Raw genomic sequence first — 72,089 nt, forward strand, 5'->3', positions numbered from 1 at the left:
GAAAGGTGGCTATATTTATAATTACACAGGGATGACAGGTGTAAAGTAGACTGTCCTATGAGAACCAGAATGTATGGTGATTCTAGCTGGATTATGGGCAGGATAGCTTTCCCATATGCCCAGTGGTTATCAGCCTGCACTAGAATAAACACACTTAATTTGAAACTAGCTGCTAACATTTTGCAGCGGGGTGAATAAATGTATAATACCCTTAATCATAAGTTTTCTCATTTGAACAAAGGGGTTACTATTACCTTCCATAGAACTGTTGTGAGTCTGATGTGAAATTATGCATTAAATAATGTTTCTGTCTCTTAATTAGCACTTAAAATAAGTTAACAGCTGTATTACCACTAGTATGTTAAGGTTAAACAGTTTGTTTTCTAATGATAAACAACATGCATTAGCATATATAGTTTGTTAATAAATATGGTGAATTAAAAATAATAATTGTATTTTAGAAGGTACTTTGAAATGAGATGACTTAGACCATTTATATTTATGTCCCCTTTTCTTTTGTTCTTCCCTGTATTCATCCCTGTATATACTTTCTTCATAGTTTGTAATTTTCCTGAAGATAGGGCCAATGTCCCTATATTTCACATTGACCACTGTATTTTAAGCACAGATAGCATTCATGATATGATACAATATGAAAAAAAAAAAACTTTTGAAAAATAAGGTACAAGATCCTGGGCTACATTTTCATACCCTAGTTGGCCAGAGTGAATCATGGTTTGTGAACCTATGATGAACACAACACTTTTTTTTTTTTTAGGATTGCTCAGACAGAAATGCTTGCCTGCAGTCATGTCCTCTTCCTCCCTCCTTTTCTCCCTCTCTCTTTTCCTTCCTTCCCCTCTTCTTTCCCTTATTCTCTCCACCCACTTTCTCTTATTCCCCATCGCAGAACCCCTCTCTCTCTCTGTTTTTTGCCTCAAGGTCCTGTTCCACCCCTTGTTATTATATTAGTACCCTTAGTCTGTAGTCTCCAATTATGTCCTGCTGCCCTACTCTGTCCCTTGAAGTGACAATATAAGGTTGACTTACATTTTTATAATGCTCCCACCTGACACCTATTTTCTCTGTAATCATTAATGTTTCTAAGCATCTTGACTAGGTTTAGCACTTTAGAAAATACACATACTTCCAAATCTTAGGGGATTCTTTGGATATTTATCATATTTTGGAGCAAAACCAGTTTTAACCACTGAAGAGCTCTTCTACTGTAATAAATTAGGTCACTCTTGAAGCTACTCTAAAACTTTGATTAATGTAGTCTTATCATGTGTGTTCTAATTTAACAGAATAGTTTTCATACACATAAAGAAAATCTTGGGCTTTTCTGGGAGATTCCATATAACGTTGGGTTTGTTCTGGATCTCTTACTCATTACTGAAAATGTATAAAGCTTGTTTCAAAATATGTGCAAATATTTTATGGAGAATGGAGAAATACTATTTATAACTTGATCAATATAATTATGAGATGAGATTTCTTCATTAAAGCTACATTAGTTTTACATCTTATCCTCAGTTTTTTACTATGAACAACTAAGTGCTATTAAATTGCCAGTAGAAATCTGTCCTGATGCAGTACACAGGGAAAGCATCAGGTCCCTTGTCTATAATTTTTTTAATAGTCTGGAGAAATAAAAAGTGATTTAAATTTTAAGAAGATCTAAATAATTCTGAATCTACAAATATTTTTACATACATACAAAAATTAATGGTAAATCTCATGATAGCATTTTTGGTAGCTATGCTTTTAGACTTAATTTCTACGTTGCTGTGATACAAATATTAGTAGTATGTTATTAACTCCATTAAAATTATCTCTTTAAAATGAAATAACAGCTAATTTCTACTCTGATTAGTTCACAAAATTTGTAAAAATATAGGTCATTCTTATTAAACATGATATTCAGAAACTTCAACATGGCTGAAGAAACAAATCATTTAGTTTATTAACGAAATGCAAAGGAACCTAAGAGTAAATTTAAATACAGTCATCTGTATATATAAAAATTGTAATAGTAGTGACTCATACAATTGCTTACCACAAAATCCTTGAGTTATAAAGGATCTCCCCACAAATAATCCTCTTCCCATCACACCTCCTTTTAATGAGAACATTTCCAGCTAAAAGTTAACCCCCCCATACATTTTGAGCCACAAAGAGCTGATTTCCTCCCAAGAAATCTCTATTGTTAAACAACAATATCCAAGAAAATTCAATGTTGTATTGACTATAACTGGTAACTTCTACCCACTAGTTTTGTTTCTAGATTTTGTACTGTAAGAAGTAAGTCTTCTCTCTTCTTTATTTGTTGGTTCTTCAAATATTTGAAAGAGCTACTAAATCTTCCAATAAGATTTTTTTTTTTTTAAGAAGGAAGGAAATGATCCCAGTTCTTCTAATTATTCTGGTAATCTTTCCAAAATTTTACTCACTGAAGCAATCACAGTAGATATGGTCTACTGTGCGCAAATTACAGTGAGTTTGTTGTACCATTTTCTTCTGCCGATTATATTTCAGTTAATATACCTTAAAGCTAATGTTATTTCCTATATATTTAGCTTTAGACTGTGAATGCATTTATTTTTACGTGTGTATGTGTATTTGATATGTGTGTATATATGAGGTATGCATTCCAAAGACTCAAAGCCTAAATAGTTACCAAAATTACACTGTTTATTTTTGGAAAGTAAATGGTTTACTCATTACTCTATCAGTCTGCACTATCCCCAGACATTCTACCACTTGTGCTCATGTTCCATTACAGTTAAATTATCAAGCAAACTTCTCAAAAAGTCCTTTAAAAGATGCAGCTCAGAGACAAAAGCTGACACGGTAATCAGCACATATATAATACAGCATGAGAGGCTCCTTTGCATTAGCAGCATGAAGGCTCTGTGAATAACAAAACACGAAACTCTCAAGCTGAAAATGTTAAAACTGATAAGGGGGGATCAGTTATTCACTGAACAGAATTATAAAATAATGAGAAAGAAATTTAGAAATACATATTGAAGGAAAGGGGTTGATATAAAAGAAGTATCCTCAGTGCAGAAGTCATGCTTGGTACTTTACTGTAATCTTTGTGTTTTAATTAAGCACCTGATATACAACATTGATTCACAGAATGATTTATATGTTATACTTTGACAGCTATACAATAAAAATTTGATAAAATCACATTTCATAGCAAAGATCTGACTCACCCACTAAAGGGACACATGTTTTGAAAGAACATGAAGAGCTAATTAGCTTTTAGAATCTTGGAGTCATGTTCTCAATTAAATAGATTTATGAATTTGGGTATGTCATTTAACTTCTTTTGGCTCTGTTTGCTCACTTTAAATTGAAGGATTTGGACTAAATAACCTTCAACTTTCCTTCAAACTTAAATAATCTGTGACTGATTAAAAGGGATGGTAAAAGAAATTAAATATTCGATCAAACTGCAGAATGTATGAAATCCTGAGATCACTGCCATTCCACCACCTTCCGTGAGTTTGCAGCCTCTTGAGATCAGAAAACCTTTGTATGGGATTATCTATTCAAGTGGAACCCCTTGGGCTACAATTCTGTGATTCATAATTCATGTCTCCATCCCTAAATCTCCCTCAGTAACCCATGTAGACCCCTGACACCCCAACTTAAATAATCAGTACCCACATCTGACTCTATCTCCACATCCCATGCGAAGTGAGAAGCAGACACTACAAAGGCCTGATGACTACCTTTGTTGCTAGATTCCTGTGACGAGTTCTAAATTGTCTGTGCTGCTCGTGCAAGAGGTGGCAGAAGTCTTCCAACCAAATTTCCAGTGTAACCTAGGGTAATGGCCTCTGGACATGAAACAGATGTCTATTATTGAAAACCTAAAAGCTAAGGCCAAAATGCAAGGTTCTGGTTACTGCTCCCATTCATTTATTTTTCTACAGTTCTTCCTCCTGTCCTTTTTGGTCACATAGTCAACAATCCTCCATCATTTCAAGTTGTTGGTTCCAAAATGTCCCATTATTTACATATACAAGTTTTCCTCGTCTTGAGAAATGTTTTTATCTCTTAATGTTATCTGAAATCTGACAATTTCCCAAGATAAGTTTCCTCCCTCTATTTTTGTGGCCTGATCACTCATTGCTTTTTAGTGCTGAATAATATTCCATTATATGAATGTATGACAATTTGTTTATCCACTTACCTATTGAAGGGCATCTTGGTTGCTTCCAGGTTGTGGCAATTATGAATAAAGTTGCTATAAACATCCATGTGTAGGTTTTTGTATGGACATGAGTTTTGACTAATTTGGATAAATAACAAGGAGTATGATTACTGAATCATATGATAAATGTAGGTTTAGTTTTATAAGAAACTGCCAAAGTAAGGTCAAAAAATGGCTGTTCCATTTGCATTACCAGTAGCAATGAATGAGAGTTCCTGTTGTTCCACAGCATTGCCAGTATTTTGTGTTGTCAGTATGCTAGATTTTGGCCATTGTAATAGGTATAGTACTATCACGTTGTTGTTTTAATTTGCATTTCCTTGATAATATATGAGGTGAAGCATCTTTTCATATGCTTATTGGCCATCTTGTATCTTCTTTGGTGAGATATCTCTTAAGGTTTTTAGTCCACTTTAATTTTTTTTACTGCAAATTTGTTTCTAATTTTTTTCTTTTCCATTATAATTTATTACAAGATACTGAATATAGTTCCCTGTGCTGTACAGTAGGACCTTATAGTTTACCTGTTTTATATATAGTAGTTTGTATATGCTAATCTCAAATTCCTAATTTATCCTTCCCTTTCCCCTTTGGTAACCATCAGTTTCTTTTCTGTGTCTGTGAGTCTATTTGTTTTGTCGATAAGTTCATTTGTATCTTTTTTTTAGATTCCACATGTAAGTGGTAAGTCTTTGAATTACTTCACTTAGTATGATAATCACTAGGTCCATCCATGTGGCTGCAAATAGCATTATTTCATTCTTTTATATGGCTGAGTAATATTCCATTATAATATATGCACACACATATAATACACACACACCACATGTTCTTTATCCATTCATCTGTCCATGGACATTTAGGTTGCTTCCATGTCTTGTAAATAGTTCTGCTGTGAACGTTGGGGGTGCATGCATTTTTTCAAATTAATTTCAGTCTTTTCTAGATAGATGCCCAGGAGTGGGATTGGTGGATCATATGTAACTCTATTTTTAGTCTTTTAAGGAACCTCCATACTGTTCTCCAATTTACATTCCCACCAATACGGTAGGAGGATTCCCTTTTATCCAGACCCTCTCCAGCATTTATTATTTGCACTTTTTGATGATGGCCATTCTGACTCATGTAAGGTGATATCTCATTGTAGTTTTGATTTGCGTTTCTGTAAACATTAGCATCTGTATGCCATTTTTGGAGAAATATCTGTGTAGATCTTCTGCCCGTTTTTGATTGTGTTGTTTGGTTTTTTGATATAGAGCTGGATGAGTATTTGTCTATTTTGGAAATTAATCCCTTGTGGTTCGCATTGTTTGCAAGTATTTTCTCCCATTCTGTAGACTGTCCTTTCTTTTTGTTTATGGTTTCCTTTGCTATGCAAAATCTTTTATGTTTAATTAGGTCCCATTTGTATATTTTTGCTTTTATTTGTATTACTCTAGGAGACAGGAGATATTTCTGACATTTATGTCAAAGAATATTCTGCCTATGTTTTCCTTTAGGAGTTTTTAAGTTTTTACAGTCTTACATTTAAGTCTTTAATCCATATTGAGTTTATTTTTGTATATGGTATTAAAGACTGTTCTAATTTCATTTTTCCCATGTAGCTGTCCAGTTTTGCCAGCACCACTAATTGAGGAGACTGTCTTTACTCCATTGAATATTCTTGCCTCCTTTGTCATAGGTTAATTGACCTTACGTGTGTGGGTTTATTTCTGGGCTCTCTGTCCTGTTCCATTGATCTGTGTGTCTGTTTTTGTGCCAGTACCATACTGTTTTGATTACTGTAGCTTTGTAGTATAGTCTGAAGTCAGGGAGCATTATTCCTATAGCTCCATTCCTCTTTCTCAAGACTGAGAAAACAATTGGCTTTTGTATGTTAATTTTGTATCCTACAGCCTTGCTATAATTGCTTATTAGTTCCAGGAGTTTTGTGGTCAATTCTTCCAGTTTTCCACATAAACAATCATGCCATTTGCCTTTTCCTCAAATGTTAATTGGGCTCTTTTTTCCCTGTTGTTAAGTTTTGAAAGTTCTTTGTGTATTTTGGATATCAATCCTTTATCAGTTATTTATCTTATAAAGATTTTCTTCCAATTTGTGGCTTATCATTCTTTTAATCCCAGTCCATTTTAAAACCTGCTCTGTGGGTCTTGTTCTTCTCTGGTTCCGAGGTTAAAAGCTCAGCAAGGCCCTATGACTTCCAGAAACAATTTTCTCCTTGGCCACTTCAAGTCACAAAACCACCTTGATGTCATTAGTACGTTGCTCAGATCCATGTAATAATCAACTTTGATTCTTTCTCTAGGGTTGTAGTTTTCCTTCCTTACTGTCCCCTTTATTTTCTGCTGCAGGCTTTTGGGAGAATGGGGAAGACTACTTTTGGCAAAGGTAGGCTAGGCTAGCCACTTCTTTCTTTTCTCACTTAGTATTTCTGATTCATCTCACCAAGCATATATTCTGATCCTTTTAGGAGCTGGAGCATCAAAAGGTCACAATGATTTAGTGTTGGCTTTCTTTAGACTAGATGCTCAAAGTAGGCTTTTCCTTTCCTGACTGTTTTGTCACCCTCTTTCCCTTCCCCTCCTGTTGTGAGCTGAATTGTATCTCCCCACAAAAAATGCTTAGGTTCAGGCCCTAACAGCCAGTAGCTCAAAATGTGACTGTATTTGGAGATAAAGCCTTTAAAGATGTAAGTTAAAATCAGGCCGTTAGGGTGGGATCTAATCCAATCTGACTAATGTCCCTAAAAGAAGAGAAAATCTGGGCACACAAAGACACAGGGATGTTTGCTTACAGAGAAAAGACCATGTTAGGAATAAGAAGCTGGCCATTCACAAGCCAAGGAGAGAGGCCTTACAAGAAACTAACTTGCTGATGTATTGATCTTGGACATGCAGCCTCCAGAAATGTGCAATAATAGTTTATGTTGTTTAAGCCACTCAGTTAGGGTTATTTTGCTGTGGCAGCCCTAGTGAATAACATCCTAGTGACTTACGGTCTCTCATCTTCAGTTGCCTTGATGAATGGATACATCTCTTTCCAGGCATTGGCTGGGTCTTTTTCATTTCCTAGATAACGGGGAATACTCCTTCTGTGTTCTAGGTCAAATTTAATGTGATACCATGGTGGTTTCTCACATGTGGCCTGTACCAATGTGTAGAAAATAGTTATGCTTCTTCTTTTTTTAAATATAAATTCTTAATTTTAGAATAGCTTAGATTTATAGAATTATTGCCAAGATAGTACAGAGTGTTCCTGTATACTCCACACCCAGTTTCCTTTATAATTAACATTTTATAATATTATGACACATTTATCACAATGAACTAATACTGGTATGTTCTTATCAGGGACCAATTCTGCCACTTTTTCTTGTCAATTATTAAAGAAGCTTTTCTACTTTTTTCAAGCTATAGTCACACACTGATTTACTGTGTCTTTCAAAATACAAGAGGTCCATTAAAAACTCTATGACTGGTCCTATTGGAGCATTTTGTTGAGGTGTCAAATGAGGGTTGATAATCTCTTCAAGACAGTGTATCAAGAGTTCTCCCAAAATCCTCTCCTCTAATCCTCCACTCTCTACCTGCTTATATCCTAATGTTGTTGTTGAGGATTTTAAAAACTTTCAAATAATTAGTTCTTTTCTTCTTCTGAAAGTTCCCCAAGATATCTTCCCATCCCACTCTGGAATGTAGTATCTATTGTTCGTGCTGAGATTTTCTGCTTTCTTATTTATTGTATCAGGACAAACAAATCAAAACACAAAATTATATATTCACAATGGCTAAAATAGAAAAGGTAGAAAATATCAAGAGTGGACAAGATGTAGAGACTGTCTTGCACTGCTGGTGGGAATATATATTAGTACAACTATTTTGGAAACTGACAATACCTACAAAATTTAAATGTATCTTACTATATGATCCAGCAATTACATATCCAACAAAGAATATGTATATATATTTACCAAAAGACATGCACTAGAATAATTGTAGCAGCATTATTTGAAATTGAATTAAACTGGAAACTACCCAAAGGCCAATCAACAGTAGAATGGATAAATTCACACAATGGAATGATACAGAAATGGTAATAAATTTTCTTCAAAATATACATGAATAAATGATTTTCAAAACATACACAGCATTGAATAGGAAAAACATTGCCACAAAAGAATACATATTACACAATTCCATTTACATAAAATAGGGGGGAAAGATGAATCAAATCTTAGAAATTAGGCTAGTGGTTCCCTTTAGGGGAGATGATGACTAGAAGTGAATGTCAGAGGGGGTGTATGTAGCTTTCCTAATTTTCTGTTTCTTAATCTGGTGCTGGTTCCACAGACAGGTTCAGTTTGTGGAAATACACCCAGATGTTTATTTATGTGCATTTTTCTGCATGTCCATTATGATCACCCCCAAAGTTTACAAATAACTGAAAAATACCACCCTATTACATCATAGGATGTCACAGTCACTGATCCTCCAGGTTGCTTCTAGGTCATCCTTTTTTCATGCATATGGCCATAGCTCTCTTGTTATTTCATTTTTATTGACTGTAGCAATTTTTACTCTTTATCATTACCTTTTATTTGCTCCTTGTTATATCCTTCCTTGAGCAAAAATTTTGAACTTTTATTCTCTGGTTCCTATTATACCCAACTCCTATCATTATACAGAAACAGATTTTTAAAACTCGACTGCTAATGCATCTAATTATTTAGACCCTTCATTGTCTCAAAATCTCAACAAGTAACAACTCCATCATTCTCGTGGCTACACTTTTGAACTTACTCAGAATCATTTCACATCAGAATTTTTACTTTCTAATATTCCATTCTCTCAACTCAATATCCTCTCCTCATTTTACAAATTATATGTATGTTTTATGTGTGTGTGTGTGTATATATATATATATAAAACTCTCTACACTTGGTTATTACATCAAGAATTCTGGCCCCTTAAGCAGTTTAGGTTTTTCATCCAAACTACCAGGATTCTCCTGGGTTTACTGGGAATCTTAAATATTTTTAAAGAGAAATATTTATGGAATTTTGTTGATGTGGCAGTCACTTTCATTACTAATTTACTACATTAACACAAATGAGTCAAACTTGAAAATGGTTGTGTGACATACTGTTTTCCTAGGAAGGTTTTTTTTCTTGACCTAACCAGCCAAAAATTCCTGTAAAAAAAATAAATGGAGAAAATTTATCAATCTAACAGAAGAAAAAAATTTTTTAAAAAGCAAAGAAAAAGATTGATAAAAATAAAACACAAAATAAGGTAGATAAATTTAACCAGAAGTTTAGTACTACAATATTAATATCATAAAAATAGAACTCAAGCAGAAAGCTGTAATAGGACTAAAGGAATCTTATGAATGGATAAAAAGGATCAGTTTTGCTAGGGCTGAGAATAGGATGAGGCAAGTGAGGTTAATGAGGTTAGTCCTGTACGTGCACATTGGATTTTTAAATTTAAAACTGTAGTATTTTATTCATCATAGATTTCTGTATTAATTTTTATTTTGAAATGTTGCGTTAAAATGTAATTTATCTTGATTACTAAGTTTTTTGGCTCGTCTTTAAATTCTGCACCTGAGAGCAGTGCCTCACTCCAATCCTGGATGTGGACCAGGAGGGTACTTGTATGCGTCTGAAAATATAACCTCATGGGATATATTGTAAAAGTGGACAGACTTTAAAGAAAAGAATCTGACATAATCCCACCAACAGGGTGACATTTTTAACCTACCCGCATCAAAAACTGATTGATAAGGTGGGAAAGCTATGAACTACACAACTGATTGTTTTCAGCAGCTCTATGAAGGGCAGCTGCAGTAAAGACTTGGTCCTCGGCACCCCTGGCCGGCTGCCCGCGCTCGGGACGCGCATCCCCAGGAAGCGGGGAGCAGAGGCTAGATTGATCAGTCTGGGGAGGTCAAACCACGCAGGGCAGGTGTCTGTACTCCCCCCGGGAAGCAGCCAGAGGTGCTAGCCCCCGCTGGCGCCTGTGTAGTCCCGCTGCTAGGCGAGTGATGATTCTGAGAATCCACCCTACTCTGCGCGTTGTCCTTATTATACTTAAACGCCGCTTCTTCCCGTCTGTGCTCTCCCAGAGCAGCCGGAGAATCACCGGCTAAAATAAAAAGCTTCCGCATCTCGCCATTAGTACCACGCCAATTGCTAATATACAGAGGCCAGGCGAGCTGTGAACTGTGGTCCTGGTATGGATCAGACTAGAGCCACTGGCTTCTGGTTGCTGCCCCTGGGCACTCCTACCCATCCTGTCTCCTTCTCCCCGTTTCTTCCCTTCTTCCTCCACCCTCCTTCCTCCTGGGTTCGGGTTTAGGTTCTGGCTCTGCACCAAGTCTCCCGCTCCCAGCCTCCCCTGTGCCATGGCTGGCTGCCATGACTGTAGCAGCGCCTCTCAATTTTTGACATACCCTTTCAAACAGTTTCCAGCATGACCTTTAATCGCTGAATCTTTTTTCACTGCACATCTTTGGTCAATTCAATAATGCCATTTTTCTCTGTATACCTTGGCGCTCTCAAACACCACTGGAGAAAATCGTGTTAACTATACAGGTTGTGACTACCACAACTGTGTGTTCTTTAAATGCGACTGGGTCCCCGACACATGCAGCTGGTCAGACTGCTCCAAATATGCTGTGTAACAAACCACCCCAAAGATTTGTGACTTAAAACACCAATTTACTTTTTATCACACATCTGTGTGTCAGATGGGGTGATTCTATCTACTGTATATCTGTGAGTCCAGGTTGGCCTGACAGGTCTCTCACCCTCCTTGGGCGTGAGGGCTGGGTGGAGCACTTTCCTCACAGCTGAAGGAGGCAAACAAGGCAAGTAGTCTAATAATGCAAATGATTTCCAAGTCACTGCTTACATCACATCTGATATCCTTGGGCCAAAGCCAGTCAGATTGCTGAGCTCAAAGCAAGAGTGGAAGAGGATCTTCAAGTTTAAATGGCAAAAGAGGGTGTGAAAAGGTGGGACTTATAATGCAATCTATTAGAATACAGGTTAACAAACCAATACTACTCCATGTCTCTGTTGGGATTAATTTATAATTCCCCCCAATAAATCAGTCTAAACTTGTATTTCATCCCTTAAATCCAACATCTACCACGTATTTTGTTGAAAGATCATTTATGTTCTTATTTGACAGGAAAAAAGGAAAGTCTGTTCGGCATGAATTCCCTTTTCTGTCTTCCTACATTTAGATTTTCTTGTATTTCTTTGTATGCTTTTCTATATCCTTACAATCTCTAAAGGGAAAGCAAGAAAGGATTTTGAAAATATAGTTTAAGGCTACTTTTAAAAAAATCTAGATCCTGGTCTCTCAGTTTAGCATGTTCTCTTTCTTTGTGTCTGTCTGTCTCTCTGTCTCTGCCCGCTCTCCCTCTCTCCCTCCTCTCTCTCTCTCCCTCCCTCCCTCCCTCTCTCTCTCTCTCTCTCTCTCTCTCTCTCTCTCTCTCTCTCTCTCTCTCTCTCTCTCTTTAGAGTGTGTGCATGCTCATATGCTTACTTAGAAACATTTCCTTGCCCTGCCTTGTTTACACATGGTGCAGTAAGAGTCTGAGGCCTGGCATTTTTAAAGCAAAATGTGCTAAATCAATTAGCTGGGAAAGGAACACTCAGATATTTGATCCTGAAAGCCAATAGCTTCAAGATACTTCAAGGGGATATGGGAAAGAAGAAAGTTTTCCTTAGTATCTCAGAACCCCTTATCAAATTGCCAAGGTCAGTGGACACTTTTCAGGTTTTATCTTCCTTAACCTCTCTGCAAATGTTTCCTTTCTGAAACCTTGTATGAGTCTTAAATTCCCTATCTTGTATTCTCTGTCACCACCTGGGAAAATATTCTTCAATATCATTTTTCTCTGCTTGCTCCATGACTGTCTTTTTTTTAAGTAATATTGAAAATCTGTGATGTAATACATTATAACAAGGTTTGTAATATAATTACCCAGGGGGAAAATTTGTTTTTCTTAATTTGATTTCCTTGAGGACCCCCCCATAGTCAACCTCAGGCATCCAATTTTTCTCTTTTACACGTTTCTTAGTTCCCATATTGCCCTCTTATGAATTATGAATGTCCTTGGTATTTATCCTTATTTCACCTGGATAGAAATGTTTCCATGGTGAGGTGAGAAATGCTACAAAATGTGATTTATTTGGCTCCATGTTCTCCAGGGGATTGTTCTACTACTGTGCTTTGGATTATTTTGGATTCCACTGTGAGTTATAATAACAATTTATCTGTGAAATAAGCCATCTTACACCACAGAAGATTGACACAGTTGAGAAATGACTGCCTTCAAAAGAATAAAAAACATACAGGAGCATTGCAAAATCCACGAGGAATTCCTGCTAACTTAGTTAGAAATTCCAGTTACCCTGGGGACAGAAAACTCAAATTTTAGTTGTTTTTCTGGTTGTTGTTGTTCATTTTTTAAAGTAAATCTTTCCCCAGGTGAATACATTTGTATCATTATTTCAGAGGTTTTATAAACTCATAAATATGTTCCTGGGAAGCCCTTGATCCTTAAAACAGTTTTAAGCATTTCTATACATTGTTAATGCTTAGATCTTTGTAGTTTTAATAATTAATTTTGGGCCAAAAAATCCAGGAGGAGGAGAGAAAAATAATTGAGATCATCCAATAGCTAGCTGAAAGGGCAGAGCTGTCTATAATTTAGAGCTGATGGAATCTCTCAGTGAGGAAAGGTGTTGGAAGCATTCAGAGCTACAAGAAATGGTACAAATCAGAGGGTCTAGCCTCAGAATATAGGTGGTCCTGGTTTGACTAGCTCTCTTTCCCCATGCTCTCCTTGTAAATAATGGTCATCTTTATGAAAGACCACTGAAGAGAAAACCAATTTAATAAAAACTAAAATAACAAAAATAACCAAGATTGAAAAGAAAGAGCTTGAGGTCATTGTCAGAGAAAGAAGGACTGGTTCCATGTGTCTGCTCTTGTTCTCTGGCCTGACCTAAACTTACTCACGAGCCCCATGGAGTCTTCAGATGTTTTTCTGCCCCATGTGGAAGTATCGTCTATGTCCTCTGACTACGGGCAGAGGTTAAAACACTACATATCTGAGAGACTGGGGTAAACCATGGCTGGTCATAGGCGTCACTGAGCTCTCTGTCTATTAAGTCCTGAATCGAGTCCTGACTCTTAACAGGGATCAGCTTCCTTCTATATCTGTCTTAATCGTTCCTAGGAGAGAAGTGGGCAGTGGTGAGGATAGAAGAAGAGAACTAAGATAGGGCAGTGAGTCCTCTTCCTGTTCTTTCTCAACTAGACCTGATACCAGGAACACTGGATTTGATTATAGTTCTCTTCCATCCTCACAGGAACTCTGCTCCTGGCACCATCTCCACCACCATTCCTCCCTCCCTCCAAACAGGCTGTTCTCTTGATCACAGGATTCCTGGCATAGGTTGGCCACACCTTTTTTGGAAATGTTATCTCCTTTTCCAGTAGCAGGGAGAGGCATACAGAGAGAGTTTTTCTAGCATCATCCATTTCTGCTTTTACCCTGAAATCTTAGGCTTGATTTCTCCCTTTCGCCACCAATATACTCAACAAGTGGACTTTTAACCTCCGCCTTTTTCTTGCCCTCTGCTTTAAAACATGTTCCAGACAAAAAGAGGACAGGAATGTATGGACCTGATTTGAGTAAAGAAGACTCACCCGTGAATTTGAGAGAGCATCAGATAACATGAAAACAATGTAGAGTCCAAATGAGCTTTGAATGCAGCTGTGAGCTCTCATATTTCCTGTAATTTGTCCAATTAGTATTAACCAATTTTAAAATTATCTTTTTATCTGGATTTTACTCAACTCTTTTATCTTTCTCTTCTCAAGAGGTAGCTTTCATTTATTCACAGAGAATTCATAAAACTGAAGACAATTTCCTATGCTTGTAATTTCTTGGGCGCTTCCTGAGTCATGGATTTTTCTCATGATACCAGCAGTCTCTGGGGAACTGGTATCGTCATCCACCAAAAGCTGCCTGCTCCTTTATCCAGCTTCTCTTCAAATGCCTGAAGGGAAAACTGAGCAGAACATACCCTCCCTCCTGTCACCCTCCTGTCCTCCAACCTCTACCACATCAATAGACTCTGTTTACCTAGATAATCCTAAAGGTTGGATACTTCCAGAAAGACATTAGAGGATATAAAGAAAAAAGGTTGACATTTTGGCTAATTTATGTATATCTTTTATTGCATTGCTTTATTCATTGGAGACAAGAAATGGAAAAAGTGCTGATAGGAGAACTCTAACAGATTGGGTGTTTCTCTTAAGAATTTCCAGCATGCTATTACCAGAGAAGTGAGAATAGAGGCTGGAAAAACATACGAATAAAAAGGAAAGTGCTTCTAGATTTAGCCCTAACAAAAAAGATCCTCTGTGGAATATTTTTGCTCCTAATCTGATCTTTCCCCTCAGGTGCCCTTCACCTTTTCTACTGTAACTCCTCTTTCAGGTGGCAACCCAGTTCCCCTTCTCGGGAAAAACCATCCTTTCCTTCAGGAAGAAAGTTGTTTCTTGGGTTTTTACCTGGATGAGCATTGACATTCCCTTTTTTTCTAACTCATGGGTTCCTGAGAAAGGCAGGCCCTAATCCATATGGGCCCTAGAGGGATCCACAGACCTACCATTTAGGTGAACCAAGCCTGCCTGTAATTCTATGTAATAAGCATATCATATAAAACTAGTGCTGTTTATCACTGGAGACAATACAGTCTGATTCTGCATATGGATATTTCTTTTATTGGTCCCTACTCCCCACCTCTGAATTATTGTGCTTAGTACCATATGGATGTTTCTAATCCCACTTGAGACCTCAGGGCATCACCAAAAATTGTCAAAAGGTTGCTCCTCAACTTAGATTAATTTATTTTCATCTGGTCATACTGTTACATATGATTAGCCTAATCCACCTACAGAATTAACTGTCTCTCTTCCCTGCTTGTCTGTGACCTGAATGAAATCAGGGATTATGCCCGTTTTCTTTATATTTGTAACACTGAGTACAGACAATGCCTAGCAAAATAGATACCCAGTAAGTAATTCGTGGAATTAATAAACACAGGTCTCAGGTCTGAGAGACAAAAGCTATCCTGTAGCTCAGGTTGTCCAACCCAGTTCACCAGGGCTCAGGAGTCTACATGAGGAATGGCGACTAATACCTGCAGTAATAAACTGCATAGATTTGAGGGTAGCAGACCCTTGGCTTAATTATGAGTCCTGTGGTCGTAATAAGAAGCTAATAAGGATTAAAACTCCGGCCAACTCTCAATTTTTGTTTATAACAGAAAGGATACTAACATAATTAAAAGCCTGACACATATGAGCCATTTTCAAGGGTTTTTAAATGTAAAAGAAAGTCAGGAATTAAGTTGGAAGGAATTAATCACTTTCAAATAGATCAATCAGTCTCTTCCTACAAGCATGAAGTTATAGGTCCCCTGAAAAATCACCTGTACTTATCATCCAGCACCAGAAGAAATCTCACCAGGCCTCTTCTGTTACCTTAATTTCAATACTTTTTAACATTGGCTTCATGTATGTGGTTTCCTCCCTATTTCTTCATTTCTTGTTTCTGCCTCACTGCCCAGAACTTTCAGATTCTTTAGTAGCAATTTATTTTCTTTAATCCTGGTTTTTCCACTAGATGATAGTGGCTCTAGGCTTTATTGCCCATGGACCAATCTCATTCCTCTCTCTCATATCAGGCCCCTATTTGCCCTGGGGGGTTTTCAGAATTCATTACCGTTGTTCAGAATCCATTACTAGATTCATGTTTTAGGGATGCTCACTTGTCCCTGCTTTGGGGCCACGCGTTGAAATGCAATTTAAATGTCAGTGGATGAAAAAAAAAAAACAAAACCAAACCCCAAAATAATTTGAGCCAGTTTGACTCATGTGCCACTTGTGCTATTAAGAGTCACTGCTTCCATCAAGCAGTTCCTGGAGAAAACTGGAGACGTGACACACATTTTTGCGAGACACTAAGATCTCTGTTCCTGGAGGGAGTTGTAGGTAGGGAAAGGATAGTAGGATTCTTGACACTATGGGGTTTTTTGTTATTGTTTGTTTCTTTCGTTTGGTTTTGTGGTGTGGGCAGAATGGTAGATCATTTCTTATCTCTTAAAGGGCTGCGTTCTGTATGAGGACACCCCCAAGCTCCCTAGCAGTAAGTACTTTGGATGTTCAAGCCCAGGAAGGGATGCCACCAAGGGAGGCCTTGACAGAAGTGATGAAAGTAGGGGAAGTATGTGAAGGGATGACTATGCAAATAGGTTTGTTGGCAAGAGAATAGGACATTTTACTGGATGCACTCAAATGCTAGTTAAATTAGATTGCAGGGCACCCTGAACATGTAAGGAACTGGAGAAATAGTTTGAAGAAAGCACTGGAAGTCTGAAGATACCATGAGGGGAAAATGGCAATTGGAAATTACTAGACAGTCAACCAAAAATAGAATTTTCAAGAATTATCATGGGATTTAACTAAAGTTTAATGCCATGAATTTAAACATATGCATATTGAAACGATTATGTGAATGTCTACAGCAGTGATGAGAACTGTAAAATAATGTAGAACAGTGGCTGGAGTGTTCGGTGGTTCTCGACAGGGTTGAGGGTACTGGCAGGATCACAGTTGAGTGCTATGCCGTGGGATGTGGGAAGAATGGACAGGAGAGGAAAACAAGTAGGCTATGATCATTTCTATGCCTGGCCCTTAACTTTTATTTCCAACCTTAATGTTTATTCTTCTGGTTCTGTTTTCTAATCATTCCCTGAAATTTGCTGTTAACCACAGTCTTCATGTATGTCCCATAATATAAATGTAGGGCACTAAAACAATTTGCCCGAAGTCTACCACTTTCTTTACTTTTACTAGTGTTACAAATACATTGTAAAATATATGGTACATCTACAGTCCTTACACACAGTAAGTAAAGTATGAAAATATAGTAGCATTATTATGACTTTTAAAAAAAAAAGGTTATTGAGAACAGAAAAATTCACTTAAAAAATTTCTAACTTCTGCTGTGGCAGAGAAACAGCTGATAATTCTTTCTGTATGATTTATTCAAATGAAATGTGTTCATCAGTCTGTGTGGCAAGAAAAATATATCCCCACAGCCTATCTTCTGTAGCATAATATCAATAGATAAGAGTTGGTTGTGTTTCCCCCTCCATCCCCACATACATATAATCTTCATAGTCTCAGGATTATCTATATGTTTTGTTTTGTTTTGTGTGTCTTGTTTTGTTTTCAAACCTTAAACATTTTTTGCTGTGAGAGGTACTGAATTTGTATCTTTAAAAGGGTAAGCTATGTTGGGGAAGCAACATTTTTATGTTCAGTAATAGAAAAAGGCCTATGTTGATTCTAAAAAGCAAGTCAAAATTGGCAATTAATTCATCTTTCCATTAAATAGTATCCTTCACTGGTGATAAAAATTGCTTTGAATCCAAACAGTGTTTATGGAATGTGAACTTTATATAAATAAATTACCGCAGATATTTCCATCATGTTAATGTAATGTGACGAAAGGCTATATTGTTTTAGGGAAAAAAGGTAGCTTTAAGAATTCCTTCTTTCTCTTTTGCTGGAATTAGCAGTCAACCGAGAACAAATGAATGGGAATACTAATGTATGCACCATAAAAATCAGCCTTTGTAAACTTGTTCATGCCAGGTTATCAAGTCAAAGGCTGTGTCCTGATAATTTTATGACTGTTAATAACAGCCCATAGTTATGCATGCCATGATAAACCTGATTAATTTTCATGCTTCAGAGTAAAAATTGATATATTATTGAGGAAGAAGAAATTATTTCCATTAACAGAATTCAGTATTAGCTTTTAATTTTTTTCCTAATTTAGCAGCTTACTATATTTTACAACACATGAAATAGGTCACCACAGATAAAAGAAAAGTGAGCTTATCTCAAGTCTTTTCTTCAACTTGGTCTCAGAAAGCAGAAATGTGTGGCTTTGGATCAGGGCTCTAACAAGTGCAAACAAAAGTGCTTTGGGCAATTTACTTAGACTGTTGAAGTCTCAGATTTTTCACCTTTAAAATGCAGTTACAATGTGTATTGTAAACTGACTATACTTAAAAAAACAGCATGGATAATAAAAAAAGAAAAAAGAAAAGATGCAGTTAATAATAGTTCCTGTTGTAGATGGTTACTGTGAGAATTAGATGAAATTATGAATAAAAAGTACTTAGTTCTGGGCCTGGCATACCATTCAAGATATGTTAGTAATAATTAGTAGCATTTTTATAATTATTATTGAAAGATGTCATACATATTGTTCTTATCATTGGGGAGTAGCTACAAATCTAAAGATAATCGGCCTCATTAAAACAATATATTTAATTCTAACATGCTTGCACAGTTTTATTAAGAATTTGCCTCAAGGAAATTCAGTTTCTCTTATTAGCATTTTCCCATTTGTAGCACATAAAATTACTATTTTATCCATCTGGAATGGTTTGATAATATATCTTGCAACCTTCAATATTTTATGTTACCATTAGTTTCATTAATAAATTTAAGACATTGTATTTCATAACAAATACTAATTTAAAAGCTAAATATTAGGTTAGCTGACTTATAAAGACATTTCAGAATTTGTCTATTTTGAATGTAATTGAACTGAAATGATCCCAATTGTTCCACTTGGTAATGATGTAAGAAAGCTAGTTCTGTCAAAATGTGATTTTATTTGAATATAACTTTAAAGATATATACTGGTAAATGATCAATAAAATGTAACATATTTAGTATTAATGACATACATAAGGGGTTCATGATCCACTTCCCTGCCTACTTTTCCAGGCACATAGCTTGTCACTTTATAGATGAGCCTTATGCTACAATATTCACAAGCTACATCCTGGTCCCAACCTTCAGCTTATTGAAATGCTGGATCTGCCTAAGAAGCCCACTGCCTTCTCCTTTTCCCCTTTCCATCTCTGATGCTTTTTATATTATCTTTCAGGATTCAATTAATCTGTTGTTATCAAAGTAAAAACCATGGACAACATTTCTTCTCCATCACTTCTCAACAGGAAAACAGAGATACGACTGGTGTGTTAACAAGAGAGGTGAACCTCTACTAGAGGTTTCTGTTTCTCTTTTTAAGTCTGTTTTTCTTGGTATTCTAAGATCTTGAGGGGAGGGAATGTGTTTTATTCACTTCAGTAGATATCTCAGTGCTTGGCATAAAGTAAAAACATAATGCATAGCTGTTTTGTAAGCAAATGCATGAATAAGGACAAAAATGAGTGACAGGAGTTTTGAATCTTTACTTCAAGTTACATCTGGCAGGTTTCTAGAACAATAGTAAATCCTTTGAATAAAGTAGCTATTATTGTTTTGAAAAGTCTCATAAACATAAACCAGACTATAGAGGGGTAGAGAAATCCAGTGATGTCAACCAATGAGTTAAATGTTAATAGATTTAAGAAGGAATAACGGATCTCTACCTAGAAGGCAGTGAACCTGGGGGAGGACTGTAGCCAAGGTAAACTGTGGTGTGAACTTAAACCATTTTTTCTTTTTTTGGTGGGGAACGTTCTTGGCTGAAGAGCACAGGCTGTGGATGATTGTCTCCTCAGCACTTGGAAGAGTCATTCTTCTCTGGGCAGGACCTACAGTTATGCTAAAGCCAAGAAGTGGAACAGGTTGCTCAGTCCCAGGCTTGTTGCATAGGCAGCCTATGTGTTTGCTTTCTCAAGCATTAGCAGCAGAGACAGAGGGCTTCTCTGAGGCAGCTCTTCTCTCTGTAATTGTTTTCATAAATAAGGACTATAGCTTGTTTGCATGGCTGCTCATTCTGAGGGCAGGTAAGTATTTCTGTCTCAAGGAAAAGGAGAAGCAAACAAGACTGGGAAAAGTGTTCACTCAGTGGAATTCTTAGAAGTATTAAGGTAATGGATGATATAATGGATGATAGAGCCGTGGTGAATGAGGTACCTCCCACTGCTGGCTGGGAGGAGGTGTGCCAGGGAACAGAATACTCCGGTTACAGTAGAACGACACATAGTTCTGGTCAGGGAGTTATTAGTTTAGTATAACATAAAAACTCAATATTGAGTGTTCCACTGTGTAACTCATGACTGTGATAATGTAATCATACTATCTGGTTATGAGTTTAATTTTTACAAATTGACATAGTTGAGAAAACTTCGGTGGAAATTTGTCCCCCTTTTCCTACCCTCCCAGGCCTACTCTCTCTTCTTCTCTGCCTTAGTAGAACTAATCCTCAGTGACTGTATCAACTTTCGTTGTAGCTGCTAATTCATTTGGCTAATGGGGAGCCTAGTGGGAGATCAGTGGGGAATAAAAGGAAAGTAAAATATGGATATTTTTTCTCCAGAGCTTCTCAGTATTGTGTCGTCTTCGGATGATTTGCCTCCCTCTGCAGTCCTTTCTCAGAGATTATTCTAAGAGTCTTCTGTCCATATCTCTTGAATCTAGAGGTGGTAAAAACCATGCTGTCTCTAGCCCAGGAGGGGCTACAATATACAGGATTGTGTTTTCCATACATCCTCCTTATATCTTTAAAATCTGTCCTTTATTAAACTCTCCATGAGTTAATGTAATTTAAGTTTGAGCCATTTGTTTTTTGAAGGAACCACAATTGATACAAAGATAAATTAGACAAGTTCTCTTTTCTACTGTAGTACAATATATCCATATTGTGCTGATGTGGTCCACATGCAAGGTTATCAGCCAAATACTTGGCCACCCCACATTCTACTGATCTGTCTATCAAAGATATTTTGTGATTCGTTTGCTTCCAGTTAATTTGAGCCTTTTTAAACAAGTTAAATGCATCTTCCTACGTTCAGATGTATAGATTTTAAGATATTCTTCACTCCAAGGACCTATCACAGTGTTTGGAACATACTTAGAACACTGTAAATATTTGTTGAGAGTGTAAATAAGTAAATGTGAGTGAATGAAAGGGTGAATAAGTGAAAAAATGAGTAACTTCAGTCAGTTGTATGTATCAGGCATATGTACATACGCCTGCAATGTTCACAGTAAGTATTTATCTCTAGTTTTTTCATCCACTATTGATGGTGAATAAAGAAGCAAGAAATGTTACATGAAACAGTCCAGAAACACTGCCTTGTGTGTGGAAGCATCCTAAGGTAATTAATCCTGCATGGAGAGGCTTGTGGGGCCCATTAAACTGAGAGTCAATTAGATTGGAGATCACTCAGATGTAAATTACTCACTAGAGACTTTGACTAGGAAAAATGGAGTGAAAAGTTGTTGAATTTCATCGTTCTAACTGCCTTATTAGGCAAACATTGGGGGGAAATTCCTAGAAAAAAGCTTTAGTAAACCTCAAAGGACAAAGAAAGGTAAGTGCTGGCATGATTTATACTCTCTATCGACCTACTAATGTGATTATTACATTAGAGATTTCCTAAATTTTGAATCACACCTGCATTCTTGGATTAGACAGTATTTGGTCATTGTACATCATTTTAAAGCCCTCTGGAGTCTGAATTTGCTAGTATAAGTTTTGATTTTTTCCAAATCTACCTTAAATGTATAGTCTTCATCCTCTGCCTGCCCCTCCCCCTGACCTTTTTATGCTTCCATCTTCGTTTTGTTACCAGCATTATCATATCTTTGTAAAATTTTCATGTTTTTGGCCCTGGTTTACTTTATACGGCATAGGTGTTATATATATTCCTTCATGTGTCAGAAGACATTTAAAGACTCATCTTCTCCTGTTATGTTTCTACAAGTACTACAGAAAAAGTATCATTCTTTTCCACAGTGAATCATCTTTCTTAGGTTCTGCCTCTCTTGGGTTAATGCTAAGGATAGTTGGTGAAGTAAAAATTTAGGTGTTATCTTTGAATTATCCTTTTCTTTGGACCTTCTTATCTAATCTATCAGCAAGTCGGGTCGATGCTACCACCAAAACATATTTCTGGTGTATTCAGTTCTCTTGTCTCCAGCTGCTCTATGTAAGTCACAGTCATATCTGGCATGGATTTCTGAAAAAATTTCTTAAGTAGTTTCATTCTTCCATTCTTGTCTCCCTACAATCCATTCCCTAATATAAATAAGATCATGTCATTCTCATGTTTAATGTACTGTATCATTGTTCTCAGTATTTGCTGCCCCTCCTTGGTGAAATTATACTTCATGCAACTAATTAAGGCAGTGTGTGGCTTGCTCTGGCCAATCTGGGCTAATAAAATGTAAGTGGAAGGAATGTGTGCACTTCTATGCTAAGGCTTCACAAACCTACTCACGGTACATCTCACCAGTTTCCCTCACCCCTGCACAAGCGCACAGATGATCATTTGGTGGAAGCAAGGTCACTTGCACACTGTACGATGTAAGGGACGATAGAAAAAAGTTTAAAATTTCTAGCCTCTAATTTGTAGGCAGAAGCATTGCGTGGGGTTGGAAAAATGAGATGGGGAACCAATTCTGAATTATCTTCCACAGTTACTGAAAAAGAAAAAAAGGTAATATGCGGTAGAATGGTCTGTGGTGCTGCACAAGCTTTGGCTGAGGTGTTGTATGAAGGAAAATGAGGGAAAGAATGTTTTTGCACACCTTAAATTCTACCTATTCCAAGAATAATTTATTCCTCTTACTTTCTCAAACTCATCAGCTATCTATCAATCAGTGTAAGAAAAAGGAGCAAACTATACTTAAAAGTCCTTATCCATCCTCACTACATCTATGTGATATGACTGATGTATTTCGCCCTAGCTTTACTTACTATTTCTTTAAGGGTTAAATAAATACTTGAGATTGAAATTTATTAAAAATTATTTACCAGAGCAGAATAACTGCAAAAGCCAGGGACAATGGGGACAAGTAAGATCTTCTGGATGCTCTGTGTGGTCTGAAGTGTTTTGGATTGTAGGGAGGAATTTTGAGAAGGAACTATGCTACTGTAAGTCATTGAGTGTAAATAATATTTCACTTTATTTTCAGTACCACAATACAATAGTAAGATTGTATCTGAGAATGTTCTGGTTTTTCTGTTGAAAGACTACTATATAAAGACATATTACTTATAGTGATTTATAAAAATAAGACGATACTGGCAACCTCTTTTTAAAACCATAAAAGAAAAACATCATGGTCAGGTCTCTATATCAAACAGGATGAGGTTGGGTAAAATAAAACACGTAAATTAGTACCTTACTAATATTTCACACTTAGTGGCATCCTGCTTCTAGAGAAAATTTTACATAATATTGTAAGTAAAAGATATGTGTCAGTTGCAAGATCCCACCTGCAGTTGCCTCTCCACATGTACAATGTATGTATATGTGCTATATATGTATTTTTTTTGTATATGGTTTTTGTTTTGTGATACAGGGTTGAGTCTTGGAATGAATCAGTATACTTGACTAGAGCTTTGGATATTCCAAGAAATGGTACTCTAAGGGATAAAATATGTATACAGATTATTGTATATATTATTGAAAGTTACAGTAATTTCAGAAATTATTTTAAAATCAAAACATAGATAAAGCCCACAAAGTCATTAAAAGTGGATCTTGAATCTCTCCTACATAAAGCCTAGGCTCTACTCTTCCTTCAATTTATATGTCACTTAAACAATATGTAAGTGACTTGTTTTAAATTTTGATTATCAACATAAAAGTAATAGTTTTGTTTGTGTTCTTTATGGTGGTTTCCATCTTGGGCAATGCTATTCAAATGGTAATTGTCTTTGGCCCTTTTAGCTAGAGAATATGGAAATGAGATAAGTGGCTTCCAGGGTTGCTCCTCCAAAGCTGGAAAATTGGACGAGGAGGTTTCCTAGGAGCTGCTGTGTACCTCTTGTCAGAAAACTATTGTCCAACAGATGAAAGAAGGTATGTACTACTACTGTAAGTTAATGGGCAGCAGTGTGACCTGGACTTCTCAGGCATATTTGTAAGCAGTGATAATTAATTACTTGAATGTCATATTCTTTGTATTGTAAAAAGACTTAGAACAGACTGTGAACTACATAATCTTATAGAAAACTAGTGAATGTAGTATATCCATATTACAGAATACGACCCAGCAATAAAAAAGAGACTACTGACTCATTCGACATAAACGATTCTCAAAAATATTTTAAGTGAAAAGAACCTAAACACAAGACTACATATTGCATAATTTTATTTAAATGCAATTCCTAGAAAACTCCTAAAACTGTGAAGACAGATACCAGATCAGTGTTTTCTTTGGACTGGAGCACGGGAGTGAGGATTGACTTACGCTGACATGAGGAAACCTTTTAGGGCAATGGAAATGTTCTGAAACTGGAACATGATGATAGTTGCACAGCTGTATAAATTTACTAGAACTCACTGTAATGCACAGTTAAAATGAATAATTTTATACCATATAAACAATACCTCATCAAAACTTTTAACTAAATATTAATGGTCAGGGTTTATGCTATAGCTAATCCAAGCAAGAAGTCAACAGGGCAGGGGGAGTTTATTCCTGACATGATGGATACCAGCTGTAGGGATAAAACTGGGGTAACTGTGTGTTTCTTTATTGTATACTAATCTATACAGAGAGCTGAACATAGAAACCTTGGCCCAGGAAAAAAACGCACACAAAAAGCACAGATATAAATCTTACTGTTAAGATTACTCATAACTCATAATTTCACAAATACAGTAAAGAAACTGAACAACTAAACTGGTAATTACATTTACATCAAATAGCTATTAATCTGAAACACCGAGCAGAAGATGCTCACAGTACCCAGAAAGGCACTGGCAAACAAAAACAAAAAATTAGACTTAATAAATATGAACTGATTGTATAAACAAAACAGAGATTCATCATTAGTAAATTCAAATCATTCAAGATTTAACCATCCAAAAAATATACAATTTATAAAAAGAGTCTCTAGGGTAATGGCAGAGTAGCTTGTTAGCACCAACATTCTAACAGGGGGAAATAGAGTAAAAGACATCATAAAGACAAACCTATTTGAAATTTGAAACTACTAGCAAACAACAGAATGTAGGCAGAAACCGGAGAGGCATCTACCATTCAAAAATGAACTGCTGCAGGTGAGTATAGTGTTTATGACTTTTTGGCAGAGCCTCCTTCTATGAGTGGCACAGGCTTACTGGTTTGAGGGCAGAGGACAGAGTTAGGGCTAAAAGAGGAGAAAGTTAGGAGGAGACCACAGACAGGACTGGCCCTCAAATCTGCATTGAAAACTCACACAGATAGATACGTTGTTGTCTGCTAATCTGTAAATGCTTGAGGGAACCCCAAAGGTTATGTAGCAATTAGAAGCTGAAGAAACTGTAGAAATTTCAGCGGCTGTCTAATATAAAAAGACAGATTGGAGTTTGGGCCCAGCCAAATTAAGTACATGAGAACAAAATTCACTCTATACGAACATAATAGAATATAGACTGTTTATAAATCTCACTCATAATGTTCAGTACCCAATCAGAAATCACTAGACATATAAAGAAACATAAAAGAATAACCTGTACTCTAGAAAAAAGGCAGTCAATATAAATCAAAACAGAGGGTACCCAGATAGCAAGTATTATAAATATATTCAAGGAATTTTAAATTATATGCATAATTCATTAATATAAATATAATTCTCAAAAATAAAATAAAAAACCAAAGTCATTAGTCTAGGACTGAAATTCCAGTAACTGAAATAAAAAATAGACTGGATGGGCGTAGTAGCAACACATTACATACAGGGAGACAACACTATATATGACTTCTCACCAGAGACAATGGAGGCAGGAATAATAAGGAATATTTTCTTTCAGGCTAAAGAGAAACACCATCAGACCTCCAGGAAAGTACTGAAGTTATCAGAACTAGTAAGTATTTTGGTAGATACAATGTTTAAAGAAATATTAATGCAACATTTTGTGGTGTATAACTTATGTAGATATAACAGTTATGACAATAATAGCATAAAAGACAGGCTTGCAGTGTTCTTACGTTTTGTGTGCTATAAGAGACTGTTAACTCTCAGTAGCTTGTGATAGGTTACATATACAAACTGTGATCTCTAGAACTATCTTTGAGAATAACACAGATACAGGTTTATGGGGTGAAAGAGAAGAGGGTAATAGAACTTTGAGAACTTGGGAGCCACGAGGACATCCTGGGTTTTGCCTTCAAAGTCAAATTTAGAAAATTAATACAGTAACAAGTTCAGGATAACATATCTTTTTTTTTAAGAGTACAAAAGGAGAGACCTGTGTATCTTTGATAGAATAAAACAAATGTGTAAGTTGTTTTACTATAAAATTACTTACTATAAAGTTTGATAGAGATGCTTGCATACAAAGGTAGACGAATATGTTTTTATAACTGAAAGTCTACAGTACAGCAAAGATACATGGTACTATTTTTGACAGTAACTGATGTAGAGATAATAATAGTGCTGTGTGTCATTAAATAGTCCTTAGAAAATCTAATTCCTGAAATTTTACTCCCTATATAATGCCTTTTGTTTATTAATGAGATTTCCTAATATAAAACCTATCAAGTGCTTTAATTCTTGAGACTTAATTTTAACCTATTACTTACTGTCATATTCAGTTTGGGCTGTTGTAACAAAGTGCCATAGATTAGGTGGCTTGTAAACGACAGGAATTTATTTCTCACAGTTCTAGAGACTGGTAGTCCAAGATTAGGGTGATGGCATTGTTGGGTTCTGGTGAGAACCCCTCTTCTGGGTTGTAGACTGCCATCTTACTGTGTCCTCACATGACAGAAAGAGAGTGAGAGGGGCTCTCTGGGGCCCCTTTTATAGAAACGCTAATCCCATTCAGGGGTTAGAGCTCCACCCTAGTGACCATTTAATTAGTTCATTGCACTTGTATGTCAGGATTTAGCTCACAGTCTGGGTCAAGGGCACCTCTTGTGCGACTCAAAATTACCCTACGCATACTACCACTGCAGCATTTACTATATTCTAATTAAAGAGTTGCTTATTTGGCTATATGTTACTTGCATGTTTTAATTATCTATCTTTTTCTCTAGCCTAATTTCTCTAATCTGTCCTCTTTATATATCTCATTACAAAGGAAGCTTTGTAATCCCAGCACCTAGAATCGTAGTCACAGTAGAAAGTTCCTAAAACAGTTTGAATTATTAAGTGAATGTGTATAAACTGGCCCTATTTAGAAAGTAAACATATGTATGTATTCCAGAGTTCTACTTTCATCTGATGGAAAATACTAGAATTGTAGGTATAAAGAACAGAGGAAAATAACCACCTTCTACTTAGCAAATTCAGGTATATTATAACACCGTGAGGAAGGTCAAAAGATTCTTGTATTCTTATGTGACTCTCCTATTATTAGGTTTACTTTTCATAGTAATATAAAGACCTATGAAATATCAGGGTAATTTCTGGACTCTGCTATTTCGTAACTTCTTGGGAAGATAAATGAATCATCTAGCGTTAGTACAGAATTCCCTGCACAGTACCAGGCTGGACTCATGAGTTTTATCTGTCAGTGGACCCATATGAGCAATTCCTCTGTGCTAGGGAGTCCCTCTGGACATAACACCCCAAAGAGTGCGGCTCAAAGAGAACAGCTAAGAATATGGCTGACTATCTCATGAGTTTTCTTTCCAAAATAAAACTAAGGGAATTTTATAGACTCTAAAGGGTTTACCAAAGAAAAAAATGGCTTTTTATGTGAGAGTCAAGAAAAGTCACAAAAACATCTGACATAAGCATATGAGGCAATTGAAAACTGCACCCAAAGGATATTTAATAGCCCCAGGGATTCTTCTCAAGGTAGAAATCTCTGCACACTACAAAGAAGGGAATTTTAATTAAAAAAATGAAAACAAAGTACAAAAACGCAAGGGGCTGACCAGGGTAGTATTATAAAATGGAAAACAAACATACATAATAATAGAATTTGCACCCTAGACTTCTGCTAACCCTTATGTAAATGCCACTCTGAAGTCCTGATCCGGATGCCTCAGAAAGTTGATACGGGGATCAAATAAAATTACAAATGTTCCAACATATTGTGAAATTCAAACAACTATACAAATACAATTTAGTCATGGTAAGACTAATCAGACACTTGGTGGCTTCTATTTTTGGTCCTCACTGAGGACAGGAAAGGGATTAGGGAGGTTACTTTAACACAAACCTGAGAAGAGAAGAAAAGTGGGCATTCTGAGGAAAGCTTTGGTACCGATGTTAGTCTCTGCACCTCTTCTGCTGATGCTGTCCCCTCTGCCTACTACTCAAATGCAGTGGACATCAGGAGGTCATCAACAAGCCCAAGGTTTCCTTCCCCCATGTGTAACTCATGCCTTTCCCTCTTCTTAAATTACTCTTGACCCCATTCTTCTCATGGCTCAGCTTTCCTCAGAATCATATTAACCCCTGATTGCCTCGTCACTCAAATCTGGATGACAGTTGTGTTTCCTCAGGGGGTCCATCACCCAGGTATAGGTGATGTTGTCCTTTAATTATGCAGGTTTTTACAAGTAATTTGCAACAGTTTTCATTTGTAAGAAAAAATAAAATTGAAAAGAGGTTGAAAATCGAAAATGTTTCTTAAAACAATTCCAATTATACTGGAAAAACAAACAGATTAATTATAAGCATATATATTATTAGTGCATCATACTACAGTGAAGTGTGAATTTGGGCCCTGAAGGAGACACACCCGATTCACAGTGGGCGATCAACGTGTTAAAACACACCTTTTCGAGGGAGTTTCTCTGAGTGGTCTGTAGAAAGAAGCCGATTGTTTCTAATTTTCTAAATCAGTATCCACTATCTCTTTCATCACCCCCATCCCACTTTCCTCTCCATCTGCTGACAAATAGTCTTATTTACAATACAGAAACTTTAAGTGCATTTTAACTTTTTTCTCCTCCACCTAATATAAACTCTATAATGAATGTATTTAACCTGTTGCCCTGTATAGCCCCAGAAAAACTCATAGTGCCTCTCACATTAAGTGCATCTTAATTTTTTGATACATTATGAAAATGTGGTATCTGGACATATTTGCAATTTCAATTATCTATATATTTGAATGATATATGACTACCTCTATACTCCTTTGTAAAATCAAAGGTCTTAAATATATTGACTATTGTGAGAAATATTTGTATCACATTTATCTTTTAAGACATTTAGTTTTGCTATTCACTTCACTGTGTAAAGAGTAGAGAGGAAGAGGCCAAGATAGTGGAGTAGAAAGACCCAGAGCTCACCTCCTCTCACGAGCACACCAAAATCACAATGATTTGCAGAACAACCGTTGATGAAAAAGACTGGAACCTACCAGAAAAGACCTTCAACTAGAGACATAAAGAAAGAACCACACCAAGATGGGTAAGAGGGATAGACTCGCTATATAATCAAATCCTATATTCTCTGGATGGGTGACCCAGAAACTGAAGAATAATTATAGTTCAGAGATTCTCGTACAGGAGTGAGAGTTCTGAGCCCCATGTCAATTCTCCCCCAGCAACCGGAAGACAAGCCCCCAGAACATTTGGCTTTTAAGGCTAGAGGGGCTTAACTGCAGGAGCCCCACAGGCCTGGAGAAAAGTCTCATCTGTATCAGGACCCAGGGGGGAAAGCAGTAATTTGATAGAAGCCTGGGCCAGACCTACCTGCTGCTCTTAGAGAGTCTCCTGGAAAGGCGGGGTGAGGATATGGCTCACCTTGGGGACATAGTCACTGGTGGCAGATATACTGGGGAACATTCAGCCACATGAACAGTGTTACAGTTGGTGGCTGACAACTTGCCTTATTAGCTCCAAGACCTGGCAGCACCTGACAGCCTGAAGGTGACTGTGCTAGGACCTCAGGCCAGACAACTAACTGGGCAAGAATAAAGCCCCACCGCACAGCCTCACCCATTAGACAGGTTTCCTAAAGACTAAAGAGCCAACAGCTGCCTCTGGACTCATGCCTAGACATGGCCCAGCCCACCAGAGGGCCAAGACCTAGCTCTACCCACCAGCGGACAGACACTGGCCCCTCCCACCAGGAAGTTTACACAAGCCTCTAGACTAGCCTCATCCACGAGGGGGAGACACTAGAGGCAAGAAAACTATGATCTTGCAGTGCAGGCCAGGCTCTACTCTGGGACCAGCTGGGCTCAGGCCCTGCCCACTAGCAGGCCAATGTAACCTTCAGGACACCCCAAATCCCATACCCAACTGTGTCAAGAACCGATCCCCTGCCTCCAATGATCTGAAATGAGCTCTGGGATCCCTGGGCCCTGCAGCCGGACTCCAGGAACCAGCTCTGCTTGACAGTAGTTTGGCACTAACCTCAGGATCTAGCTTTACCTGCCAGTGGGTAGGTAACAGAGTCTTTGGGGCCCTGACTCCACCAGTGATCCAGCACTATCCCTGGGGTTCTCTAGGATTCCACAAACAGCCACCTCATGACCAGGCCCTGCTAAAGAGCAGAGAGCAGCATCCACATAAGGCAGGGCCTGGCATCAAGCCTACTAGACTGCTTACATAGTCAGCCCACCACAATAGAAGGACTCATGCAGCCTTCTTAGGGGGAACCCCTAGAGCATATAGCTTGGGTGATGAGAGGGGGAGTACACTGCTGGGATGCACAGGACATCTCTTACAGAGGGCTACTTCTCCAAGGTCGAGAAATGTAACTAACCTACTACATACATTAAAATATAAGTAGCAAATAGACAAGATGAGGCAACAGAGAACTATGTTCTAGATGAAGGAACAAGATAAAACCCCTGAAGAACAACAAAGTGAAGTGGAGATAGGCAATCTACCTGAGAAAGAGTTCAAAGTAATGATTGTAAAGCTGATCAAAGAACTCGGGAAGAGAACGGATGCACAAAGTGAGAAGTTAGAAGTTTTTTTAGCAAAGAGTTAAATATAAAAGAACAACCAAACAGAGATGAATACAATAACTGAAATGAAAAATACAATGTAAAAATCAATAGTAGACTAAATAATACGGAAAAATGGATCAGTGTGCTGGAACATAAAGTAGTGGAAATCACTGCTGCTGAACAGAAAAAAGAATACAAAGAAATGAGGACAGTTTAAGAGACCTCTGGAACAACATCAAGCACACTAATATTTGCATTATAGGTGTCCCAGAAGGAAAAGAGATAAAGAGATAAAAGAAAATTTTTAAAGAGACAATAACTGAAAACTTCCCTAACCTGGGAAAGGAAACAATCACCCAAGTCCAGGAAGTGCAGACAGCCCCACACAGGATTAACCCAAAGAGGAACACACCAATACACACTGTAATCAAAATGACAAAAATTAAACATATAGAGAATACTAAAACCTGCAAGAGAAAAGTAACAACACACACGAGAACTCACATAAGGCTATTACCTGATTTTCCAGCAGAAACTCCTCAGGCCAGAAGGGAGCTGGATGATATATTTAAAATGGTGAAAGGGAAAAGCCTACACCTACCTAGCAAGGCTCTTACGGATTTGATGGAGAAATCAAAAGATTTAAGATAAGGAAAAGCTAAAAGAATTCAGCAGAATCAAACCAGCTTTACAACAAATGTTAAAGGAACTTCTCTAGGCAAAAAAGAGAAGGTCAGAACAAGAACAAGATAAATACAGAATGAATAAGCTCACTAGAAAATGCAAATATATAGTAAAGGTAGGAAATCATCTACACACAAAAGTAGTAGGGAGGTTAAAAGGCTAAAGTAGTAAAGTCATCTGTGTCCACAAAAAGCAGTTAAGAGATACACAAAACAATTAGATGTAAAAAAAAATGATATCAAAAACAGTAATTGTGAAGGGAAGAGAGTACAATGCAGGGTATTTAAATGCATTTGACATTAAGAGATCAGCAACCTAAAACCATCATGTATATATATATGTATATATATATGTATATATATATACACACATACACACGTATGTATGTATGTATGTGTGTGTATATATATATATACATACACAGATATACACATACATACACACACACACACACACACACACACTGTAGACTGCTATACAAAAACCTGAAGGTAACTGCAAACCAAAAACCTGTAATAGATATAAACATAGTCGTAGAATCACAAGGGAACAAAAGAAGAAAAGGAAAAAAGATCTACAGAAAATCCTAAACAATTAACAAAATGGCAATAAGAACATACATATTGATAATTACCTTAAATGCAAATAGAATAAATGCTCCACCCAAAAGATACAGACTGGCTGAATGGATACTAAAACAAGACCCATGTATTTGCTGCCTACAAGAGACTCACTTGAAAGATCTAGAGACACATACAGACTGAAAGTGAGGGAATGGAAAAAGGTATGCCATGCAAATGGAAATCAAAAGAAATCTGGGTTAGCAAGAGTCATATCAGACGAAACAGACTTTAAAATAAAGACTGTTATAAGAGATAAAGAAGGACACAACATAATAATCAAAGGATCAATCCAAAAGAAGATACAACAATTATAAACATATATGCATCTAACATAGGAGCCCCTCAATATATAATTCAACTGTTAACAGACATAAAAGGAGACACAGTGAGAGGGGGGACTTTAACACCAATTACCAATACTCAAGTTAAATCAGTAATTAAAAACTCCCAACAGACAAAAGGCCAGGACCAGATTGCTTCACAGGTCAATTCTGCCAAACATTTAGAGAAGAGTTAAACCTGTCATTCTGAAACTATTCCAAAACATTTCAGAGTAAGGGACAATTCCAAAATCACTCTATGAGGTTACCATCACCCTGATACCAAAGCCAGACAAAAATATCACACACAGAAAATACAGGCCAATATCACTGATGAACATAGATTGAAAAATCCTCAACAAAAACTAGCAAATCAAATCCAACAATACATTTAAAGGATTATATACCATGATCAAGCAAGATTTATTACAGGGATGAAAGGATTTTTCAGTATCTGTAAATCAATAAATGTGATATACCACATTAATTGAAGAATAAAAACCATATAATCATCTCAATAGATACAGGAAAAACTTTTTTTTTTTAATAAAATTCAACATCCATTTATGATTAAAAAAAACCAAAACTCTCCAGAAAGTGGGCATAGAGGGAACATACCTCAACATTATACAGGCCATATATGACAAACCCACAGCTAACATCATACTCAATGGTAAAAAGCTGAAAGCATTTCCTCTAAGATCAGGAACAAGACAAGGATGCCCACTCTTGCCATTTTTATTCAACATAGTTTTGGAAGTCCTAGCCACAGCAATTGGAGAAGAAAAGGAAATGAAAGGAATCCAAATTAGGAAGCAAAAAGTAAAACTGTCACTGTTTGCAGATGACGTGATACTATATACAGAAAATCTCAGATGTGCCACCAGAAAACTACTAGAGCTCACAGTGAGCTCGGTAGAGTTGCAGGATACAAAATTAACACAGAAATCTGTTGCATTTCTATACAATAACAATGTAATATCTGAAAGAGGAATTAAGGAAACTATCCCATTTATCACTCCATCAAAAAGAATAAAATACCTAGAAATATACCTACCTAAAAAGGCAAAAGCCTATATACTCTGAAAACTAAGAGATGCTGATGAAACTCGATGACACAAACAAATGGAAAGATATACTGTGTTCTTGGGTTGAAAGAATTAATACTGTTAAAATGACCATACTATCCAAGGCAATGTGTAGATTCAGTGCAATTCCTATCAAAATACCAAAGTCATTTTTCATAGAACTCTATGAAAAATTTTTAAAAATTATATGGAAACACAAAAGACCTCAAATAGCCAAAATAATCTTGAGGAAGAAGAACAAAGCTGGAGAAATCAAGCTCTCTGACTTCAAACTATACCAAAAAGCCATAGTAATCAAAATAGTAAGGTACTGGCACAAAAACAGACACATAAACCAGTGGAACAGAATAGAAAGCTCAGAAATAAACCCATGCACTTATGGTCAAGCTATTTCAAAGGAGGCAAGAATATACAATGGAGAAAAGACACTCTCTTCAACATGTGGTGCTGGGAAAACTAGAAAGGTACATATAAAAGAATAAAATTACAACATTCTGTAACACCATATACAAAAATAAACTCAAAATGGATTCAAGACCTATTGTAAGACAGGATACTATGAAACTCTTAGAGAAAAACATAGGCAGGACACTCTGACATATATTGCAGCAGTATTTTCTTGGATTAACCTCCTAGAGTAATGGAAATAAAAGCAAAAATAAACAAATGGGACCTAATGAAATGTGAAAGCTTTGTACAGCAAAGGAAATCATAAATAAAATGAAAAGACAACCTACGGAATGAGAGAAAATATTTGTAAACAGTGTGAATGACAAGAGACTAATTTCCAAAATACACAAACAGCTTCTACAGCTCCATATCAGAAAACCCCCAAAGAATTCAATCAAAAAATGGTCAGAAGACCTAAATAAATATTTCTTCAAAAAAAGACATACAGATGGCCAATAGGCACATGAAAAGATGCTCGACGTCACTATTAGAAAAATGCAAATCAAAACTACAATGAGGTATCATCTCACACTGATCAGAATGGTCATCATCAAAAATCTATAAATAATAAATGCTGGAGAGTATGGAGAAAAGAGAGCCCTCCTACACAGTTCATGGTAATACAAATCGGTGCAGCCACAAGGGGAACTGTATGGAGCTTCCTTAAAAACACTAAAAATAGACTTACCATATGATTCAGCAGTCACACTCCTGACATACATCTGGAAAAGATGAAAACTCTAATTCGAAAAGATCCATGCACTCCAATGTTCATAGCAGTATTATTTACAGTAGCCAAGACATGGAAGCAACATAAGTGTCCATTGACAGATAAATGGTAAAGAAGATAATATATATAATATATGTATACACACACAGATAATTGAATATTACTCAGCCATAAAGAAGAATGAAATAATGCCATTTGCAGCAACAATGGATGGACCTAGCGATTACCATACTAAGAGAAGTAAGTCAGAGAAAGACAAATATATCACTTATATGTGGAGTCTAAAAAGTGATGCAAATGAACTAATTTACAAAACAGAAACAGACTCACACACATAGAAACCAAAGGGAAACAGTGGGAGTCAGGATAAATTTGGAGTCTGCAATTAGAAGATACAATTTACTAATATAAATAGATAAACAAGGTTCTACTGTATAGCACAGGGAAGTAAATATCTTATAATAACCTATAATGGGAAAGAATCTGAAATAATATATATATATAATAAACGGAATGACTGCTGTACATCTGAAACACTGCCAACCAAGTATACTTCAATTAAAAAAAAAGTACATTTTAAAAATTATTTTTAAAAAAAGTAAGAGAGGAAAGAAAGTGGGTGGGGAAGAATGGGGTATGTGCAGAAGACCATGAAATAGACAACTAGATGCTTTGACATGGGATATGCAAGTTGATTAATATATAATATTGGACAAATTATTTAATTTCTATTAATTATAATTATTAACTATAGTTCATTTAATTTCTATGAATTATAATTTATTCATTGATATATGTCGGATTAGATAATTTCTTCAGTTACTTGAAAAAATAATGCTCTGCTCTCCTAAGAGAGTATTAGAAAAACTAAGCAAAACACCTATTAATTTTGAGTTGTAGAATTAAGTTTGTGTGTGTTTGAAAGTAGTATGATATATATTTAAACACATTATCTGTTTAAGAAAAATATACTTACACTTATGAAGTACATATTCTGCAGATATTTTATTAACTTGAAATGGTGCTGTAAAATTGCAATAAATACATAACATTTCCTCTAGTGATACACTAGGGAAAAATATGTGTCAATAAAAATCACATTGTAGAGCACACAAGTTAATACTACAAGAAGATTTTTTTTAAAGAAGAATAATTGTTTCAAGATGTTTTATTTCTTTATTGTCTTTTTTTTTTTTTCTCTTCTATGGGTTGGTTTGCCTATTCAACCAAGGAAACACATTTAATAGGCTGACATGAAACTAATTTTATTAGTTCAGCCCTCTGTAGGCATTCTCATGCATCGTTAACATTACACATTGCAAAGAACTGCTTTCCTTAAATTGTAGGTATTTGGCTATAAATTTGAGACTGTAGTAAATAATTGTCTAACTGTTGAGTGAACACTTGTACTTTGTGCACTGATGTGTTAGGTGAAGTGTATAATTAGGATACCCATTTTAGTATGGCTTATTGAATCACAAAACACAAAAGGACCATTGGCATCTGAATGACTGTGAGGAGTAGTAAGATTTGATAGAGGTTACAATGACAGATAATATTTCTATTTTATGTTTCAAATTTGGTAAAATTATATCTACATTAAAAAGTCTAAATATCCTGTAGGAACATCGGTTAATATCTAAAATAAGGCAAATATATAATAGTTTAATTAATTAAGACGTTCTCAACTATTGTGATATTTTTCAGAATAACAAAGTTTGTAATCAACCAAGTAGAACAGGCATTTCCATTCTGTGTGTGTATACAGTGCAAGAGATAAAAAAGGAAAATAACGTTTTTTCTTCCTGCTTATATCTATAAGCCTCAGGCTTCTGTAAATAATTCTTCCCGATTCTCCACTGTACTAACCTTAACACCTTCCACAAGGCCTAGCATAATCTGACTCCTGCCCACCTCTTATGTCTCATTTCATGGAATTCATGTCCTCACTCTGCTCCAGCGAAAATTTTTTTTAGTTCCTTGATGAACTAAGTATTTTCTATGTCAGGACTGATTTTTCTCTCCTACTCCAGACCCCACTCTTCTATATCTTATCCCTGAAAGGCCAATCAGAGAAGTCTCATCCTCCTCCCTTATCATCAATGATTCTTGCTTCTGTTCTCCATGTTTTCACATTTTCCTTTCCTCCTGGTGCCCAAACTGGGTTTCATGGAGAGTCAGAGAGAAGTGTCTGCTCCACAGCGCTGTCATTCACTGACTCCTGAGCAATGTGGAAGGTATATTTATGCCCCAGATTGCAAAGACAGAACTTTTGAGTAGTTCTAATAATTTCTGACCCTCAACCTAGAGGACTTCAAATGCAAGTAAATGCCGTATCACTTCCTACATCATCCTTTTATTCCCCACAGATGTATTTGCCCACAGAAAGCACCTCCTCAATCTGTCTCCAAAGCAAAGCTTCTATACGTATCAGTGAAGTGCCCCAGTTTCTAGGGGCTCAATATGGTATTTTCTAGAGTAGCTTAAAAACACTATTATTTTCTCATTTCAGATTTTTATTTAAGTAAACCCACACTGCTTTATGAAGCCAGCATGGACAAAACATTGGAATTGATCTCTGAGTTACGTTTTCCTTTTATATTATCTCGTGTTTACAGTTCCTCTAATAGGATAGAGAAAAAGTATATAACCTGCTTGTGAAATGTGTTCAGAAGATGTTTAATTTATGTAGGGCAAAATTGTCCAAAGAAGGAAGCTTTGGGTCTTCTAAAAAGCCTTAACAAAATGATACCATTTGATTTTTTTTCTTTCTGGACTAGATACATTGACTTAGAACCAGTCCATGTGTTCTTTTTTGATTAGCCCCAGTTTTTGATCTTGAAATTATCTGTTTTTACTTCTCTTAATAGGAGTTCCAGTCTCCTGATGTCTCACTATAGACCTCATATCTGCCTCACTTAGGAAGCATTTCAACTGTCTCATTTTGGTGCTGACAGCTCTTGTAGACACAGCATTGATATGTGGATGAAGATGGATACATGTAATTGGATATTTGTTTTTACTTAACTTTGAATAATAAAATATGAAGGTTATTTCTTGTAATGCACTCTTACTATTAGCTACAAAGCACCTGCATGTGACCAGAGACCAATAAATTGTTACTGTTCTCTACTGAAATTTCAAATTAGAAACAAATTTGAGCAATGAAGCTAGAACTATTTTAAAAGATTTACTGTGATTACTGGGTTGATGAATTTTAAGATGTGGGTATTTGTGAGAGGCTCACTCAAAAGACTGAACCTAAATTGGGCTTAAGGCAAGAAACTGATGTCAACTAAAGAAAGGGGGCAAGAATAACAGTACTTATGTATTATGAAGAACTTGCCATAATGTGTATCATTTTTTTGTTACTTAGCTTTCATTATTCTTTTAGCCTTTTAATTAAACTTTTGCATGAGATAAGTTATTAGCTACAGAATGAGTAAAATATGAAATTATATGGTCATAATTTCTGTGAACTGCCAAAAATTTTGTGATTTCTAAGCCTTAGCCTTATCAATTTTCATTCTGAATTAAAGTATCATGTTCAGGTAATATGCCGAAATCCTATTACAAAAGTCAAACCCTGAAAAGAGCCATTTTAGGTACATTTTGGAAAGGCAATTCATCTGTAGCAAGTATTGGTTAATATAAATTTGCAAAACAACCTGGAAATAAAAAGACTTTCATGTGGGCAATCAGTTCTTATTTAAAGTGGAACAAATATTGTATTTTGACATAAGTTTTACTGCTTATGTATATTATGATTAGAAAAAAATACAGTATGTGTTTGCATTTATTCAAATCATCTTTTATATTCCACAAAACTGTTTGGTATATCTCTTCAAAGAGATTGTGTGTTACTCATCTAGAACTGATTCCTAGAATTTTGATTTTGGGGAGGTTATTATAGTTTATCTATTAGAAAGTCTAACAAATTATGGTTGGTATATGAGAAAGTTTTACATTTTTAAAATAAACTATTGCGCTATAACTTATCTTCAATAAAATGTACCCATTGTGAAGAAATGTCAGATGAACTTAGCAGAGATCACTTGCTTATGTCTGAAGTTCCTCTCTAAAGGTTTCCCCTCTCTGCATCCTCAGCAACTCTCCCCACATTCCATTGTTTCTCTCTCCAGCAATTCTGTTTGTTCTCACTATGCTGGTAATCCAGAAAGTGTCTCCAGATACAAAGCCTGAGGGATCATAAGACTTATTTTGTTTGCTTTCTCAGCGTTCACAGTCCTGCCTGTTATCCAGTGTCTTGAATGTCTCATATATTTAATCCAATATTTTAGTTTATGGTAGGAAAGCTAGTCTGGCACCAATCACTCTCATAAAGATTTGCAAAAGACCATAGCTATCAATTTTTATAAATTTAATTTGTATAAAACACATTAAACTTCCCTGTAGCTTCTAAAGGAACTAAATAATTTAAAAATTAGGTTAAATTGCATTTTAAAGTAAATAATGAAGTCATCCTAAAAATAACATTAAATTTTTTATCTTTAAGAATGAAACATAATAAAAATTTTCAAATATTTTAGTGTCAATACAGTATGGGATCATGTGAATGAGTAACTGGTATTTTCATCTTATTCTGGAGTTTGTATTTTGGCTTAAATGAATTTTGGATTTTTAGTTTTAGACTGGAATTTGTTTTTCTCAATAAAATATTCTAAGAATATCATGAGATATTTAATTTTTCCAATGTCTTATCATCATCTATCAGTATACCTACTTACTTTTTTCCTCTACTAAAGTATTGCTTTACTGAAATATTGTGGTATTCCTGGAATAAATTCTTCTTCATGAAAATGCATTTGTTATTCTTAAATAACAGATTAAGTGCTAGTATTGTATTTTGGATTGTTTGTATCTATATACTGATATATAGTTTTAAAATGACTAGTGGAATTGCCCATTTGACCATCCTTTTAAAAAGTTTATATGGAAATGGAATTATTTATTCTTTGGAAACGTTAAGAAACTACTTTTTTTCTGTTAAAATGACATACAATAAACTCCACAAACATCATACTCAAAGGTGAAAAGCTGAAAGGTTTTTCCTTTAAGATCAGGAACAAAACATTGATGACCACTCTGCCATTTTTACTCAACATGGTAAGGGAAGTCCCAGCCACAGCAATCAGAAAAGAAAAAGAAATAAAATACATCAAAATTGAAGAGGAAGAAAAAACTGTCAGCATTTGCAGATGGCATGATGCTATCTATAGAAAATTCTAAAGACTCCACCAAAAAACTATTAGAACTAATAAATGAATTCAGTAAAGTTGCAGGATACAAAATTAATATACAAAAATCCATTGCATTTCTATACAATAATGCATTACCAGAAAGAGAAATCAAGAAACCATCCCCATTTACAATTACATGAAAAAGAATAAAATGCCTAGGAATAAATCTAACCAAAGAGGTAAAAGACTTGTACTTGGAAAACTAAGACACTGATGAAAGGAACTGAAGATGACACAAACAAATAGAAAGATATACTGTGCTCATGGACTGAAATAATTAATATTATTAAAATGACCATACTACCCCAGGCAATCTATAGATTCAATGCAATCTCTATTAATTTAACCATGGCATTTTTCATAGAAGTAGAGAAAATAATTCTAAAAGTTGTATGGAACCACAAAAGACCCCAAAATAGCCAAAGAAATTTTGAGAAAGAAGAACAAAGCTGGAGTTATCACATTCACTCATTTTAAACTATCTTACAAAGCTACAGTAATCATAACAGTATGGTACAAGTACAAAAACAGATACATACATCAATGGAACATAATAGACAGCCCAGAAGATAAACCCACATTTATCACTAAATTTATGACAAAGGAGGCAAGAATATACAATGGGAAAGAAAATGTTTTCTTGAAAGGTGTTGGGAAAACTGGACAACTACATACAAATCAATCTAGAGCACTGTTTTACACCATAGACAAAAATAAACTCAAAGTGGCTTAAAGTAAATGTAAGACTTGAAAACATAAAATTCCTAGAGGAAAACATAGGCAATATGCTCTCTGACATTGGTCTTAGCAATAGTTTTGTGGATCTGCCTCCTCAGAGAAGTAAACGAAAGCAAAAATAAACAAATGGTACTACATCAACCTAAAAATCTTTTATGCAACAAAAGAAACCATCAATACAACAAAAAGGCAATGTACTGAAAGGGAGAAGGTATTTGCAAATGATTTGTCAGATAAGGGTTGATGTCCAGAATATATAAAGAACTCACACAACTCAATATAAAAAAGCAAACAAACAACCTTATTAAAAAATGAGCAGAAAACTTCAATAGACATTTTTCCAAAGACATACAGATGGCCAACAGGCACAAAAGATGCTTAACACAATAATCACCAGGGGAATGCAAATTAAAACCGCAATGAGCTATCACCTCACACCTGTCAGAATGGCTACAATCAGAAAGACAGAAAATAAGTTCGGTGAGGATGTGGAGAAAAGAGAACTTTCCTGTACTGTTGGTGGGAATGTAAATTAGCACAACCATGATGGGAAACAGTATGGAAGTTCCTCAAAAACTAAAAATAGAACTATGATATGATCCAACAATTCTATTTCTGGGTATTTATCTGAAGAAAATGTAAACACTAATTTAAAAAAATACATACACCCCAGTGTTCACTGCAGCATTATTTATAATAGCTACAATATGGAAGCCCCCTAACAGTCCACTGATAGATGAAAGAGATAAATGGATATACAAGTAGTGAGATATATATAGATATGAATATTACTCTGCCATAACAAATAAAATCTTGGCATTTGTTATAACATGGAGGGACCTAAAGGGTATTATGCTCAGTTAAATAAGTCAAACAGAGAAAGACAAATACCATATGATTTCACTTACATGTGTAATTTAAAAACCAAAACATAAGACAAACAAAACAGAAACAGATTCACAGACACAGAAAACAATCTGGTGTCTGCCAGAGTGGTGGGGGGAATGGCTGAAATAGGGGAATGGTTTAGAGAAACAAACTTCCAGTTATAAAATGTACAAGTCATGGAGATATAATGTACAGCATAGGGAATATAGTCAATAATATTGTAACAACTCTGTATGGTGACAGACGGTTACTAGATATAGTGGTGTATAAAAATAAATGTATAAAAATATTGAATCACTATGTGGCATACCTGAAATTAATATAACATTGAAAGTCAATTATACTTCAGAAAAAATAAAGAAACTCCACATATATATAGTACACAACCGAAGACTTTTAACATATGTAGACACCTGTGAAATCACCACCACAATCAGTACACATGCCATCTCCAACAGTTTCACCTTGTTCATTGGCAAATCCTCATTTTCTCCTCTCCTTCTCTCTTGGCAACCTTCAATTTGCTTTGTGATATTATATGTAGATTACTTCGCATTTTCTAAAGTTATATATAAGTAAAATTACACATTATTTATTTTTTCTGTATAGTTTTTCTAACAGAGCATAGTTATTTTGAGATCCATTCATGTTGTTCATACTTTATTGTTTTCTCTTGCTTAATTATAGTACTCTGTTGTATGGATATTCACAATTTTTTGGACTCCTAAAGCTTGTTTAGAGTTTTTCGCTCTTAATTGAAAGCTGCTATGGATTTGCTTTGTGTCTGTGTAAACGTATGTTTTCATGTCTCCCAGATGAATACTTAAGAGTACAATGCTGTGTCATATTGTGGGTGTAAGTTTAGCTTCTAGATAAAATGCGAAAACTGTTTTGCAAAGTGGTTATGCTGGCTTAGATTCCCAGCAACACTATGTAAGTGTTCCAGTTGCATCAGATCCTTGCTAACACTTGCAAGATGTGTGCAGTGTGTAGGCCTACACAGTAGCACTTCATTTTGGTTTTAATTGCATTTCCCACATGCTGATGAAGTTGAGCGTTTTTCATAGACTTATTCACCATCCCTATATCTTTAATAGTGAAGTATTTGATTTTTTTGTCCGTTTAAAAAGATAATTGAAGATATATTTTAAATACAAGTCCTCTGTTAGATATGTTTAGCCAGTATTTTTTTTCCCAGTCTTATCTTTGTCAGAATATTTTTGAAGAGCAAAAATTATTTTTCTATGAATCCCAATTTATTTAAAATTTCTACATTATAGTTTATGCTTCTGCATCATAAATCCTCTGCCAAAACTATGGTCAGTAATTTTTTTTGTTTTGTTTTCTTCTAGATGTTTTATCATTTTAACTTTCGATATGAACCATTTAAAAATTCATTTTTGTATACGATATGGAATGGACTGAGGAGCCTCCTTTTTTCCCCCCATATGTGGGCCATTCAGTTTTTCCGATACCATTTGTCCTTACTTACCCACTTAAATTGCCTTTCCAAGATATATTTCCTCCTATCTTTGGTTAGTTTCCTCATAGAGACGTATTCCTGGGAGCTCACTCTCTCCATTCTCGCTCTCTCTTCTCTTTGCTGTAAGTAGCTCTGTCCTTTCTCACTCTGCCAGGCAAACTGATGCCATTTTGCCTATCTTAAATTTTAACACTTTTCTTCAACTCAAGGAGACTGCCAGGCTCTATTTGGATTCCCTTTGCCTGCACTGCAGCCCAGGAACTCTCCAAGAAGTAAGCTGAGGCAGTGACAGTACTCACCTGATTTGTTTCTTTCTCACAGGAGTCACGGTTCTGCTCTGCCTCCTGTGCAGTTGTCTGAACATTATTGTACCTCATAATCTGTTCAGTTTTTTTTTTTTTTTTGGAAGAGTCACTGTTACTCCATCATGGCTAAAAGAAAGTGTGACCTAAAAAACTGAATTTATGATCAAAAAGGCTTTGTACCTAATTTGAAGATAATAATTTGACTCTTTAAAATTCTTCCATTGATTACTAGTCAGTTTTGTTTTTTAACCTGAGTCTGATTTTGTAATCAATTTCTTTTTCTAAAGAAAATATTTGAATTTTTTCATATTGATTAGCAAGGAAGTACTGATATTCACTTACTTTTAATTAGCTACCAAATCTCTAGTTAAACTCTCACTCTCATCCTAGTTTTGAGTTTTTGTGTGTTTTATTTTTATACTTATCTTCGATAGATTAAACAGGTGAGAGAGGCTAGCCTTTGCTATTGGTTTTCTCAAAGGCAGAACTCTTAGCTCATTATATTCACTACAATTCTTTTTATTCTTTAACTTCTGCTTTTATCTTATTGAATTTTCCTCCAACTTACTTTTTGCTTGTTTTCCCCTTCTTGATACCTTAAACTGTATGCTGAAATTCAAGTGATTTTTTTTCTTTCTTCTTAAATAATAAGAGCACCCCCTTATTAACTAGACTTATTGTGGTGATTATTTCACAATATACACCAATATTAAATCATTGTGTTGTATACCTGAAACTAATGCAATATGTCAATTATATCTCAATTAAAATTTTTTAGTATCATAAACATAGGCTACTCAGACTAAAAACAAAAGCTTCCCCTGTAGCTGTAACCTTCCTGTTTTCATATTCATTATTGTTATTTTTACTAATTTCTAATCATCTGTGTAAGTACTTTTGATTTACTGTTCAATGAAAGACTTATCTATAAGTGGTATCCTTTTGTTCTTTTTAAAAGTTTTCATAGGCATATTTCCTAACTTCTCAAATGTCATAATTGTAAGATGAACTATCAATTTAATAATGGCTATTTTATAGGAAAAATATTCATAATAAATGCAATTCATAATCAAGGTCTGAATCTAATTCTTTACATCCCCTAATTAAAGCACCATTTAAATCACTTTTGAGAGTTTTATCAGGGCTATGTATGTTATCACGTAAGCATAAGATTTCCCTAAATTATGACACTGAACAGGCAATCTTCTTTACACAAAATACTTTTTTTCATTTCAATGCTATATTTATTAGTATAATATTTCAAAAGACATTTTAAAGTGAAATTTAGGTATTCAAATTAACTTGTTTTAAATCCGTGTGTCTGTATTGTGAATTTAACAACACAAATGTAACTACTACATTGGAAAAGCCAATGCACTCCAGGGTACAATCAAACCAACTTTATTTTTATGCATTCCTTTCATCTATTCAAATCACTCTCTGTAGGAGTATTGTACCTACCTGGTCAATGAAATCTAAGACAAGCTCTGTGCCTTTGTTACCTACTTTTAGGCAATTAAAAAATACTTCTATTGACAAAAATCTTAGTTCAAAAAAAATGCACCCATTCCAGTGTCATCATTATTCACATTTAAAATTAAAGTTTCTCTCTTTTCCTTCCTTAGAAATACTTAAAGCAGGCTCCTTGAAGTGAAAAGGGGTATAGTGGACTTTTCTTTCATGTCCCGTTCTGATGTCTTGGCGGCTCTTTTAAGTTGAATTTGGCTCAAGTGGAGGAGGGAAGAGTAGTTAGGGTCTTACTCTTCCAGATCTGTTGAGATGGTCAGCATTGGCCTCTCTGAGTTTAGCAGATGTTTCAAGTCAACTTGATCTTTGTTGGGTGATGGGTTCTTTAGCACCCAGTCCTTCCTCCACTCACTGTGAGGTGAATCCAGCTCCTCCAACTGGTCGCCTAAGCCATTTTCTCAGCCTCTTGGCACTGGCAGTTCATCTCAGCTTCTTGCTACTGAGGCAGCCTCATCCCTCTGAGAGGTTTTACTGGAAAATGTCTAAGATATTCAGGGTAATTCTCTCTCTTACATGGCTCAGATCTGGCCAGTGGGAAACACCCAGGACTGCTTTGCCCCAGTGAACTCTTGACTGTCAAGCTTTTTCTGTTACAGAATTAAGCATCCCCGTGCTGTATTACCCAGAGAGCTAGCCAAGTGAAGTCACCAGCTCCTTAGATTTCTCAGATTCAAATCAGAATTCAGTTCATTTAGGCCCTCATCCCTCCACCCTATGCTTCAGCATAAACATATCAAGGTCTTAGAGTGATCTCTCTGAGCATCTTTTCTCTGACTTTGAGTTAAGAGAAACGTATTCCCCATCCTAGTCCACAGACATTCTTTTCACCTTGGCAGTCCTTTAAAAAGTCCCCTCAGCTTTTCCATGTATTTAATATGCTAGATATAAGTGACTGCTTAAGTCTCACTGAACTAGTTTTTTAGATTCTTCATTATTATTCTTGATTTGGTGACCATGTGCCTCACTTTGGAATTCTGAGAGAAGCTGGTGGATGTTTTCTTGGAGGCATGACTGAAACTGAGACAGAGTCTCATTTTAACATCCAATTATTTTACTATTACTGATACCTATATTGAAGAGACAACCATGTTTAAATTCACTTAGAAACTATGTCTAATTCACAAACACGTAAGGCTTGACCACTACATTATGACTTACTCTTCTGCCAAGCAGCTACAATTTTTTTAAAGTAATCATAAGAGTCACAATTTCAGAAAATTTTAAATGTGAAAATTTATAGTCCTAAGGATTGAGGAAATATGGTCCTTTCAATTTTTACTATGACCCAGTTAGATAATGCAGCCTGAACTCATTTAGAATTTACTGAGGTTTTCTATGTTTCTTTTGCAATAATTTTCCCATTGAGGGATATATAGTAAATTCCAATGATTGTATGCCACATCAAGATTAAGAGAGATGAGGCTGTTCACCAGCCTACTCAGGGAACTGAGGAAATCAATATCTGAACACATCTGTAACCCATCTGAAGGATTAGCAAGCTCTGTTTTAATGAGTGATCAATTCCTGAAACACACTGCGTTAGCAGTGTTCATAATTCAATGCATGTCTTACATATGTCTTAATGATGTCATCTCATAAGTAAACACACGTCTCAATACATATAACATATGTTATATACTTTATAATCACCTAGACATCTCCCTATTTTATTTTTCAAAGAGATGCGTTAAATATTCCCACAGCTACTTAGTGTCAGTAAATTTATTTATATATGCTGAATTTTATTTATATTTGCAAAGCAATGCTATTTGTTAATACTGATTTGTGATTATTAGAATTTCCCTGTAAATCTTGTAAGTTAGCTATAGGTTCTGGATCCTAAGGGGATAGCAGGTTGAAACTGATTGGAGAAATACATATTAACTAAAATTCCTGAACTTGGAACTGACACAATATAGGCTGACATTTGAGTTGCCTACTTTGAAGAGGGAAGAGTGTGTTTAGGGTTGTAGTTTTGGATGGCAACATTAGGTTATCTAGGAAAATGTTATTTTTATAAATGAGTGATATCAGTCTGCTCAGGCTGCCATAAAAAAAAATACCACCAAGGGTGGCTTAAATAACAGAAATTTATTTTTTAATAGTTGCGGAGGCTAGAAGTTCATGGTCAAGGTGTCTGCAGGTTTGGTTTCTCCTGAGGCCTCTCTCTTTGGCTCACAAGTAACTCTTCTCACTGTGTCCTCATATGACCTTTCCTCTGCGTGAACACATTGTTATTTCTCTGTGTATCCAACTTTTCTCTTCTCATAAGGGCATGTGTAAGTTTGGATAAGGGCCCATCCTAATATAGCCTCATTTTAACTTAAGCATCCCTTTAAGAGCCTATCTTCAAATACAGTCACATTCTGAGGTGCTGTAGGTTAGGGCTACAAGGTATGAATTTTTGAGGGGGCATGATTCAGCCCCTAACAATGGGGAAGTGTATGTAGGGGATATACACAGTAGTCACTTACTATTATTGTTTATTCATTATCAGTACAAGACAGTTCTCTTCTAATAACAAGACCATTCTCTCCTGAGTGGAACCATTCCGGGCTTTATTAGGGATTATCTTCATCTCTATAAGAGAGGGTACATATCCTATATCTGGCCCATCAGAATATCAAATAGCCCAGGCTACAATGGTTTGCTCTAGGTGGACACATTACTCAAGCTAAAATGACATGTGGTCATTGTGACTTATTAGCCAAAATCATTAGCAAAGTCTCTCTTAATTTAGAGAGATCAGGTTAGATTAGACTATATACTGTGTTAATCAACAACCACAAAACATTATTGGTAGAATACAAGAGAACTTACTTCATATTCAGACTAAATGTTTAAAAAGAAGTGAGAAAATCTCTTAGGGCGAGTTTTCCATATTATTACTTGTCAGTCTAGGTTGCTTCCTTTCATCAACAACAGACTACTGCTGTGGTTCCCACAATAGGGGAAATAAAAGCTAAAGGGTTGTACACTGGTTAACATGCTTTAAACTGTTGTCATCACTTCTCACAGTCCACTGGCCAGAACTAATCATATAGCTGCACCCAACTGGGCACATATCCAGAGGAAACTCTCATTTGAAAAGCTACATGCACCCTAGTGTTCATAGCAACACTATTTACAATAGCCAAGACATGGAAATGATCTAAATGTCCATCGATAGATGACTGTATAAAGAAATTATGGTATATACAGTGGAATACTACTCAGTAATTAAAAAGAATAAAACAATGCCATTTGCCACACCATGGATGGGCCTGGAGATTGCCATACTAAGTGAAGTAAGCTAGAAAGAGAAAGAAAAATACCGTATGATATCACTTACATGTGGAATCTAAAAAAAAGAGACAAACTTATTTACAAAACAGAGACATACAGACATAGAAAACAAACTTATGGCTACCAGGCGGGTGGAGTGATAAAGTAGGAGATAGGGATTTGCAGATATTAACTACCATACTTAAAATAAACAACAAGATCCTACTGTATAGCACAGGGAGCTATATTTCATACCTTGAAGTACCCTATAATGAAAAAAATATATGTATGTATAACTAAATCACTATGCTGTACATCAATAATAACAAAATATTGTAAATGATGGATGATAATGAGTCCACCCTCAGTTGTTCCTGTAAGTCCTGTCCATTATGATCCATATTTAGCAACAATTTTTCAAAGTATTGACAGGTTACTAACACTTTTATATAGTAACTATGAAATCCTTTGGTTTTCTTTTTGTTCAAACTTCGTCAAACATATTATTGCAGTTTTTTGTTTCATTTTAAATGAGAAAGGGCAGTTGGCCGATATGTTGAAGGGTATTTGTTACAGAATAGTTAAAAGAGAATCATTCTTAAAGATCTCCCATTAATCCTGAGGCCCTTAAAGTTACGGGTTCATATAATGACATCAAACTAAGTATAAGAAAACACACAACTATAAAAACAATAGGAAAGTCATTCAAAAATAAAATAATCACATAAAAAGAAATATTCTTAATTCTCTTTCTAAACATTGTAGTCCCTTTGGAAAGAAAAAAAAGGAAAAAGAAAGATGGCTTTATGCTCCTGGATCTCTTTCCTTCCTTGTTAGCAAATACTTTATACATTTATATGCAGTAATTTGCATTTTCCTGTTACTTGTCACTCCAGATCATTCATTTCCCTCAATACAAAGTTCTTATTTGATAATTGTTTTGCAGTATGGATATTATTTTAGTAATTTTGAGCTAATAAGGAGAGTAAAATGCACAAATAAATGAGTCCATGATCATACATGTATTTATGGAAGTCAAAATCATTGAAGTTCTTTCCTCATCTCCGCACTCATCACTGTATTCACTGTTATCTAAGGAACCATGGTTTTATGGTTACAACATGGTGTATGAATTGGTTGTTTCATTGAATAATGGCATGGTATACACTCTTTATATGGTAAATGGATATGAATGTGTATAAAAATTTTGCTGAAGAAGGATAAAAAGATTTCCTACCACAATCCCCAGGACTGTGACTATTATAAGATATCATACTCATAATTATGTTAAATAACATAGAAAAAAGGATTTTTGCAGATGCAATTTAGATTACTAATCAACTGATTTTGTGACTGTGAGAAAGGAAATGATGTAGGTGGACTCAATCTAACCGCAACAGTCATTTAAACCAGAGAATATGCCTCAAACTGGTAGCAGAAGGAGGAAGTCAGAGAGAGACTTGAAGTGTGAAAAGGACTCAGAATCTCATTTCTGGTTTGAAGATGGAGGGGGTTGTGACAGAGCAGAGTCACCCCAGCTGACAGCCAGCAGGGAAATGGAGACTGCAACCTGAATGAGTGTGGAAGTGGATCAAAAATCCTGAAAAACTCTAGCAAACCTGCATATACTTAGATTTATCTAACCACCTCGATGTTAGTCATCCTCTGAAGAGGATGGTCTCTTTTTATCGGGGTTATTTGCCATTCCCTAATATAATTATTTCTTCAAATAGCTATGTGCTGTCTTTTATCTGTGCTCTGTTTGGTGGTATATGTTCAGGATATTGCATAACTTTGGGATATCCTGGAGGGTGACATCTTTCTCTGTTACTCAAAGAAACCTCTCTATTGGATTCTCGGTGGTGAGGAGGACTGCGGAAAGAAGGTGACAGGGGCTTTACACACCTACTTAATTCCAGATTTCTACAACGTGCCTTCTCAGAGGTCCAATTGCTTAAATATTCCTCTTTTTATTATATATTCATTTTTAAGGAAAAATATAACAAAAATATCTTAAACTATTCAGAGGACTTTCCTTCTGTGAAATGGCTTGGATAAACCAGATTTCCCCTGCTCCTTTACAGCCTTTGATTTCACACAGGTGTGTTTATGGGTGCAGCAAGAAAAGGAGATAACTGGGTTTACAGAGGCCTAATGTAGTTGAAAATTCCCCACTCAGTTTCCAAAACCGGTAAGATACAAGAAACTTCGTATTTCAAAAAATTTGGAAGTAGAATTCAGGAGTGGCTGGACTCTACATTCACAACAGGGGAGAAAACAATCCATTCGTAAAGAATTGCAGCCCCCAAGAGCATTTTACCATCCTGCCAGGGCCGGTGGAGACTCAACATGCTGTTTAAACTTTGAATAGCGAATCTCAGTATGTCAACAGGAAATACTCAGGTCACATTCCAGCCTATGCAACAGAAATTAATTTAAAGCAAGATAAAAAAAATTAGGCCACTGATGGTATCTCCCCCACCAATCCCCACCTCAAAATGGGGTAGGGCTCCAAGAACAAGTTTCCACTGTGGTATGAAGACAGTGAAGGCTGGGCATTGAGCGAGGGTGAGTTTGGGGGTTACCGCTGTGGTGGACTTTGGGCTGACTTCCAGTCTGGGCCTGGAAGCAAGAGAGATGCTCCGTAAGCATCTGTCATGTCTCCATTTAATTTCAAATGACAAATGATTTTTCCCCACTGAACAGCTCTCTTGAGGAAATGTCTCTAGTTAACACTTTTTGTCTTTTCTTTTTTGTCTCATATTAGTACAGCCACTCCCATTCTCCTTTGTTCACTGTTTGCATGGTTTATCTTTTCTGACTCTTTTGCTTTCAACCTCTTTTTGTCATTGAATTTAAAGTGTATTCCTGTATAGAGCATACTGGAAATACTTTTAAGAAAAGAATTTCATTCTGCCAATCTCTGCCTTTTATTGGAATTTTTGAATGTCTAATCCATTTACATAGATAAAATTACCGATAAGGTAGTTTAGCCTACTATTTTCCCATTTTCTGTATATTTTATATCTTTTTTGTTTCTCTATTCTCAGTTCCTTTTTGCCAAAAACATATTTTTTAATGCAGCATTTTAATTCCCTTATATTTTCTTTTATATATATTTTTAGTTATTTTCATAGTGGTTGTCTGAGGATTGCAATTAACATTTTAACTTTAAACAGTCTAGATTAATCTTTTTCAACACAGAAACTTTGTTTCCAGCAGTTTCTCTCCCTGCTTTGTGCTACTATTGTCATTCAAATTACATCTTTATATTTTATAAACCCATGAGCACAGTTTTATGAATATTTGTTTATTCAGTTTTCTTTTAAACCAGGCCAGAGAAGAAAATATTTATAAATGAATACATTTACAGTGTTTTACTGTCTGTCCTCATAGTTGCTTTTACTGATACTATTTATTTCTTCTTGTGGATTTGACTTACTGCCTAGAGTTCTTTTATTTCAGCCTAAAGGACTCTACTGAAATAATTCAAAAATATTTTTTGAGATATAAAGACTAGGTTGTGAATAAAGATTACTTAACTACACAACACATCATTTGCAAAAATGTCACAATTCTAATACTTCAAACTTTTTTTCATCTCTAGTGGGGGAGGTCAAGAATAACAAAGTGAAGGGGACTGGAAACAAAAATTAAAACCTTATCAGTGCCTTCTACTAATTTTTTCCTGTGCATTACAGATTTCTACTCATATGTATTCTAAAGATTTAAGATGCGCTAACATTTCCATTAGGGAAGCTGAAATGAAACAGCTTAACTTTTTTTTTTTCCTCAGGATCTTTGCATATACTCTGTGGATACCCTTAGGAACAGAATAAACACTGATTAAAAAAAATAGCTAGGATTGATCTATACCATAAATTCTTCCAACGTGCATTTAAGTAATCCATCTGTTACCTATTCTGGTCAAGTATTCCAATTCATTCCGTTTCAGGAAAGTCTCTGTTAAGCAGGAGTCTGGGCAAGCATCTGGCTTCGGATGCACTTGCTTGTCCTCTCCAGAGGGATCACGAGGCATAGTGCTTTAAGCAGGTACAGCGTTTCCCTTGAAGCTGCCACAACCTCTGCAAAGCCCATGGATGGGGCAGTTGATAGTCCGTGTTTGACAAAACTGAGACACGCATAACTCCATCTACTTGGTTTCCAAGACTGATACCTGTTAGCTTTGAACATGCCAGCTGAGCAGGCTCCTGCTACCTGCCCTATACGTCTCTTCTCACTCTTCTATAAATACCTGTTTTATGTCCCATTCCCAAAGAGTTCTATTATAAGATCTTTGGAATCTTTTAAGATGTCTCTATTATTTAGAATGCTCTTTTACATGCAGTGTCTGTTTTATTTCACAAAGACCTTGCTATCTGAGAGGTACTGTTATACTTATCTTACTGATCGTCATTCCTCAGCTTAGGGAGATCTAGTGCCATGACCAGGGATACAAAACTGGTCACTTACAGTTGGAAGACAAGTCTTCTGCCTCAAAGCTTAATATGCGTGTGTGTGTTGTGTATTCCTACTGTAGCAGGAATTCTTGACCCTTTTATGTTGCTGCACTCTTTGAACACTGGAGCATTACCCTCTATACTTGAAGGAATTTAAAAAAAGACTGAAAGCAACACTAAACAAGTCAGCATAATTGCCAGGCGATAAGAACCACAGTAAAATGTGTTTCACACTGTCTTTAAAAGCATCTGCATTTACTTACTACTCACTCTGTGGCCTTTTAGCACCACATTGCATTTTAGTGGAACTGTTAACTGTCCTTGTATATTTACAAGACAGTGTTCTTGCCTGCTGTAAAAAAATGGTGTTTGCAACAGACTTACTGTTTCAGCACCCACACACCTCTTACTACTAGCAAGTTATATGCTATCCTGCTCAGTGCCTGATATTACCATTACACACACACACACATTCACATATGTACATAATTTGTTATCCTCTTATCCCCTCTAATATTTTTCACATTGAGAAAAATCTGGTGGTTTACTTTTGAGAGGACAATGACACAATATAGAACCAGGAATATCAGTTAAAAATCTCTGCAGCATGTCATGGTTCAGTTAAAATGTCCTGTGAAAAAGCAATATGAAAATTAAGATAGTTAACGTCACTCCTGAAGTGCATAAATTCTGAGAGTAGGTTTAATGTGATATCTATACCATTAGGGTATTCTGGGCGGAAGAATTTAGTAATTTAATTAGTTACTTCTTCTTTAGCAGCAAAAATGTTATTTCTAGAATTTTTTTCAACTCAACCCTTGATGGATTTCTACTTTAACAGGGAAGACCCTTTCTTTATAATGTATCTTCTAAACTACCTCCATTACCTGCATTCCAGGGACGAGAAATTCTTCCATTTTAAAAATCTTCCACAAGTTAATTTTTAATATGCTGCCCAGTGTTAAATAAAAGGAAAGCCCACAAGTAGAACTTTACTGAAAAATGCTAAGTAGTAATAATAGCAACATTTTACTGGGCACGTTATATGCGATATATAAAACATATGTGTGTGTGTGTATATATATATATATATATATATATATATACTGTTATATGCTCAAGTATATACACTGTTTTAAGTTATTTGTGTACATTGACTCATTTAATTCTCACAGCAGTGCTGTGAGATGAGGATACTTATTATGGCCATTGTCAAGACTGGTAAACTAAGGTGCAGAGGGTTTATGCAACTAACCAAAGTCAAAGAGCTAAAAAGCAATGAAACTGGAGTTTGAATCCAGGTATTAAGAATCCAGGGCCCTGGCATTTAGGCTTTATGAAAAATAATTTTAAAAGGGAAGGAGAAAAAGACAGATGAGAAAAATAATTCAATTTAAGAAATGAAAGTTTGGTTTCCAAACTATAGGATGGTGATTCTATTTTGCTCTCATTGCTACTAGACCTGATTCCATTCCCCTTTCTTTATGAAGAACTGACCTAGAAAATCCATAGTTTAAGAGTCTGAGTCAATAGACTTGTTCATGCAGAAACAAAAACATATCAGTGTCTCTCAAAGACTCCTTCAATATTCGAAGTAGAAATCCAGGCTTACCGTTCTCTCATTCTTACCCATAACACCGTGGGTTAAAGTTACACAGTTATACAGTTAGGGTTTTCTGGGAGGAAGAAATTAGTGATTTACCTGGTTAACTTCTCCTTAGCAGCGTGGAGGGTCTAGCATTAGTTTTTTAGAAGTTAATCACAATGTCTAGCTGGATGATAGCCTACCTACTGAGTTTGTAGTAGGTGGCTGGATCCTGGCTGGGAAATGTGGATACAATGGATCTACTACCTATTTTAAAGTCAGAGAGGTCCTACATGATGCCAGATGTGTACTCGTGTAAATCTCCCACTTATTTCAGGAGGCACTGGGTTTTAAGCTCATTACTGACGTATGTCAGAGCTTGATCAGCTACCTTAGATGAGCTTTTACAGTAAAGCTTTAGTTCTGTAATTTAATAGGGAATAGCTTTCACTTTCATGGCAAGCTACCAAGGTTGATGTGAGCTGTTGAATCTTAGTCAGCAGCGTGGGAGGTAACACTAGCTGTAGTCTTAATGGTTGTTAAAAATTCATGTTTAATAGCTTTGAAAATAGAAATTTAACTTGAAAACTCTATGCAGATACCTGAAATGTGGATGGATGTCTCAACCATAAGGTGAAGAAAAGTACTGACAATTATTCAGTAAATTTACAATGGTAGAGGGCAAAATCATTTATCAGAGCCTAGCATCTTCTCTGAGGTACTAGTGATCATGAGAGGCTGTCAAATCAAATAAAGCAAAATATTTCAGTAGCTTACACATCACTGTAAATTTTGTTGACAAAGTTGTAATTCCTTTAACCCCAAATAATCCTTGGTTCACTGGACCACAAAGGCCCTCTTTAATATTGTTATAATTTATGAGCTGGATCTAAACTTTAAAGCAGTTTCTACTTTTACTAGCAGGAAGAGAACTGAATTACATTTAGGAAATATTTAATTTACATGACAATCATAATTTTTCCATTGGGACCCTTTCTTCTGTGGCCTATATATTGGGCTGCTTTTAAAATGTCATATTATTTTCATGAAAAGTAGTGGCAACTTTTGCACAGAGGCCATTTTTTATAGTTAAATCTCTGAGCTGTTCTACAGTTTCCCCTCAAGTGCCAAAAGAAATGAGAACACATTTTTATTTTAGGTTTCTTATTAAATGCTTCATTTTCTTGGATAGATAATGTGTTTAAGTCCTTGGTCAGTAGAAATGGTCTCTATAAGTCTAGAATATTTAACCCAAAAGATTGGTTAATATGAAGTCATACATCAAGATAGAGCAGTTTACTTAAAAATTGTTACAAAGTCTGAGTGAGATATTCTTTTCTTTGCAAAAGCTAGTGTTCTGAAATTATTCAGAAAATAATTTATAAAATATATATCTTGAGCTATGTCTAAATGGGAAAAAGATTTGGCCCCCAATTCCATGTGCTACTAAACAGACTAGGTTGGTATATTAAGTATCGTGGCACTTGTTTTATGATAAAAGGATTATAAAAGTGTATTTTAAAATACTCCAAAGGCAAAAATGAATCTCTATGCATAAAGAATTTTTTGCAGGATATCTGATTGCCATTTTTCACTATTATACATACTGAGGGGGTACAATTAAGTACAATAAGAAAATACTTAAAATGAAATAAATACTGCACAGCTAATAAAATGTACATGCATTGAGGTGATATTCAACAGAAAATACTAAGAAATACTAAAAAATATTAAAATTAAATTCACAGTAAAGTGATAACTAAGACTTACTTGTATGTTCACTTGCACACTAAGAGAACATGGACAAATGAAAACAACTTGAATGGCAGGTAAATTGTTCCCTTTCCTTATGAAGAGTTTCACTAATGTTACTGCAGTTTTTATTATGTCCTATGATATAAAGAAAATACATACAAATAATAGGAATCTTTAAATAGTTCTCTCCTACTTGTTATTAGTTGCCTGAGAGGCATGTTTCAGGAGTGACTAAATGTTTAAAAATCAGTATATAGATAAATATTTATCTAGAGACAAATAGATGGATAGACGGATAGAACTGGGAAGAAGCGTAATCCAAACAGCCCTTAACTGTTGAGTTATGTAATTTCCTTTTCCATTGAATTTTATCTTAAAAAATACTGTTACATTTAAATAACATGGAGAAACCATTTTAATCTCAATTTTTAAAACACTATGTTTCATAAGTCATCCTTCATTAACCTAGAAATTTGGAGACAATATATTTTATCTCCCCTCATTTTAAAGTCTTATGAATTATTAAGCAAACAACTGGTAATTAAAATAGTGGTTAAAAGGAAAACTATAAAGTTTAGAAAAAGTCAGAAATATTCTCTAAGTGCCCATGGAAAAATAATTCTGTCATGTACATTTATGGAAATCTTTAAAACTTTTCTAGTGAGAACACAATGTCATGACTTTGATTTAAAGCTCTCAGCTCTGGCAAAAATTAAATTTAAGTTCATTAAACTAAGCACAGTGTGTTAAATACAGATCAACTCATTACTGAGCATCAACTCAATCATTGATGAGAGCTCTCTGAAAGGCCCATCATTATAACATTAAATGTCATTTTATTACTAGACAGTAACTGCCTGATTAAAATCTTAAATGGATGGGGATCATTGAGAAGCCATATTGAAAATATCTTCTAGCTGATTATTAAAGTAAAGTCTGCAGTAAAGGGAAATATTAATGAAAATGACTAATTTCCTTGCTTCAATGTCTTTCATGTGTGTCCTCTTCTTTCCATTTCCACTGATAAAACCCCTACATCAAGACCTAATCTCTTTTATTATTGCAGTAGCTTTTTACCAATCTGGCCTGTCTGCTGTCACACCCCAACTCCCTTCAAGTAATTCAAGATAAAACAACTACAGAAACCTTACCAAAGTCCATTTAAAAAAATGTGCCCATTCCCTGCTAAAATCTTTTGATAGAGTTACAATGGTAAGAAAATAATGTTCACTTTTATCCTAGCATTCAAGGCTTCCCTCAATCTTGAACACTGATTATTTTTCTATTTTTAATTCTATGTCTTTTTTCCAGAAATGAATGATGCATAACCATGATGAATTATTTACTTTTCATATGATATGATTAAGGTGATTGTGATCATGATTAATTTATTCTAGTAATAGTTCCAGAATAAAACCGCATGTTTTAAGCGATCTCAAGCTATTGACAAGTGCAATACATTCTGTAATTCAAATTCACTTAATAGGTTTTTGCCTAAATTCATGTATTACATGCCCTAAATTCAGAAAAAAACAATAGTTTTGTATAAGGGAACTGGCATTAGAAACAGAAAGAATTGTTATATATCTAGGTCAAAATCTAGAAAAAAATGTTTCAATTAATATAGCTAAGCTATCTCCTTATTTTCATAGCTTTTTCCCCATCAAGTACTAAATCATTTAAGCATAATATAGTGATTTCTAAAAGCAATTATCTTTTGCATCCCCCAATAATTAATAATTGGCCCAACAGTGCTACCACTTGGGCCCCTTAGCTTAGACAACAGCCATTCCTTCTGCAGCCAATAAACAGAGGTCAACTGAAATATGTTTGGCTGTAATAAGACCTACATTGTCCACAGATCCTAGGAAGCCCTAGAAAAAATTATTCTCCCACAAAATAAATGCAGTTAACAATTAGATAGTAAATGTATTTAATATTTATGAGACCCAGAGAAACTGTTTCCATTTGAGGAGCTATAAAATCTGATAAAAAATCTAATTATTTAGAAGACTAAAAATGTAACATTCTCAGAATGTTTGTCTTTTTTACCCCAGTGTTTTTTATCCTATAGGTGGCTGGGTCATGGACTCCTTTGAGACTGATCAAAGCTGTAAATCTACCTTTCTGACAAATGAACATGGTCAAAAATATTATCAAATAGTTTGAGAGAATTATCAGAACACACTGAAGCACTGGTTTCCAGACTAATTAACACTTTCTTACCTTAACAAAAAATATTTTTCTATAATTATTCATTCAGAAAATATTTATTGAATTTTAGTCTTAGGTATTGAAGGAACAACCATGCATAAGTTAACCTGCATGATTTCAAAAACTTGCATTTTGATAAAACACCCACATGGAAGTAATTTCAACACAGTGTGAAGACTACTGTAAGAGAGGAAAAAATGTTCTTTTGGGGCCTAGAGAAATAAGATACTGATTCCTGAGGAAGATCAAACAGGAAGCAGCATTTGACCTAATTTCTAAAGAATGGCATCAACTGAGGAGAGGGAACAGACTGCTAAAGGTGACCACGTAAGCAGAGCTATGGATCCGTGAAAGGAGAAAGTATGTTCAGGGCATGGGGTCTTTGACAATATTTTTTAATACAAAATAGATTAGATAACATACATTGCAAGTAAAAGTTTACTTGGCTATATTAAATACACACACACACACACACACACACACACACACACACACACACTCATATACATACTGAATTCCATCGTGGCCTGTTACAGACTATTTGAATGCTATGTGTTTTGACCTTATTTCATTGACTCACTGTATAACTGCCTTTAGTAATTTGTATTTTAATACTATTCACTGGTCTTTAATCTGAGGTTGCTTCAAAAGTGGAGAGGTAAACTCTGCTACTACATTTGCTGTAGAAATATTATCGTGGACACTGTTTACAGTATCATTCCCATTATGAAACTCCACATGTGAAATTTCATTTATAATTTAATTCAAGGAACTTTTTTGTTTTATCTAATGGATATTTGTTTTCTCCTCGGTTAAAACATGTATCTATTGATCATGTTTTCATTTTCATTTGGCTGTTAGGAAGCTCATAGAGAATTTATAGTTTGTAGATGCTTCTGTCTTATTTATATTTTAACTGATTTGGATTCTCTATTTGTGCTTATGTTTTACCTTCATTTTGTTGTATGCATTCTTTCTGTAAGCTTTCATGATCCTTTGAGCCAAGAGATAATGTATAGCAGCTAGGTAGTAAGCAAAGCAAATACTATGAAAACACTGTGCAGTCCATAAATTTCTTGTGTTCAAATTTTTCTCCATTTCTAGCCTTATAAATCCTTTAAAATTCTTATCATATGTCTACACGATTTAGAGATTACAAGCATGTATTTAATATAAATGTTTCCTCTTTAAAAAGTTAGTGGTTATATCTGTCTCTCCAGAGACGCTCCAGAAAAGTGAGGTTAATTTTAACATAGATATTAATTGGTTTATGATCTTCTTTATCCACTACTTTATTTCCATTTCTCATTTTATATGCTGTAAGTTAAATATGCACTTCTCAATTATTTCTGAGGCATCTGTTGCTATGCATGCAGGTACTCAACCCAAATGCTCCTTGTTCTGGTCTATCATATCACTGCAAATAAGCTACTGTCTAACTGGGATAAAAACACATACTTCTGTCTCTTTCAGTCAGAATAATAATTGATGAAAAATCACTTTGAGGGTTTGAATTATTCAGAATGACAAGACAGGTGCTCAAAGTCTTTTCAGTAGATTAACAGAATCAAATGTACATCATGATGTGTATTGTGTAACCCAGAGTAGAAAATTAGAGAATAATAAATTAAATTAAATTAAATTAGAATAGAAAAGAAATAATGAAATGTCTTTCTTCTGCTTATTGTGCCAATCAGAGTAAGAGGAACACTGAAGGGAGGTGCTTAACTGTTAAAAGATATTTTTCTTCATTCACATTGCTTCTAGAAATTTCACCTCTTGTTGTTTTGGGCAACCTGCTCGTCCCACTATGCTTATATCTCTTGCTACAGTTTTTTTTTTTTCCCCAGGGAGACTGCTTATGGTTTAGTGCCTGTGATAAACAGATGGCTTTCACAATGTCACTTTTGGAAAAACTGAGATTTTTATTCTCAAAGTTTTCTGTAAATTAATTCTGCCAAATCTATGGAGATTAAAAAAATCTTTGATTTCTCTTCAAATTAAACATCTCCATATGGTAGGGAAATGATTCACAAAATTCATGACTTGCCATAATGATGTGATAGACACTACTGTGGATAACAACCACATAAATGCATGCTAAAACTAAAAAAGATCAAACATTACCATTATTTGTATCTTAATATTTATCCTTTTGGAAACTATCGTCTGCTTTGGAAAAAGAATAGGCAGCTCCAGGGACCATATGTTCATTTTCCAATTTTACTATGTTAACTTGCTGACATGTAAAGACTCGGGGGAAAAGTCACAATTTTGGATTTATTCACCAGAAAATAAAACAGAGTTTCTTTATTCTTTTTCATAAGTTGTATTTATCCTTTCAGTAAAACTGTATTCTTGTATTTTTTCACCCACTTTGTGCCTTTGTCTCCTTGGTAGCATTTAAATCATTTTCTTGACATTATACTTAAATGACTTATCGGATTGTTCTGTTCTTATGCCTGGTTGGTGAAACCAAGACCCTTGGGCCAATTCAACTATCTGTCTTTATCACTACCCAGTTGATAATGAAACATGCTAATGAAACTCACACCATTGCAAAAATTGATATAATTATCAATTATCTAAACTCACAATGCATTAATAGCTATTCTGCATTTCTTTTGTTCAGCTAACCCTTCTCTAGTTATCTACATATCTTATCAATATCCCACATATCTATCTCAGAAACTCTCTTCCGCAAGATCAGCAGAGCATATCTCTTCCAATTTCATTCAGAAAACAGAAGTGTCAGAGGGGCACTTCTTTACTTTCCCCCATGGAAACAATTACAGCATCCTTTCTCCTGTTTCTCAAATGATGATGGACTAAGAAGCCATCCATCCTTTTTATAAAGATAGCCCTAATAGATGTGATTATGATCCGATAACTTTCTACCCCCTTAGAGAGCTTGTTTTTAAAAAATGTCCCTTAGTTTTTGTATTTTTCATTTCTCCCTGATCAACAGTTCCTTCCTCTTGATCTCTGAATATGTTTAGCTCTCAACTTAATTTTAAAACAAACTCACTTTACTTGACCCCAGATCTTCTTCCAGGTGCCTTCTTGTCACTATCCTCGCATCCAGAGCCATTAAACAAGTCAGTGCTTGCTATATTCACTTCATATCCCATTCACCCATACACTGACTTTGGTTTCTAATATTCCACTGACAATGTTCTCATAGGACTCTAATAAATTCCACACTTCTAGATTCAATAGGTATTTCCCAGATATTAATGATGATTGTGAAGGTTAATTTTACATGTTAACTGAAATTTCCTATGTTAATATGTACCTTGACAGATTTTAATTCTTATAAGATCATTGATTCTGTTTTTTTATCCACTATACCCACAAGTGTATTGCACAGTACTGAGAAGTATTTATTAATGAAAAAATAAGATATTAAGGGTAAATATAGCTTCAGGGTAAGTATTATGCTGGGTAAATATATTAAGAATTGTATTATACAGTACTAAAATATTTATTAATGAACAAATAAGTTATGCAGGGTAAATAAAGCTTCAGACTTATATATTGTAATACTAAGATTCTATTTTGCACAGAAGAATTTACATTGTCTTTTGATTCTAAAGCTACAATACATTCAGATACTAACTAACACTAACAGCAAGTAACATGGATAAAATAAAATTCCAAATAAATGGTATTAGGAAACAAGGATTAAGGAATTACTATACAGTGAATGTAATTAATATTAAAATAGTTTGTTCTGGAATTCTTTAGTAACAATTTTTAGAGGTATACTTTACTTACAGTAAAATGCAGAGCTCTATGAGTTTTGAAAAATAAATACATCAATGTAAATAAGACCACAATTAAGATATATTTCCATCACTTCAGAAAGTTTATTCATGCCCCATTAAAACCACTCTGTAGCAGAGGCAATCAATGTTCTGATTTTTATCACCACAGATTAGTTTTTCCTGATCTTAACTTTTTAAAAATGGTCTCACACATCATGCGTGAGTTTTGTGTCTAATTTCTTTCACTCAGCATATATTTTTTTTGAGATTCATCCATGTTATTGTGTGTATCAATACACTGTTTCTAGTTATTCCAGTATAAGAATATGCCACATACCTCATTATGAACATTTCCATCATTATTTCTAGCTTTTAGTGATTATGAATAAAGCTGCTATGAACATTACTGTGGGGGTCTTTTGTGAATATATGTTTTCATTTCTCTTAAATAAATACCCAAGAGTGAAGTTGGTAAGTCATAGAATATATATGTCTAAATTTATATACCTTGTCATTTCACAATTTATGAGATCCCTAAATGCTTACATCTGCACCAATTATTTGATACCACAAATTTTCAAATTTTAGTCACTCAAGTAGATGCAAAATAATTTCCTATTCTTATTTTTATTTCATTTTGTTAATTCTTTTCAAGTATTTTGTACATTTTATTGGATTAGCTGTCTTTTTATTATCATTTTAATTTGTTGAATTTTCCTGTCTAAGCACATGCACATTAAACATGTGTATATATATATTTTTCCCCTCAGCTAGAAGTCCTTAGTCAGCTATATGTATCATAAATATTTTTGCCAGTCTATATACTGCATTTTTATTTTCTTAATATCTATTGAATAAAATACACTTTAAATTTTTATGAAATAAAATGTAATAATTTAAAACCTTTATGATTAATTCTCTAGTTTTTTGTCTAAGAAATATTTGCCTATTTCTAAATCACAAAGACATTCTTCTGTATTTTCTTCCAGAAGATTTAGCTTTTACATTTAGGTTTATGATCCTACTCAAGTTAATTTTCATGTATAGTAGGAGAGGAGATTATAGTTTATTTTTCCATTTGAACTAGTTATATCAGCTTGATTGGTTCAGAGTACTTTACTATTTCCACTGAACTATATTGGTTTTTTGAACAAAATATATTGATCAAGCAGGCAAGAGTTATATTTGGATTTTTACTGTGTTTCATGATCTATTTGTTTTTGCTATGCTGACATCACACTCTCTTGATAACTGTATAGTAAGCCTTACCATTAAGTCTTAAAATCATGTAGTTTTAAGTCATCCAACATTGTTTTTCTTTTTCAAGATGGTCATGGCTATTTCAGAGCCTTCAAATTTTTATATAAATCTCAGAATCTACTTGTCACTTTGATTAAATCTATTCTTAAGTATTTTATTTTTTCTGCTATTATAAATTATATTTTAAATCAATAAACTTTATTTTTAGATAAGTTTTAGGTTTACAGAAAAATGGAACAGAGATGTATAATTTTATGTATAGAAAATTCTAAAGATGCCACCAAAACAATGTTAGAACTAACAAACGAATTCACTAAATTTCCAGGATAAAATACCAACATTCAGGAATTAGATGCATTTCTATACACTAACAATAGAATATCTGAAAAAGAAATTAAGAAAACAACTCCATTGATAATAGCATCAAAAAGTCTTTTTTAAAAAAACTTAGAAATTAATGTAATCAAGGAGTTGAAAGATCTGTCACTGATAACTATTTGATTTTGACGCAGGAAATTGAAGAAGACACAAATAAATAGAAAAATATCCTGTGTTCATGGATCAGAAGAATTGGTATTGTTAAAATGTCCATACTACACAAAGCCATCTATAGACTCAATGCAATTCCTACCAAGATTCCAATGGCATTTCTTACAGAAATACAGAAAAAAAAAAAATCCCTAAAATTCTTATGGAACCAAAAAAGACCCTTAATAGCCAAAGCAATTGTAAAGAAGAACAAAGCCGGAGGCATCACACTTCCTCATTTCTAATTCTACACAAAAGCTATAACAACAAAGCAGTTGGTGCTGGCATAAAAACAGAACTGAGCGCCCAGAAATGAACCCTCTTATATATGGTCAACTAATGTTGGACAAAGCCATAACACTCAGTGAGAAAAGGATATTCTCTTCAATAAGTATTGGGAAAACTGGACAATCACATGCAAAAACATGAAATTGGATCCCTATCTTACACCACACAAAAAATTAACTCAAATTGGATTAAAGATGTAACCTTAAAACCTGAAACCATAGAACTCCTAGAAGAAAATGCAGGGCAAAAGTTCACTGACCTTGGTCTTTAGCAGTAAATTTTTGGATATGACACCTAGAGCACAAGCAATAAAACCAAAATTAAGTGTACCACATCAAACTCAAACACTTTGACACAGCAAAAGAAACAATCAATGAAATAAGACAGCAACCTGTCAAACTGGAGAAAGTATTTGCAAACTGTATATTGCACAAGCAATAAAACCAAAATTAAGTGTACCACATCAAACTCAAACACTTTGACACAGCAAAAGAAACAATCAATGAAATAAGACAGCAACCTGTCAAACTGGAGAAAGTATTTGCAAACTGTATATTGCATAAGGGTTAATATCCAAAATATAAAAGAAACTGATACAACTCAGTAACTGAGAAGTTATTTTTTGTTTTGTTTTTTAATCCTGGTGAGTATTGCATTTTGTAAAATAATTTTTCTGCTTAAATTGGGATGATTATGTGATTTTCTACTGTATTCAGTTAATATGGTAGATTGCAATAATGAGTTACATGTTACTTTACTGCTTGATTTCAAAATATGTAGGATTTTTCCCTAGAGTTTAAGTGCTTTCTAATTCAATTCCATTGTAATGAGAGAAAGTACTCTGTATGATTCAATGCTTTAATATTCAAAATTTTTTCATGGTCCAGCATATGGTCTATCTTGGTGAATATACCATATTCACTTGAAAGGAACGTGTATTGTACTATTGCTGGTGTAGATTTCTAAATACAGATTAAGTCTAGTTGATTGTGTTTTTACATTTTTCTCTTTTTGATGGTGTTTTGTGAACATTTTTGTGGTTACTGAGATTTAAGTCTTTAGCTATAGATAGCTATTATAAAGCCTTTAAATCTATATTTTGTTTTGCATCATGCAGTTTGAATTAGATGCACACATTCAAAATTGCTTATATAGTTCAATAAAATGCATTTTACAATTATGAAATGTTCCCTCTTTAACTATGGAAATATTTCTTTTTTGATGTTTTCTTCATCTGATATTAATATAACCATTCAAATTTTATATGTTTAGTGTTTACATGAATTTACATAATAAAAGTGCATCCCTTGCCATATATTTGACTTCTTGCTTTGTAATGCAGCCTGATAAGCTCTGTCTTTTAATTGGACTTAGTCTCCTTACATTTAATAAAACTGTTTATGTGATTGGGTTTAAAGCTCCCCTCTCAAATTTGTTTTCTGTTTGCCTGTTTTACTATTTGTCTCTAATCTTTATTTCCTACTTCTTTTAGATGAACTAAGTGGTTATTAGCATTACATTTTATCTTCTGTATTAGTGTTTTTAGCTACAACTGTCTCATTTATTCAGTAGTTGCTCAAGGGATTAAAACATGCACTTAATCACAGTTTATCTTTACTTAACATCATAATGCTTCATGTATAATATAAGAATTTATAGTAATATACCTACATTTACCATCTTCACTGGACTTTTTAAAGACTTACAGAGTAGAAAACTAATCTTTTATATTTACTCACATTTCCAGTGTTCTTCACTTTTTCCTGTAGTTTCAGATTTCCATCTGACATAATTTTCCGTCATTAAAGATCTTCCATTAGCATGCCTTCTCAGGTATATCTGCTGGTAACAAAAATATGAAAATTCATTCCTATCACCATTATTTTAAGAGGATTTTGATTTTGCTGGATACAGAATTCTAGATTTGCAGTTTTATTTTTTTCCTTTAATCTTGGTATACAATTTTTATTCCTAAACTATTTTCCTACTGTCTTTCAAGTAGATAAAACCCAAGATTTTTACCTTGTTTTTACCACTAAGTTGGTGGAATTTGGATTTCAAACTCTTTCTCCTAGCACCTAAGCATCAATCTTTGCTCAGTTCAAGCCAGATGCTTCTAAGTTTCCTGAAGGACAATTTGTACTCAAATTTGGGGGCTCATCTCTTAGTGTTCCCTCATATCTAGGATCACCCTCTCAACTTAAAGATCCTCTGACAGCCCTAGATTCTAATCTGTGACTTCTAATCATAGTAAAACTTCCACACTCAACTTGAGCCATATCACTGGTGTGCCAAAGAGCTAAAGGAAATCATGTACAAAGAATTAAAGGAAACAGAATAATGTCTCATCAAACAGAGAATACCAATAAAAAATAGACATTATCTTCACCTCTCACCTGTCGAATGGCCACTATCAAAAAGATAACAAATAATTGTTGGTGAGGATGTGGAAAAAAGGGAACCTTTGTGCACTGTTGGTGGGGATGTAAATTGGTGCAGCCACTATGGAAAACATATGGAGATTCCTCAAAAAATTTAAAACAGATCTACCATATGACCCAGCAATTTCACTTCTGGGTATTTATCCAAGGCAAACAAAAACATTAATTAGAAAAGATGTATACACCTCTGTGTTCATTGTAGCTTTACTTAAAATAGCCAAGATATGGAAGTAACCTCAATGCCCATCAATAGATGAATAGATTAAAAAGATGTGAGATACATACATACATACATATATATATATATATATATATATATATATAAAATACATATATATAAAATGGACTATTAATCATAAAAAGATGAGATCTTTCCATCTGCTATAACATGGATGGATCTACAGTGTATTATTCTAAGAGAAATAAGTCAGAGAAAGACAAATACTATATGATTTCACTTATACATGAAATCTGAAAAAAAAAAAAAAAAACAATTTGAACAAACAGAGCAAAGCAGACACAGAGCTATAGATCTAGAGAACAAACAAGTGGTTGCCAGAGAGGAGAGGGTGGGGGGAGGAAAGAAATAGGTGAGGGAGATTAAGGGTTACAAACTTCTAGTTGCAAAATAAGTCATGGGTATGAAATGTACTGTGTGGGAAATACAGTCAGTAACTATGCAATATCTTTCTATGGGAAAGATCATAACTAGACTTACTGTGGTAATTATTTTGAAATGTATAGAAATATTAAATCACTATTCTGTGTGACATCAACTAACATAGTGTTGTGGGTAAATTACACTTCAAAAACAGGCAGACTTACAGAGAAATAAATCAGTTGTGTGAATACTAGAGACAAGGGAAGAGGGGAGGGGAAATTGGAAGAAGTCAAAAAATACACTCTTCCAGTTATAAGATAAATTAAGTAATAGGGATGGATGTAATGTACAACATAATAAATATAATCAACACTGATGTGTGTTATACATGAAAGTTATTAAGAAAATACATCCTAAGAGTTGTCACCACAAGGAAATAAAATATTTTTTAAATATTTAAGAAAATTTTTTCTATTTCATTGTTTTTGGATGGCCACTAAACTTACTGTGATAATTATTTCACAATGGCAGTCAAACTGTTATGTTGTACACCTTAAACTTATATACTACTGTATGCAAACTATTTCTCAATAAAACTGGAAGAAAACAAACAAACAAACAAATTATGGTATACATACAATGAATACAGTGTAGCCTTAAAAAGAGAGAGAGGGAGAGATTGGAATCTGTTTCTTCCTAGAAGGACTTGGCACTGATTGGGTTGTTTTTCAATCACTAAACTAATCCCTAGGGCTAATGGATGAGCTTTGCTGATTGGATTAAGTCAATTTTAGGGCAACCTTTGGAGCTCGATTTGAAATTAATCCCACTCAAATCATGTGGCTGAGAATGGAGGAAGAGTAGTTTTCCAAACAATATTTGGGGAGACAGTACTATAAGCAGAGGAAATGATGCTTAGAAAAGAATGAAATGATCTAAAGCTATAATCAGAGCTCTTCCTCTCTCTCCATGTGGTGGCAAAGGTGTCCTTAGCAGTAACATGTTACATGATGCTTGGTTCATCTCAGACTTTTAATTGATCTTGATTTTATCATGTCATCCTCTTATCAGACTACCCTGTAGCCAAGAATTGGGTTTATGTGATTGACAATCTCATTAGATGGAAAATGACAGTCCTTGATAAGAAGGAAGTGTTGTGAGGTAATTCAAGAAGAAAAAAAAAGAAAAAAAGAAAAAGAAAAAAGTACCTAGAATTAGGCTTTCCTTCTATGTATACAATTAAATATTCTTTTCCCCAATAGTTCCTCTATCTCCTGTAACTAATATTTTACCCCTTGTATAAAAGGAGAGATCTTACTCCCTGTATCTACTTCTGAGTATAGGGTCTCCACGTGATAGGCATTTTCCTTGGCACATTCAGCCAATGTGCATTTGCCCAGTTAGCCTCTTCGCCTGACTCAAGTTCTGTTGTCAGGGATTATCTCTTTTATCCCTTGTCTTCACTGGCCACGGAGAAGACTCTGTTTTTGAGGGATGCTCCACTTAAGCCTATCATTTTTATCTGACATGACTGCAAGAACCAGAAAACTGTATTAGTGTTTGTTTTTCATCTTTGTTTGTTTGTTTTACCAATCTAGGTCTTTGCCTGCTAGGAATTTTTCTAGAAATAGTTCTTAAAACCTGGATATGGGGAAATTTGAATTTTCTTGAATCTAAGAGCTAGTAAATAAACCTAAAGAGGAAGTTGAGTTATGGTCTTCAAATCTGGACCCTGCCTCAGGGCTTTCTGCTTTAACAGTACTTCTGAGAGTTATCCCTCAGCCCCCAGTTAAACCATTTCCACCTGCCACTTACCTCAGAAATGATAGTCTGTAGTCATGAGACCCAGCTAACGGTATTATAATCGCATACTGCATTACAGAAATATAAATATTGGAAAGCATTTGGAGAGAGCCTGGGGCACCTGGCATTACTCTGTTCTCTGGCTTTAGCTAGATCCTAATATTTTATTCCCCATTGTCTCGAGTTCCCTATCATTTTATGTTCTAATGTTAATCTGAGGACATATAATATGGGACAGTAAATCTGGACACTTTGCAACTGCACAAAGTACATAATTATTTGATTCTCAATCATTTAGATTGCTGACTCTAAGTAGACAGTACTTCTCAACAAAACTGTATTTTCCTTCTTCTCATCTTTTACAAGAGCAGCTTGAATAAAAGCCTAGCTTTTTCTAGTAGGATATTATTAAAGAAGGAAATAAGCAGCAAATATACCAATATCCTGACTTTTTTCTATAAGTCCCCCAAGCCCCATTGCCAGTAGATAAATCAGTACTGGCTAAAAAAGATACAACAGATAAGAATTTGTCCAGGAGCTTTGCTATTCATAATTTAACATCCTTAAACTTGAAGTTGAAGAAATTCTCACTATTTGGTATTCCTTATTAGTCTTTGACAACTTAAAGTACGTTAATGCACAGATGACTTTTCATTTTTCAGTGCTTTTCCCTATTATAATGGCAAAAAGCAAATTCAAAATAGCTTAAGCAAAAAGGGAAATTAACTGGCTTCTTGTTTAGCTATTACATGTGAGTATGATACCTCTATACTGTATTTATACTGCATTTAAAAGGGTAATAGACTATGTCATAGAAAACAAACATGTATACATGAGCCAAAGGGGTCCTTTATCACAGCTGGACAGGGATCAAAGTAGCATAGCACAATGACCAGTAATCTAGAGCAGTTTACCCAGAAATTCCTACAGGAAAGTAACCTTACTGGACCACATTTACCTATACAGAATTTTAAAGGAAAGTTATAACGGAGTAGAGCAAACAATTTGATGAGAGAGGGCAGCTATCTACATATTTGGAGAGAAGGCAGATTGAGGATGGAAGGCAAATTATTGGCCAATATTGGTGGGGAAAAACAAACGTAGATCCTGTTATCATGTTGAAACATGTTGATGTTTCATGCTATGCATGAAATCAATGTGGTCAGTGAAGAATTTCTGAATAAATCTACTCATGGGAATTGACTATGAATCCTCCTATATATAATATAAGATTGTAGAGTTTTCAGAGTTTCATTTACCTCAGCACTTCAATGTACAGATATAATTTAAAAAAAAGAAAAAAGACCTCCATAGCTTTCTTCTTAAAATGATGGTAATCTCTTTTGTCAGATTAAAAACAAAAACAAAAATAGACTTGCTTTATGGTCCAAGGAAAAGAGGAGGAATTCTACACAGTGATGCCTATAAAACATGCTCATAGGTTCCTGTAAATCTAATAATATTATCTGTATTTTCATCCTCTAAATCACTTTGAAACAAAAGGAAACATGCTTCTCATTCCCAGGAAAGTATAAGTTTCATTTTCAGAGCAGTATTACTTAAGAAAAGAAAATCAGCAATAAATCTGATTTATGAATAAAGATTTGATAACTATTATTTTAAAAAGTAATCTGGTAAACAAAATTAATTTAACAAGACTAAAGTGCATACTGATAGGGAGTAAGTGATTATATTTTTAGTATATTGTATTTAAATCTATTTATTGCCCATGTAATTTATAGTATGCAAATCTGAAAATCACACAGAATCAATGAAAATTTTAACCTCCCATTTTTTTTAGAGTTCTGCAATAAAGCAGGTACAAAGTCCTATCTTGAAGAAATGACTTCACAGCATTTATGAGAAATAAGGAATCTACTGGTATTAAGAACGGCAAAGAAAATTACTATAAAGCTTTATCTTTAACTAAAAAGTGGCTTCATATAAAAGATTCATGACCTTGAAACTGATTAATTCAATATGTTTTACAGCCTTATACTTGGTTTAATTTAAGTTAAATTATCTTGTATCTAAAAAAAGTTTTACCCTTAAAGTATCTTCCTTTTTCATCTAGAAGTCAACTTACCATCAATAAAATCTCTTCATCTACAATTTTCTGTTTAATCTTTGTTGTTACAATTGTAATATTTGGGTAATGAATGTGGTTATCATCCACATTTTTTCAGTACTTGGGGCTTGTCATAATAAATAAAAAAGAATAACCTATAATATTTATCCACAGTACTGAAAACTTTCATTATCTTGTAGTCAATAATCATTATTTTGATGAGTCTGCAGTTTTATAAAATCAGACCTATAAATGATATAGGAGATGTCAATATTTTAAAATAAATAGAAATTTAAAAATACTAACTCTTGCTAGGAGAATAGTATGTGAAGGGAGATGACCCTTGAATGTATGTGTCATACTGGAAATGGTTTGCATTAACTCAAAGAGCTTAATGTCCCACAATATCAAGAGACATAATTATCATATGAGTAACATTTTGGTAGAAGGTAGTTGCTAAATGAGGGTCAAACTAGGTTAGTTCAAATCCTGGCTGATTTTTATTCAATCTGTGACCTTGAGTAAGTTATTTCACCTCAGCATGAGCCTCAGAGGTATCAATTTTCCTCTGTAAATAGGGATAAAAGAAACCTGCTAAATTACATGAGGCATTTAGTCAAGTGCCCCTCATGCATTCTACCTACGTGTTTGATGTTCTCAGAGGGAAAAACCATTGCACTGTAATAGGGAAATATGTTAATATAAATAAATTTTAAAATATTTTATATTCTGTAAAGGTATAACTGTATATCTCTATATGTCTGTGAATATTTTTTAATTTTGTCAATAAAA

At 34.8% G+C, this 72,089-nt stretch overlaps 1 long non-coding RNA gene across 1 annotated transcript; it reads left to right on the forward strand.

Annotated features, from left to right (window-relative positions):
- Positions 1–24,039: 24,039 nt before the first annotated feature.
- On the forward strand, positions 24,040–39,705 carry LOC123616281 (uncharacterized). Its single transcript, XR_006724253.2, has 3 exons — positions 24,040–24,173; positions 26,112–26,165; positions 37,932–39,705. It is a non-coding gene; the product is annotated as an uncharacterized LOC123616281 (long non-coding RNA).
- The last annotated feature ends 32,384 nt before the right edge of the window (positions 39,706–72,089 follow it).

Source organism: Camelus bactrianus, chromosome 4 (genome assembly GCF_048773025.1).
Source record: "Camelus bactrianus isolate YW-2024 breed Bactrian camel chromosome 4, ASM4877302v1, whole genome shotgun sequence".
Lineage (NCBI taxonomy): Eukaryota > Metazoa > Chordata > Mammalia > Artiodactyla > Camelidae > Camelus > Camelus bactrianus.